Below are 72,089 nucleotides of genomic sequence, written 5' to 3'. Positions count from 1 at the left end.
TTCATTGCTTTAATAAAATAAATTTAAAGTAAAACAATTTAATTGAAAGCTAAAATTTCATTAATAAAATAAAATTACATTATTTATGGAATTTAAATAAGGCTGAAATAAATTAACTTTAAATAAAAATAAACAATCTCAGTCTAATAAATCTAAAGCTAAGCAATGCTTTTAATCTTTCTTTTCCTTTCTAGCTCTTTTCCAATTCTTTTCTGCTTCCTCCTCTTCATCCATTACTTTAGCTAGTAGGCATACTTTAGAGGACCTACATTCAATCTTGGAGTAGATGGTCTCCCCTTCAGCTAGCACTCCATGCTTCTTTTCCACCCAAACTTTTTTTGTCTGTGGTGTTAGCTTTCCTTTTCCCTTTGTCTTTGGTAGTATTTTTCTTCCAAGGCATTGTAAGTGTTTTGAATTCAATTCTTGCACCTAAGCGTTCTTTGGCAGGAGTCACTCTATCACCTAGATGATTCTTCACATCGGTTCTACCCTGATCAATCGAAGATTTCTTCAGCAACCACTTCTTTACATCATTAGGCAAAGAAGAAGGAACCTTTTGGGTAATCACTTCCCATAAAGGTCTAGCGCTCCAGTAAACATCAAATCTGTCTACTTCTTGAGAAATAGGGTACTCAAAGGGAGGACGAAGATCCCCGGAAGGAATATTTTGAAGCAAGCCGTATTGTCTTTTTACCCTGCAGGGTTAATAATAAGTAACACGAGACAAGCTTGGAAGACGGCAGAAAGGTTGCTTGTTAACACCAACCATCCTTTCTATTTTCCACCATGGGACGACCCACTTGATAGCAAAATCACGTGATTCAAATACTTTTCTCCACCCATGGCGCCCAATTTTAGGGATGCGCTTCTTCCTTCTCACGAAGCAATTGGGAGTATATTTTTCAATGTCGTCCGGAGGGCTAATTAATCCTAGCCTCTCCATTAGCCACATCTGTAAATAAATTGCAATGCAAACAAATTATTACAATACAAAAATATATTTTTTGATTTCTGTAATTAAAAATATTATTTTTCTACCTGTAATAAAATTGGAGAACCGCGAAGAGGCGCCTTTGGGTCCCTTTTCAATTCATCTAGACTAATCATAGTCTCTCCAACTATTAATGGCATTGGATTTCTCCCTGATTCAATTTGTTCTAAAACAGTGGTTATAATTGATTGACCCTCATTATTTTTACCACTACTAAGAAAAAATTGATTGAGCATGCAAAATAAGAACGCCCTTCTTCTGTATATATGAAAAGATTCAGAAAGAGGTTTATCAAACTAATGGTGTGCGAATTCTTTCAAATTAACTATGTTGCCATTCACTATTTTTGATAAATCCCTTTCCTTTAAATTAAAGAAGCGCTCAAAATCCTTATAATAGTATGCATCTACTCTAGGGATTACTACGAGGTCTATTGCAGGGAAGCCTAAAATAGCACCAAATTCCTCTGACAAAGGGCTAATCTCATCATACCCTATTCTGAAACAATGAGTATCAACATTCCAAAATTCTAGAGCAGTATGTATGAAGTCTAGGTCTAGATCTACCCCTTTGATGCCATAAATTCCCCCCAAGTGAAATAAATCTAATTCTTTTCTGTCTCTAGCATTAAGAGATCGACAACATTCATGAGTGTATTGGGTGAAGGTTTTAGTGGCTAAAGACATGATTATTATTTTTTCTAAAGAAGAGAATAATCTTATTCGCTGGAATTATGAGAAGAATCGGCTGGGCAGGGGGCTATTTATGCACAAATTGCGAAGAGTTTTAATCAGAATGAAACACGGAGTCAGCGTCAATTGGCGTCAAACACCCGTGATTAGCGCCAACCGCCAGAGCTTGGCGCCACACGCTAAGTGTAGCGCCTGGCGCCACGCGCCATAGTGTGGCGCCAGTTGGTGCCAAGTCACCAAGACAGCCGCGCGTGCTCAGCTTGTGTTTTTAATATTAAACTCGAGTCGGTTAATGACTTTATGGCTCCGTTTAATTCTCATAAACATCCTTTTATTTTATCCTTTTCTTAATTAATTAAATATAACTATTATTTTTTTAATTTATATTATTCTTTTTGGATTCCAAACACCCGACATTCTATTTAATTTTTTCCTTTTTTAATTTTTTCTTTTTTGGGGGAGAGAGTCGGATACCCTCCATCAATAATAAAAATGACGGAAATTTTGCGCAAAATTGTTGTCACACTTTTCTTGCACACACAAACATACACACAACAATAAATAAATTCATAATAATACAAAATGTGTCTAAATAATGAGTCAAAGGCAAAGTTCTATAAAAAAGTCAAAATAAAATATATACAGGAACAAACTACGGCGCCGGAGGACGTAGGCCCATCATGTTGTAAAATTGCGCCGTACGAGGAGTCACCTCTCCACCGGCTCCAGCTCCAGCTTCAGCACCAGCTCCAGTCTCCGTAGGAGGAGGAAGACTCAAGATAGGACCACTCCAGCCAGGATCAACCTGAGGCTGAGGCCGCGGAGGCTGCTGCGATGACGATCCCACCTCGTACATCCCACCACCTCTGAAAGCCAAGGTAGCCTCTCCTACCGGTGCAGCGGGAGCACCCTCAGAAGAAGATCACGAGCCCTCTGCAACGTCGGCTCGAGCAGCCTCAGAGCGACCGCCTCTACCCCCTGACGAAGTGCGACGACGTCTCGAGCTAGACCTTGCTGGATCCCTCCGCCCCTCAGGTCTCGTGCGGGTGTGAGAAGCGATAGGCTGGCCCTGAAAAAAGAGTTAAATTAGAAACAAAGTAAAATTAAAGTAGCAATGCAAAAATAATGAGTAAAGAAAGGCTACCTCTCGGACGACATCATCCCGACGACAGGTGGCCGCGTTCCTCATCCGGACGAGCTGGCTCCGGAAGGCATCTATGCATCGTGCCATAGCCGAAACCACCTCGCGTGAAAACTGTCAGAAAAATAAGTCAGTAAAAATGCATGATATATGGACACAAGATTCTGAAGAAACTAGACTCACTCTAGTCTGGTGGCGAAGAATCGACCGCTCTACGAAGAGCTCGCCCTCGGGAGCCGGAGAAATCATCTCCTCGATCGGCCCGTACATCCCCTGGTAGTGGATAGACATACGGGGTGGCACGAACTCAGCAGCACCATCCTGATAAAGCAGAAAAAATCAGTAAAGCATTACTTGGGGGCTACTTATTGAAAAATAAAAAGCTAAGAATCTTACCCTCACATCCTCAGCCGGTACAGGGGCTGGAGCTAACAAAGGTAGTAGCTCCTCAGCATAACACCGCCCGGGGATCGCATGGGACCGCCAAGGGGTACCGGCTCCCTCAGATATGCTCGACAACCGCGCCTCGTCGAACATATGACGTGGTGGAGCGGCGAGAACGACGAAAACATCAGAAGAGTGTTGTCTAGCGACCCTCTCTCCTAAGTACACGACCGCTCCATAGGTCCCCAGAAAATAGCGACGCTCAGCAGAGTACTGTGCGGCTAATCCAGGGACTGTCCAACCACCCCACGGTCGGTATACCACCTCAGGTCCCTATAAAAAGCATCAATCAGGCAAGAACATATCTAAAACACCGCGGAAAAGCAAGATAAATGATAAAAGTCATACCGAGATGATCCAGCTCCGGACACGTGCAGTAGACATGTCCACATGGTGGCCGCCTCAAGAGGCGCTCACTGGAAATCCCCTCGGCAATGGTCTCGCCGGCGCAACGGAAGGAAAGTACTCGTAGAACCAGATCTACAAGGAGTTAAAAGTGTGAGTAAATGCTAACTAATATGTAGGGCTAAACTTTATAGGGAATAATGTTTACCTCTACGACCTTCCAAAAAGCAGACAGAGCGACGTTTGTCCTAAAGGATGACGACAGGAGTCCCTCAGCGCACGAACGAAGTAAGCATGGGCCAAGCTGGCCCAGTCATAGGTTCCGATCCGCTGAAGATCACGGACATCAAGAAGGTAGTAAAGCAATGCCCTACTACCCTTGTCAGGAGAGAATGTCCTTGACAACAACATCAGCACAAAGATGCGCACCCGCTGCTCTCGGGTGGTCGCATCGTCGTCAAGGGCCGCTGCCAGCGTCGAGCGGGGAATTCCCTTAGCACTGAACTGAGTCGCCTCGACCTCAGCTCGGGCCCGAATAGTGATCGGCCCCAACAACTCCTCGACCTCTGAAGAGAAGACGCCGATCCCACCGTCAAACGGCAGTGGCACAGAAGTAAACTCCAGTCCTGTGATGAGACTGAAGTCTGTAGGGGTGACCATCATCTCGCCCCAAGGGAAATGAAAGGTGTTCGTGGTGTCCCAGAAGAACTCCACCAAAGCGCGCACTACGTGATGACCCCCGCTGGAGGCGACCATAGCCTCGGAGGTCTCAAACAAAGTAGCTAGCCCGCAAGACTCCCATAGGAGCCTCGTCTCAGGATCCCTGGCGATGTGCATCCTGTATAAATCGCCTAAACCGTCACAGCCAGAGCCGTGATGCCGTGTCCTCCCGGGCTCGGTACCCTGTCTCACCCTCTCGGAAATGTGGTGGACAGGGGCGAAGAACAGAGTCCGCTCGTCCCACTCCGGAAGCCGACCAAGTGAAGTGGACGGCGTGGCGTTGTCCTCTACGAGCTCATGCTCCCGTCTAGTGTTTCGGGACCGTGAACCCAAGCCTCGCTGTCTAGCCATGCTACATTGTGCAGAATTATCTTGAATTAAGGTTCTATAGTATCTAAGGTTCGCCTAGCCGCATGATACTATGTTCGCAAAAAACAGAGTACGTAGTACTAAAACAAAGCACAAATTCAAATTGAGCATGACAGCATTTTTTCAAGCAATCAAACAATTTATTGCGATACTATAGTAATTATTGTGACAAATTGGACAAGAATTGCTAGCAAAAACATCAAGAACGAGTCACATTGTTCTTCACGACCTTAAGAGGTCCAACAATGGCAAATTGCTCATTTCTTCACCAAATTGAGTCAAACAAGTCTCAAATTACTCTCGAGGCAATATACAAACATAATCAAGCAAATTCATGGCATAAAACTTGACAAACAAAGCAAATTGAGCATTATAAATTTCGAATTTTCATGAAATTCGTGAATAAACATGCCAAGAATTCATAAAAACTGATGTGAGTTTGAAGAAAACTTACATAGATCAAGAAAATAGATGAGAAGAGCTTTGATTTGCAACAAATTTAAGCGAATTCGGTTGAGAAACGAGCAAGCAATGAGCAATTAAAGTTTTTGGTTTCCTCGAGCAGTTTCGCGACGAATGGAGCAGCAAAATGAAGAGGAAAGGGGTATTTAAGGGATATCCCGTGCTGGCGCCAGTCCTTATGCATTGGCGTCACAAATTAGGCTTGGCGCCTGGCGCTAACACCAAATAGCTAGCGCTGATGGTTTTTCAGTGACGCCAAAGCATCCAGCCACCTTGTGAGGTTGTGCTAGCCTTCTGCAACATATTTTTGGGTTCCTTGGTACGCCAGTTAGCCCCTCTAAGCAATTTGACATGATTTAGTAATCGGCTTCATTACATAAAGTGATCGACCTGATAAGAGATCGTCTCACTTAGCTTAAAGCGCCTAAGCATTGGCTCATTAGCAAAAGGCACCGACATATAGGTTCAAAAGCAAAAGGGCACCGACATACAGGTTCAAAGCAAAAGAGCGACGACGTACAGGCATAGCGGAAGCAAAATTCAGGCGAACTTTTAAAGATCGACAGGCGTGGATCTTCGGTAATTTTCTTTGGAAAATTATCGCATAAAATGAGGATGACTTTAAGAGAAGATATCTTCGACAACCTTCCCTAGCTTGTGGAGAGTTGTCACGAACAACTGGAGGTAATTTCGGGCGAGGTTATCTTCGATAGTATTCCCTAGGATGTGGAATATTATCAATGCGGATGAGGATTATTTCAGGCGAAATAATCTTCGATAGTATTCCCTAGGATGTGGAATATTATCAATGCGGATGAGGATTATTTCAGGCGAAATAATCTTCGATAGTATTCCCTAGGATGTGGAATATTATCAATGCGGATGAGGATTATTTCAAGCGAAATAATCTTCGATAGTATTCCCTAGGATGTGGAATATTATCAATACGGGTAGAGATTGTTTCAAGCGAAATAATCTTCGACGGTATTCCCTAGGATGTGGAATATTATCAAAGCGGAGGAGGATCGTTTCAGGCGAAGCAATCTTCCAAATTGGAAGCAGTTACAGGCGTAGCGGTTTTCAAGCGGGATGGCATTCTCTAGCTTGCAGGAGGTCATCAAACAAATCGGTTACTTTCAAAGACGTGTGCTCGACGGTGCAAGATACGCGTTTCTTAACTCTTTTATCTGTTTAACTAATGCTAGTTTTGCAGGTATCGGCGTTACAAGAGTGATTTAGGATCGCAGAACGTTTTGAATCATTCTCCGTCCCTATCGCTACTTTGACTTTTGTTTTCGAAACTCACGTTTCTCCAAACTCAGTCAAAGTGGGGGCTTCTGTAGACACCCATTTGTGTCTCCCCAAAACCAAACCCAGTGATGAGTACCTTTCACGTCGAATCATAATCGAATGAAACGAAAGTGTGGAAAGTCTAGTGTTGTGGAAAGTTTTTATCTCTTTTCTCTTCTCTCTGTTTTTGAAAACTTTATTTTAAGAAAACAGCCAATCCAGTTTGGTTGGTCCATGATATGGGTCCAATAGTGGTGTAGTTGAATGGGGCTTGCAAAGACCTTTCCAACGATATATTATAAGCCCAATTCCGATGAATATTGAGGAAGTTATGGCCAATTTACTAAACTGGGCCCGGTTTGAGCTTTATATGCGGCCCAATGATTTAGGGGAGGGCCTAATATGATTTATCATTCCTAATGCAATTAGGAATGGTTTTAGTCTTCTAGATTCTTCTAGAAGGTTCTTTTCATTCCTAATTCAATTAGCATTGATAAGTTGACTTTGTTGACTTTTCAGAGTTTTAATCAAAATCAAATAGCATTTTCGAAGAAATTATATTATTTTATCCTCTTGTACGGTAAACTTATCGGATTTTCGAAAACGCGTTAAAATCAAGCTTGGCGTCCAACCCCAGGCCTTGGCGCTTGGAACCAGGCCTGGCGCCTGGCGCTAGTGCTGGTGCCTGGCGCCAGCTCTGTTTCCTGAGCGTCAGACTCTGTTTGTTAATTTATCTTTTTTGGCTGATTTTCTCTATAAATATCGTATTAAAAACTCCGTTTTCATTCACCTACAATCAGTTTTCATTCGCAATCATTAATTCTCTAATTCTCTCTTAATCATTCACCAATCATCACCATTCATTCATCAAGATTCATCAAGACTCACCATTCATCAACATTCATTAGCATTCTTTTAATTCTCTCATTCATCTCCTCCTAAACTTGGTTTTCACATACAAAATTCCGCATTCGCAAGACTTAGATACACCTAGCCATATTCGAAGTTGCCTTCGCCCTAGACGTGAAAGGTTTTAATTTCTGAGGGTTTGGTCCCAAATCTCTATTTCAATTATTTAATTTAATTGTTTTGATTATTATTTTCCTTGAAGTTACTAACGTGTGTATTTTGTTATTAGAAAGAGGTACGAGGCATCAAAGTAAGTACTTTAATGGTTTTAATTGCTATGATGTAGATATCATGTTTACATTGTTATTATGATATTCCTAGTATCATGTCTAGGGTATTTTTAATATTAAATATGATTGTTGTGATGCTTTCTATGTTCTTCCTAATATTTATGATTGTTAGTATCATGTTAGGGTTAAAGATTTGATTTTTAATGCTTAGTGACATGCTAGGGTTTGTTATTAATCTTGTTAGTATCATGCCTAGGATCTTGCTATTTTTATTATGCTTTAATGTTAACATGAGCATGATTATGATTATAATTGTTATAATTTATGATGATTATGAATATTATTATTTTATTTGTGATGATTATAATTATTATCGATATTTATTATTATGTTGCTTGATTATTTATATTTATTGCTTGATCACCTTTTATGCATGTTTAAAGGGAATTGGTACTTGTAATCACGCTTAATAAGATAATTAATAATCTTGTTAGGATTAATTTTGATTATATTTCAAGTGATCGCCAATAATAGATTTATTTGTACATTAAATTCAACCAACATAGATAAACAGGTTTAGGGTTAATCCTATTGATTGCATGTTAATTAGAAAGCGCACATGAATACGATCAGAATAAAGTAGAGGCCTATTATTAGGGCAGGTTCAATCTCTTTTAGGTTGGATTTGTACCTTCATCCCCGAACCCTTATTTGGTTCTAGATCTTATGGAGTTGACGATCTCTTGGATCGTTAAGGGGTGTAACCTTCACCTCGTGAACGGTTTACAAGTTCCTAAAAAAACTTGTTGGCGACTCTTTTGCTCTATCTTCTTCCCTTTTAGACGCCACCGTACTTTAGTGTATGATCACAGTGGGGTTCAAGCTAGTGGGATTAACACTTGAAATTATTCCCTACAACTTCTAATATAGCAAAAATACTCAACAGTACGCAGATCGTATTTAAGAATCTATGGGTCATACTAGTCTATATATAGCAACATAATATCGTATATTATAAAAGTGTCATATAATAAATCACTCAACATGCTTGTCTCAACTACAACATCGAATGTTCATAATAAAGTCAATGCATTGCCTAAAATATCTTATATTTTAATCATAATTAGATAATATCGTATACTATTCATGACGGTTTATAAAATATTATATATTTAATTTAGTCATGAGATAGAATCAAATCATATTTTAATCTAGAAAGATAAATATATATAATCTTCCATGATTATCCTAACAAATTTAGGAGATTCTATCCTAATTACTAGCCAACCAAATAATTTTAAAATCAATTATATCCTAATCAAATTATGGGATAATTACAATATTTAAATCAATTGTTATTCTTTTAGAATATGCTCAGAATATCCTAATCAATCTTATCCAAAATTAACCACTTTAATTAGGATACTTACCAATTTAACAACTTTAAATATGGTTAATGTCAAATATAACAACTTTGAATATTTGATTTTATCCTAAAATAAAAGATTTTATCCAAATAAAACCGAATTTATCTTTTAAAATAAAAGATCATATTTTCAAAATATTTTATCTTATCCAAAATAAATCATATTTATCTTGAAACATTTTTTTTTAAATAAAATAATATTATTTTTTTTTAAATCCGTGCACCACCACACCAGCCACCGTGGCTAGCCACCGTGGCTGGCTGCCAATAGCAGCCACTACCACAAGGGCAGCAGCGTGGCAGCAGCCGTGCAACGCTTGCACGCTCCTGCCCACAGCCACCTTGGACTGTCGCCCTCCCCTCCCTCCCTCTTGGACTGCCACCAGGTCAGCAGCCGCCGTGGCTGCGCCACCTAGCCGCGGTTGCCGACTTTAAATAATTTTTTTTTTGTGTTTTTAATTTAATTAAAATAACTTTTATAAAAATTGAATTAAATCAGTCCAAAAATTAAAATTAAATCAACATTCAATCTTAAAATTAGGGTTCATCATAAAATTAATCCCAATTTAATTCTAACTTTTAAAACTAAATTGATGATCATACATAAAACATTTTTATGCATAAATCAATTCGATTAAAATTATGAATTATAAAATAAATCGAATTAAAACAAAATCAAGCACGAAAATCATATTTTAGGGCTACTAATTTCAAAAAATTCGAAAATTAGGGTTAAGGGGTTCGAAAATTTCAAAAATATCAGGGCTAAAATTCGGTTATCTTCATGGCTATTTGAGCATAATTAAATCACATTTAATTGATTCCAAAAGTTTAATCACAATAAAATAATAATTGAACCATAATTAAAATAATTTCTCCCTCTTAATTGATTATAAAATTAACATGGACATCAAATAATCGTATTATTATGATCTAGCGCGTTCATGCAAGAGCCTAACTGATACCACTGTAGGAGTTTATAGGTACTACGCAGCGGAAATAACATGAATCATATTCATAAAGCACCTAAACCAAGAATCGCAAGTGTTGAGGGTAAAAATACCCTGTATACGTGGACCAGTCTCGTAGTGACACGTGGCCCAGTTATAGGGTGAAACGTGTCATTATGGGAAGATGCCACGCGTCCAGCTTAAGGGCATTCAACGGTTCAGGCCAATCCCGAAGCGACACGTGGCCCAGTTAGTGGGTGACACGTGTCGTTACAGGAAGATGCCACGTGTTTAGGGCATGTGTTCCCCTTTATTCAGCACGCAAAAGAGGCCTAACAACGTCAGGGCCTAAATCCCGAGATATATCAATGAAAGCCGCAAAATGGCGCTCCCAAAGTAACACGTGGCATTCGCTGATTGCGCAGCCAATCACGTCATGCAATTCTAGGGTACAAACCCTAGGATGGGGCATGAGTCCCACCCCTATAAATACCCCAATCATTTATGATGTGAGGGGGGATTAAGACATTACAACAAAAAGAGCATTAAATAGCTCCAACTTCTCTCTACTTTCTCTCTCTAGCCTTTTCCGTTCCGATCACTAACTTGATCGTCGGAGGCGAATATTCCGACAATCGGAATATTCGTTGTTTTGCAGGTTGGACCGTCTCGTTACCAGGAGAGCGTGACCAGTATCCAAGCAAATCCAAAAAACACCCGAAATATTTGGCGCCGTCTGTGGGGATACTCGTACGCTATGGCGATAGACGGTCAAACACCTAATCCAGGCGAGGACGGGCATGTAGAGGATATAATCCCTACAATCCATACCAGCGATCCGCTGATAGCCACATTTCAAGAAGCTGATGACCCTCCTGTTACCGCAGCCTCTCTTAAGGTCGCGCTTAACAAACTCAGGAAAGAGATTGAGAGCAATGGAGCCTCTACCTCTAGGAAGCCTCCCAGGAGAGAGGAACAGAGGGCTCCAAAGAAGGCACACAGCAAAGCAGTTCATGCAACGGACGCTGGAGACACTCCCTTTCGAAGGCCGACTGGAAGGCCCCCAAGGGTACCACGGACAAATTTCTCTAATTTGTTAGCAAAAACGCAGTCGACTGGGGGGAGGGGTAGGCAGCCTCGAAGAGAAGAGCCTGAGCCGTCCAGACGATGGAAGGACGCAAGGGATTACCTTCGGCATAAGCAGCGGGAACGTGCCGCCTACTCGGACACGGCCTCAACCCCAACTATGCCGGATGATTTTTCACATCACTCTCTCTCCCAACATACCAACACGGCCATCTCCACCATAAGTCAGGCGATCCGCACCCCAACTCTGATTCCAGTTGTCTATAATCCAACTCCTATTCCAGCGCAATCACTTCAATATCAACCTCCTCAGGGGTTCAATGGCTTGATGCAGCCGAACCCCCAAGCCTTCGGACAATATGGGCCATACGGAGAGGTGTACGGACAGGCTCCCTACCTGGCTGGACCGTCCGTGCAGCCACAACCCATCGATTGGCAGATGCGCCTACTCACTCCGGGAGATAAGCCGCCTCTATTTTCGCAAGATATTTTAACTGCCCCTCAGCCGCTAAAGGTGAAGAGTGTACTTGTGGGAGCCTATGATGGCAAAGGCAACCCAGATGAACACATCACCTCGTACAGGAACCTGATGTACTTGCAAAGTGTAGATGATGCTACTTGGTGCAAATGCTTTCCGGCCACTTTGAAAGGTGTGGCGCAGGATTGGTTCAATAGTTTGTCGGCCGGATGTATCAATTGTTTTACTACTCTTAGTTTGCTGTTTGTGGGAAATTTTTCATACAACATACCGCCCCGAAAGACTAGCCTTAACTTGGCGACAATCGTCCAAGGGAAGAATGAGGGCCTACGCTCGTACGTTCAACGATTTAACCAAGAAAAAGCCAAAATTCATAATCTACCGGATGAAATGGCTTACTCTGAATTTCTCCGGGGATTAAGGCACAATGGTTTTAAATTTGACCTGGTAAGAAAAAAGATTCGGACATACGCAGGTGTCTTGCGGGAAGCCGAAGCTTATATTGAAGCGGCGGACTTTTGTTCGCTCACGAAATCAGAAGCGCCGGCCAAGGGGGCTGAGAAAAAACTTTCTCAGCAAGACTCAGTCGGCCAAAAGAAAGAAGGAAAAAAGAGAAAGGAAGTCTGGGTGGCTGACGCTTAGCCACAGAAGTCCAAGAAGGTCAAGACGTACGAGCCTCAGTTTGAATTCAACAAGGATTGTTATTCTATCTTGATGGAAATCAAGGATAAGTTTGAATTTGAAAATCCACAGCCGCTGAGAGGCCCGGCTCAGTACAGGAACAAGAACAAGTACTTTCATTACCACAAGGACGTGGGACATGACACAAACGATTGTATCAACCTGAAGAGATTGCTGGACAAGCTAGCCGAGAAGGGCATGTTGAATTCTTATGTGATGAAGTCCAAATTCACCTACACACGGACAAACAACACGTCCGAGCAAAGACCGAAGAATGATAAGAATAAAGAAGAGGAGGATGATGGGAATAGCACTGATTCAGGCTTTGTGGTCGTAATATCAGGGGGATTCACCTCAGGCGGCTCAACTATGAAGGGGATCAAGCACGACGCCCGTAACTTGGGAAAGGTGATGCAAATGGACTCAGTAAAGGTCGAACCTTTCCCTGAAGTAATCATTAGTGAGGCCGATCGGGGGGAGGTCAAAGCTCTGCACAATGATCCCATGGTATTCATTATGAAGATAGCCAATTTGAAGGTCGGACGAATATTGATTGACACGGGTAGCGCGGCTGACATCATCAGCCTGGCTGCCTTGAAGAATATAAGCTTCCCAGAGGATGCTCTCCAGGACATCACTCACCCGTTGGTCGGATTTAGGGGGAATGTTATCCACCCGGTGGGGCGGATAGATTTACCCGTCCGCTTTGGGCAAAAAGGGGAAGGAAGAGATATGGTTGTCCGCTTCTTGGTTGTGAAAGAGCTGACTGGATATAATGTCATACTCGGTCGTCCTACACTGAATGCAGCCAAAGCAATCATTGTACCTCACCTAATGTTGTTAAAGTTCAAGAGGACGGACGGAAAAATAGGGACAATCCAAGGGAGTCAGAAGATGGCAAAGGAATGTAATCAGTTGGCGGTTAAACCTACAGCGCGCGGACCAAAGGCGTCCGAGCCAAAAGAAGAAGGGACCTCACTCTTAGCACACCAGGTCGGCCAGAAGCGTAAGGCGGCCAAGATAGAACAAGCATAGCAGCTAATGACTGTCGGTCGGCTAGAAGAGTTACGACCCCAGCCGGCCGATAGTCACCAAGATATAGTGCTTGACCCCGATCGACCAGGTCGGATGGTTAGTGTGGGCACTATAGCTTTGGGTGTGCTTGGGGATGAGTTAATTCCATTGCTGAGAGAATTCAAAGACGTATTTGCATTTGATGTTGGTAAGATGCTAGGAATAAGCCCTGACCTGGCCGTGCATAAGCTGGCTGTAAATCCAGCCATTAAGCCTGTCCGCCAGAAGAAAAGGAATCATGGAGAAGAGAGGAATCAAGCGGCCGCAGCTGAAGTAAAAAAGCTGCTGGACGCTGGTTTCATTCGGCAATGTTATTACCCAGACTGGGTAGCCAATGTGGTTCTTGTGAAGAAGCCGAATGGAACTTAGAGAATGTGTGTGGATTACACCGACCAGAACAAGGCATGCCCTAAGGATAGCTTTCCCTTGCTAAAAATCGACCGCCTGGTTGATTCAACGGCTGGGCATGCCCTGATGAGTTTTATGGACGCATACTCTGGATTCCATCAAATTCCATTATGGGAAGAAGATCAAGAGAAAACAGCGTTCGTAACTGAGCAGGGATTGTACTGTTATAAAGTTATGCCATTCGGCCTTAAGAATGCCCAGCTACTTTTCAACGACTCGTTAATACAGTCTTCAGAGATCAGCTCGGCCGGAATATGGAGGCGTACATTGATGACATGATTGTCAAGTCAAAAGAGCCGGCCGACCATCTGAAGGATCTGCGAGAAACTTTTACCGAACTCAGGCGGCATAAGATGATGTTTAATCCAAAGAAATGTGTGTTTGGTGTTGAGTCCAGTAAATTTCTCGGATTTTTAATTGATCAGCGTGGAATTGAGGCCAACCCTGAAAAGATCCAAGCCGTCATGGACATGAAGTCACCAAGGAAGATTAAAGAAGTACAAAGATTGACCGGCTGTTTAGCAGCACTTGGTAGATTTCTGTCAAGATCAGGGGATAAGTGCCGTTATTTCTTTCAAACCATAAAAAAGAAAGCCATGTTTGAGTGGACAGAGGAGGCTGAGGGAGCATTCATACAGCTAAAAATCCACCTTCATACATTGCCTCGGCTTGTCAGTCCACTCAAGAGTGAGAAGCTATTTATCTATCTCGCCATCTCTGAACAATCTCTAAGTGTCGTCCTGCTTTCTGAACGGGACGGCCACCAGATCCCAGTCTACTTTATCAGCCATGTACTTCACAACGCTAAGCTGAGATATCCCCCTATTGAAAAATTTGGCTTGGCATTATACATGGCATCGAAAAAGCTGCGGCCATACTTATTGGCACATTCAATTGTGGTCTACACAGACCAACCTCTGAAGAAGCCTTTTACAACTCTAGAGGCAAGTGGCCGTATGCACAAGTGGGCCTTAGAAATGAGAGGCTTTGACATTGCATTTGAGCCAAGAAAAGCAATCAAGGGACAAGCCTTTGCTGATTTTTTAGCTGAGATGACTCGGCCGGATCTTCAGCCGGCCGAAGACCAGATCTGGAAGGTGTTCGTGGACGGAAGTGTAACAACTACTGGGTGTGGTGCAGGTGTCATATGTCAGTCTCCTGAGGGAGATAAGTTTGAGTACGCTCTGAGATTTCAGTTTCAAGCCTCCAATAATAAGGCCGAATACGAAGCCCTCCTGGCAGGCCTTAGAATGTGTAAGGCGGCAAGAGCAACAAAAATTGATGTAAGCTCGGACTCCCTACTTGTAGTCGGCCAAGTGAATGGAGACTTCGAGGCAAGGGAGCCGGCTATGATGAAGTATCTGAAAATTGTAAAGGATGAGGCTAAGGGCCTAGATCATTTTACTCTACAACAAGTTCCTCGTTCGTCCAATCATCAGGCGGACGCCCTCTCTAAATTAGCATCCTCAACATCATGTGATACCCCCAGGTCGGTATTTTAGGAGGTAAAGGAAAGAAGGAGTATTGATGCCGAGCCGGTACGTATCATTGATAGAAGCTCCACTTGAATGGACGGGATCATATCTTATCTAAAGGATGGATTACTCCCGGCCGATCCTAAAGAGAGCTGGCTGATGAAAAAGAGAGCGTCCTGGTTCGAAATGAAACAGGGGGAGTTGTTTAAAAAGGCATTTGTGAAGTCGTACCTGAAATGTATCACTCCTGAGAAAGGGCATGATGTCATGGACGGTCATCACCAGGGGCAGTGCGGCTCTCATATTGGAGGGAGAGCCTTGGCTGAAAAGGCTGCCCATCTGGGCTACTACTGGCCGAGCTTAAAGTCAGACGCCATGAAAATGGTAAAGAAGTGTGACAAGTGCCAGAGATTTGCAACCTTGATCCACCGACCCACCAACAGTCTTTCGGCCATCAGTAGTCCGCTCCCCTTTGCCAAATCGGGGATGGATATTTTAGGATCGTACACACCAGCATCCGGTCAAAGGCGTTATGTGTTTGTAGCAGTACACTACTTCAAAAAGTGGGAGGAGGCCGAGGCTGTACGGGGCATCAAGTGGACGGATGTTTCAGCCTTCATATGGAAGAGTATCATTACACGCTTTGGCGTTCCTCAGTCTATGGTGTTCGACAATGGACCCCAGTTTGAAACGCCTCAACTCAAAGAATGGTTGGAGGACCAGGGCATAGCTCATTTCTTTGCTTCAGTCAGCCGACCACAAACTAATGGTCAGGTAGAGGCATACAACAAGTTGATCTCCAATGGAATTAAGCGCAAGCTTGAAAGGGCAGGCGGCTTATGGGCTGATGAGTTGGTTAATGTGTTATGGTCCATACAAACCACGGCCAAGAGTTCCACAGGAGAAACTCCATTCTTCCTGGTCTATGGCGCCGAGGCTGTCCTCCCAATTGAGATGTATGAGCCCACCCTTAGGGTGATGCTATATGATGAAGCGGCTAATTGGGAATCCATGAAGACCGCCCTAGACTTCCTTCCTGAAGCTAATCGCCTAAGGATGACAAGGGCATACAATCGCCGAGTGTCAAAGCTGCCGATAAAATTGGGAGATCTGGTCCTAAGGAAGATGGAGGCTGTGGGACGAGCAAATGAAGATGGAAAGCTGACCCCAAACTGGGAAGGGCCGTATCGAGTTAGGGAAGAAGTCCGTGATGGGACTTACCGTCTTGAAGCCATGAACGGCCGACCTATTCCGCGTACATGGAACGCTGACAATTTGAAGAAATATTATGTTTAAGTTTAAGTACTTAGCCAAAAGATGTATATACAGCTAGGTCTGTTGACCGAGCAATGTAAGCCGCACGGCCACAACAATGTAATTTTGACAAATTAATGAAAAGTCAAACATTGTTATATTATTTTCCATTCTATTTATACTTATTTGCATGGTCATAGTCTACACAGAAATGCCGCGTGAAATTTGTGATAAGGTTGCTTGCAACACAGCAACCCGGTCGCAGAATAAAGTAAATTAAATAAAATAAAAACGAGCGACTTGACCCTAAGTCGCATGTATACTGACAAGGTAAAGTCGTATCCCCAGATCAAAAATAATTACCTAAATCTCTAACTAAAGTAGATAGGGAAGTAGGGTCGAACTCCACAGGGAAACAGGTCTTTTTAATTCTAATTAATTATTATAATATAAATTATCTAAGTAACCAATGATTTTAGGTATGAATTCTATACTACGAAGAATAAGTTTAGGGAGAAAAGAAACAATAATAAGGAAGCCTAGGGACACAGGTTTACCAATAATTAATATTCCGGGATAGAACGAAGTAATTAATAATTAACAATGCACAGATAACATGATTAACAGGCTCTCGCAATTTATTAATCAAAATAGATCTAACAGGCTCTCGCAATTTACTAGACCTAAGTTCCTATTAAAATTAGCCTTTAATATTAAATTAACATCTTCTCGATTCATCAATTCAATATTGCTAAACATTCACAATCAAATTACATCTGCTCGATTCATAATCTAATTGCAAAGAATTAAAACAATTCAATAGGAAATTATCATGCAATATCAATAATCAATAATAACAAACTATCCCTTCATATTAATTACGGATCCCCATAAACCCTAGAATGGAACTACTCACTAATCATCATAACTAAGCCAATCAAGTAAATAATTAAAAGCATAATCAAGAAAGCAATTAAAATAGCTGAAATTAAAAGGGAAGAAATTGTACCAAGAATAAATCTGGAATTAAAGGAAGTATTAAGAACAAAAGTTTAGAGAGAATTTAAGAGAGAGAAAAATACTAAGTAGAGAGAGAAAGTCTAAAAAAGAAGGCAAGCTAATAATTCCGTACACAATCGTATTTAAACCTTTCCTAAAACAAGAATTAAAACTAAACTAATCAACTACTAAGAAAAACACGCGCCCGATCGGGCGAAGGGCCGCCCGATCGGGCCCGCCTTTTTACTCTGCCCTTGCTTGGTATGCTGCGCCTGATCGAGCCTACGCTCACCCGATCGGGCGCGCTTCTTCCTGAGGTTTGCTTTTGCGTGCACTCGCCCGATCGGGCGTATGCTTGCCCGATCGGGCCCGACTTCTTCTCTGAGGCTTGGATTTCGATTGGGCTCGATTCCTCGGCCCAATCTGGATTTCCTCATCAGGTCTTGATTAATTGATCCAATAGCCCCGGTATCACATACCGAGCCCTTAATCACCGGCTCTCACCGATCCTGGGCTTCAAGAGTGGTCGTGTCCTTCTAGCTTCCGTAGTCGATCCATAAAGCCCGGGAAAATGCTCCAAGAGTGCAATTTCCTGTAAAATACAACTAAAACTACGAAAATACTAGAACACACAAATTAGTAATAAAAGTGGCCCGAAAGAGCCAAAAACACTACTAATAACGACCAAGGGACGGGGATAAAACACTATATAAAATAGACATATCATATACGTCCGTCCCTCACTGAGGCGGACGGAAAAGGTAAGGTACCCTATGAAACCCCTCTAATGGGGCAAGGGCATACCTAGGCATTCCAGCCGAGCCAAACTTAGAAATTTTAAGTTGAGATCATACTTGAAATTTTTTGAGCGCGTCCGAACGATAGTTTCAACGGACAAACTCGCATAAAGCCAATCGAACGGCCAAATAATGTGTTGATTCGGCGTACCACCTAGTCCAAGGGCAATCATTACTATGATTTGATTGACTTGCTAGTAGTCATACCCCCCAAGGTATAAATTCTACCAACTCAATCAAACCATTTAAAATATGGACCAGGCGAACACCGAATAAAGGGGCATACCCCCCCCCCCCCAATTGTACGAGGGTACAAAAACGTAAAAAAAAGTACGCGTACGAAAAAGCAAAAACATGTCAAGTGTAAAATTGGCAAAGTATGAAGCATAATAGAAAAACTTGGATTAATAAAAAGACCGCTCAAAGGGCGGAAAAGTATCTTACATTAAACCGCACGAAAAGGCGGCAGATAAAGAAAATAGAAATTAACAAAACAAGGCAGAAAGAGCTGAAATCAAGGGGCGGCTGGGGTAGAAGCTGGACTCTGGCCAGGCTCTTGAACGGCGGCAAGGGACGTGTCCTCAGCAAGCGTCTCCTTACTCTCAGCTTCACCATCTTTGCTGGCCGCCACTTCTTCGTTTTCCTCCTTTTCTGAGGTAGTTGGCGTGACGTCCAGCTCAGGAGAAGGTTGCCCTGCCTTCTTAGCCTCTTCTCTGAGGCAAACAAATTTGAGACGTTCGGTGAAGCGTTCTTGATAAAAGGCCGCCTCGCCCTCGTCCACCATAAGCTCAAAAGCCTCAAAGAAGTGGCTCTTCAGCCTGTCCTCAGCGTTCTGCTCAATGAGGACGACCTCATCCGCACTAGGGGCCCGAGGTGTTTGCAGCTGGAGAGTTAAGTCCTCAACGGACTTCAATAAACTTTCCACCTCGGCCTTGAGAACGTCCGCCTCGTCCAAGGCCTCCTTCAAGTGTTTTTGGGCCAAGGCCGCATCACTTCTAAGCTTCTCGGAGGCCTCGAATCCTTCCCTCCAGCGCTGACCGTCCAGGAGGGCCTGATCCCTCTCCTATCTCATGGCATCTCTGGCCACGGACTCTTGCTCCAGGGCCTGGCCCAGCTTCACCAAATCTTCAGCCTGCCGCGCCGCCTTGTTGGACAGCGCGTTGATTTGGGTTTCGAAATATCGGCGCTGGACGGTCGTTTCCCCAGTAATGGCATCCTAGGTCTTCTGAATCTGGGCCCAGGCATGCTTCAGCCTCTCATTCTCCTTGTCCTCCCATTCAAGGAAGGCATTCAACCGCGGGAAGAGCTACGTACAGGCAAATCGTGTTAGCAAAATAAGAATGAAAAATTGACTAAGTATGACAGTTGAGAGAGAAATTACCTCGGCACTGCAGTTGATCATTGGGCCAAGGAAGCCCTCATGGATCCCCCGCAGCTTGTCTCGCTGCTTAGTAGGGACCGCCCTGACCATGGACTCCCTTATGGTCTTCCTGTCCGCGCCCATAAGGGATTGGCCGGGCAGCTTCATGTGCAGCTCCTCTGCAATGTCTGTGCAAGGGCGCAAAAATAAAAGTTTAGCTCAGGATCAGTCAGACTTGTAAAGAGCGAAGTAGAGAATTCTAAGTTACTCGGACTGACCGTCAGAGAATCTTGGAGGGGTAGGAAGATTGAAGGTGAATGACGGGGGCGGCGCAGGCTCGTCACCCTCCTCCCCCGTCTGGCCAGGCTGATTGCCGGCCGACTGAGAGGCTTCAAGCCAATCAGATTCGTTGACTCTTTGTAAGGGCGGAGTCACTTCTGGCCCAGTCGGTTTTGCCGGGGTCGACTTACCCCTATCGTCCGATTTCTCGGACTTGTCATGATCCGGAATGGCGGCCGGATCCATGGACTTGGAGGCCCCGCTATCACTCAGTCGGGGTTGTTCTCCTTTGGACTGCTTAGAGGCAGTCCGCGACGTGGTCTTGGCCGCAGTGGTGGAAGTGGTCTTGGATGCGACCGTCTTCCTTTGCTTGGACGCCCTACCGTCCTTGTCCGTCTTGGAGGCAGGGGACGACTGCTTCCGTTTGGACCTAGGGGTCGGAGTTGACAGCTGAAGAGGCAAAAGTTAGCGAAAAGAGAGCAAGATAATACAATTGATTGGCCGTGTCTAGTTAGGAAGAAGATCTCTTCCGTAATGCCTACACGGACGAAAAGAAGAAATGGAGATGGGTGTACTTACTTCTTTAGATTGCTCGTACAGCTTCCGACGAGCCTTGTAGCGGGCCAAGTCAATCTCCGACATGTTTACATCCCCTTTCTGCTCTAAGTCAAGCATCTTGTACGCCTCAGCTGAAAAAGAAAAGGAAAAAGTGTTAGAAAACCCTTCAACGTCAAATAACCTACGTATGTGTAAAAATATGCGTCCACGCGTCTACCTTGGGGCAAGTTCTTGTATAGGCCATAGGCGAACATGAACGTGGGATCCCGTAGCCAACTGGATAAGGGGACCCAGTTGCTTGGAACGCGTTCAGTTTTGCCGTTCCTCTTCACCCTCTTGACTTTGAAGTATTCAAGTTGGTGCTCTTGGCTAGGGTGGACGGGTGGCTTATCAGGCTTGAGTTCCCCGCGTCCAAGCTGAATTGGTTCAACATTAAACCGATTCATCCGCAAATTGAATTCAACATCTTTGGTCTTGATGCGGTAGAATCGGTGCTTCCAGTCACGCCATTTGGAGACGCGGTCGACCACCATCATGAAGTCCCTACTGGTACTCAGAATAAGCCAGCCGTCCGTCTCGATGTCCAACTTGGTCAGTGAGTGCATCTCACAGAAAACTGCAAAGTCCGGCTTGAAGCCTTTGCAGATGCACGTCACCAAATACCCAAAAATGTTTAACCAGCTGTTCGGCATCAGTTGGAAAAGAGCAATGTCGTATTCGTCCAGGATGGTGCGGACGAAGGGGTGGAGAGGAAAGCGTAGTCCGACGTCCAGAGCCGCCCTGTAAACGCTAAAAGACCTTTGGCGCGGCCTCTCTTCCTCCCAGGCAGCCACAACATGTGACTTCCTTGGGGGCTGAATTTCAAATCCCTCCCCAAGGTGGAGGAATGCCTTGTACTCCTCAAAGTTGTCATTCAGGTAGCCCAAGGTCGTGCTACCCACCGTACAGACGTACGAGTCCTTAAAGTTATCGGCGTTGGCGACGTCTTCCTCGGCCGCCGCCTCGCCCCGGGTCACTTTCTCGACCTCTCCCTCCTCTTATTGAGGAGCGCTCCCAAACTCAGAAGAAAGCACTCTGTCCAAATTGGCTGCCTCCGCTGAGCTGCGGCTCCTAGAGCTACGGCCGCCCCTGGGAGGGGTAATGTCTTCATTGATTAGGGGCCTTTTGCCTTTGTCTTTGGCATCGGCCGCCTGAATCCCAGTAGGAGGCGCTCTGCGAGGGGGCGGGTCGAACGGTTCATTAATTAAGACCCCAATTCTTGGTCTGTCCGACCTGCCATATCGGAGATAGAGTTCTGAGGGAGTAGGGACGGACGGATCAGCGTCCGCCCGAGAAGAGGAAGGAGGTCCTTCACAGAGTAGCAACTCGGCCCCATCCATGACCGAGTTAGCATACTGGGGGAACCTTAACCCCGGAGTTCGCCCGGACGGTCCCCCCGCAGTAGAAGCGCCCTAAGTTCTTTGGCGCTCCTCAAAAGAAGAAGTTACTTCCACGGCCGAGCAGTGAGTGCCCGTGGAAGAGGTCGTAGGGGTAGAAGAAGGGGTCTCTAAATTAGTATTGTTAGGGTCATAAGGAGGCCTAGGGTTCACCAGACTACCGTCTGGATTTCTGGCCGCATGACGATTGTGCGTCTACATCGTCCTTGCCATGTTCGACTGCAGGGACAGAGAAGAATGGGTGGAAGTGAGTTGGTACGCACTAGAAATGGACCCACTCCATGAAGGAGACAACTCGTCTCCGTCCACTCTAGACTCCTCGGTCCCAGGCGAACGGCCGGCCTCATGAGGAGAAACGGACAAAGCCGAGTGTTGAGCCAGATCTTAAATGAAGAATAAAGAAATGAAAATACAAGAAAAAGAAAACAGGCGGCCTACCTCTGTACATGTAGAAAACTTGAAAGTCTTGAAGGTTGACCGGAAAACTCAAAGGCACGGCGAAGCTCTCGAAGATTTAAAGGAAAATACACTTTCTCTCTCTAGAAGCTCTGACTTCTCTCTAGAAAATGCAAAGTTCCAAAGTGCGAAAATGAGGTCAAACCCCTTGTATATATAGGCAAAATTTATGGAGGTAAGACGGTAAATTCATCTTTCCTGCCTAACAAAATTGAACGGTTATAATTTGAAAATTTAACCTAGAATTTGGAGGGGCAAAGAGCAACGCCGTTAGAATAGGCGGAAAAGAATACGGCCTAATAACGGCACGTCCGAAAATAAACGGATAAGAAAATAGAGCTAAAGCTCCCTCCGCAATAGTAAGACGACCGCAAACGAGATGGCCTACCGTTGCCCGCGCTATCCGTAAGGATGGGCGTTCGCTCTAAATTTTCAGGCGGACAAAAGCCACCTGTCAAAACCCTAATTCGCTCGTACGCCCCAAGACTATTTGAGGTCAGAGGAGTCGGCCTGTAAGCGTACGAGCCACCCCCTCTGAGGGGAAAATGTTGAGGGTAAAAATACCCTGTATACGTGGACCAGTCCCGTAGTGACACGTGGCCCAGTTATAGGGTGACATGTGTCATTTTGGAAAGATGCCACGCGTCCAGCTTAAGGGCATTCAACGGTTCATGCCAATCCCGTAGCGACACGTGGCTCAGTTAGTGGGTGACACGTGTCGTTACAGGAAGATGCCACGTGTTTAGGGCATGTGTTCCCCTTTATTCAGCACGCAAAAGAGGCCTAACAACGTCAGGGCCCAAATCCCGAGAAATATCAATGAAAGCCGCAAAACGGCGCTCCCAAAGTAACACGTGGCATCCGCTGATTGCGCAGCCAATCACGTCATGCAATTCTAGGGTACAAACCCTAGGATGGGGCACGAGTCCCACCCCTATAAATACCCCAATCATTTATGATGGGAGGGGGGGATTAAGACATTACAACAAAAAGAGCATTAAATAGCTCTAACTTCTCTCTACTTTCTCTCTCTAGCCTTTTCCGTTCCGATCACTAACTTGATCGTCGGAGGCGAATATTCCGACAACCGGAATATTTGTTGTTTTGAAGGTTGGACCGTCTCGTTGCCAGGAGAGCGTGACCAGTATCCAAGGAAATCCAAAAAACACCCGAAACAACATGTATAACACACAAGACACATAATCATACTTTTGATGCGTGAATTCCACGAAGCTATTCGACAGGCAAATCAGAAGAGAATAGAGCCCCAAGCGTTGCTCCTCTACTTAGTCCACGAGATTCGAACGAGCCGTCCACCAATACTAGATTGGTCGAGTGATTGAGGAAAACCGCGATCACCACTTTTACGGACAACCGACCACCGCACGAACCACCACCACCACGAGTCACCACCGTGCGCCGAGGAGTAGGAGAGAGCCGTGAGAGAGAGAGAGGACTTTGAGAGGGGTTGGGTTTCGTGTTTGCTAATTAGGGTTTTGATCAAATGATCAGTTAATTGCTTGCTTGCAAACCTAGGCACCTAGTCTATTTATAATCTCATTATAATTAGACTAGGGCACGAAGCCCAAAACCCCTTCTAGTCCTCCATATGGCCCGCCACCTAGAGTGATGAGGCCCATGATGGGCCTCATCCTCTAATGCTCGATCTAGCCCCTTTGTGTGACCTCATAGGATTCGTCCAATTGAGCTTTGGCCTATTTTACTAGTCCAAAGATCGTTAGTACCTCTAGTTATGGCAAAACGACGACCCAAATGTACGAACTTAATTATCTCCATAATTTGATCCAATTATATATCTAGTAATTGCATATGACTATAGACACCTAAAAATGATTCCCCAAAACCAAACCCGGTGATGAACAACCTTTCACCGCCATTATTGGTCGGGTTGAGTATTTAATCTTGGAGTGCTTAAATCCATATTTCCATTTCATAAACCAACCTAACTTCTAGCCCATTTCCCCAAACCATAACTTATTTTCCTCTTTCCGTGCCTTTAAACCCAAATAATTCATTTCGTGTCCTTTAAAATCATTCATTTCGTGTCCTTTTTATAAAAACGTTTAATCCAGTTTATTTTGGTCCATAATCTGGGTTCAATGATTGAATAGTTGGATGGGGCTTTAAAAGATCTTTCCAACGATAAATTATAAGCTCAAATCCGAGTTATAACGAATAAGTTATGGCCAATATATTAAATTAAGCCCAAACCGAACCGAAGCCCACCTTACCTACGACCCAATGATCATGTGGAGGGTCCAAATGATTTAATCAAATTACTAAACCAATTAGGATTAATTAGAAACTTATATAAGTTTCTAAAAGATCCTAATTATCCTTTTTGAAAAGATAAGATTAAAGAGTTTGAAATTGAATAAAACTCCTTTTTTAAAAAAGTCCTAATTTTATTCGAATTGAAAGACATTCAAAGATAGACAGATATTATTTTCGTGCCTCATAGTTTTTATCCAAATTTTATATGGTTAGATAGACCTTGAAATTACCTTTCCAATGATATATTATAATATCAATTCCGAGCTATAACGGAAAAGATATGAATAAAATATCAAACTCTATCCAAAACTGACACTGTCTCACTATTTCGTCCATATATTTTATTCTAAAAATATTTTAATCTGATTATAATTGGGTTAGAAAGTATACTTCAAGAGCTTTCCAATGATATCTTATTCATCTTATTCCGATTTCTGAATCAAAAGATATGATAAAAACAAAAACCGCAAAAACTGCAGTCTATCGAGTTTTATTCCGATTTAATTCGGATCTTATCTTAATTCTTCGACCCTTCTTTTTTTCTCTATAAATAGAGGTCATATCTCCCATTTTCAATCATCAACAAGCTTGATCATCAAATAATTCTCTTCTCCCTCTTTAGCCTAAACACTAGCCTCCCTATTCTTCCATAATACTTCCCTTAAGCACTCCAAGGAGTCCATACAATACCCGAGGTTCCGTCCTTAAACCAAGGCGTGAAAGGTATAATTAACTGAGGGTTTGGACCAAATTAACTCTAATTTTATTTAGTTTAACTGTTTCAATTTGATTTATATTTTAATTGAAGTTACTAACAGTTTATTCATGATGTAGCAATTTAAAGGAACACGCGGAAAGTGAGTAATTAATCACTTAATTACTCTTATTATTATTCTTATTGCTAGTATCATGATTAGGATTATTATTTGATTTGACTAACACTATTATTGAATTTATTGTTGAATTGCTTCCAATATTAATGTTTATTCTATTATTATTTATTGGTCACCATATTGCATGTTTAAAGGGAGTATGTAATTGAAAATCATGCCTAATAAGATAATTTGGACAACCGGTTTAGATTCCTTTTTAATCTTGTTGTTTAATCAAGTGATCACTAATATTTTAGAATTATATGTTGCATTAATATTCAACCAATTTAGCACAATAATAGTTTGGAATAAATTGAATCTTTATTTGTATGCCTTTGAGATCGCAGGAATCACTTTTCACATAAGAATCGAGTAGAGGCCAATACAAGCGAATGTGACTCCATGACTCACTTCGTACCATCATCCCCGATCCTCCTTTCGTGGTTCCGAACCATATGGAGTTAGTAATCTCATAGATTATGAATGGGGTGTAACCTTCACGGGTCAATCATTGTTGTCTATCGTTGTCCCTTAATCGTGGTTGCCTTAAATGATCCGTGAACGGTTTACAAGTTCCTTAAAAACTTGTTGGCGGCTCTCTACTTTGCTTTTGTCCCTAATTGTTGTCCCTAATCGTAATGTCAATTCCCACTTCCTATGAGTGTCAAGCATATTTACCACATGCTTTAACGTAGGCGCACTTCGAGCGACGCCTACAACGACGAAAACATAAATCCTTCAGAATTAATCACCGGTTGTTTAAGAGGAGGTTTTGGCTATTTGAGAGGATATGATGTTTGTGAGGAGAAAAGCCCATTAACAATCTTGGATTTTTTTATCCCTAAGAACAAAGAAGATCGAGCCAGTGGAGGAAAAATGTTGGTAGGTGAGGGGTGAAAGGTAGGCTTATTAAGGGAACTAGGTACCAATTTAGCAAACCTTCTCTTCTTTTTAGAGCAGGGATTTGATACCCAGTCTTGGATTCGATGCTTTGAAAATTGAAAATAGTCTACGAATTGGCCAAGAACTAGATGAAGGTGGAAGCCGAAATTTTGGGGTTTACAATCAGATGAATTTCGACTTGAGTTATCGGAAAATTGGGATTCCGTCATATTAATTGAAAAGGGGAAAAATGAAACTAGGGAAATCGAAAGCGTTAAAATAGGATTACCGAACTGAGTACGAAAATTAAAATCAACTAAAGAACTTGGGTCTACGAAAATTCCACTGATCTTGATTCCAAGAGCTTACTTTAATTTTAATTTGCTGAAATTGGAAGTCGGTGACGAAGGTGGGAGAAGCTCTAGTTTCATAGAGAGAGAATCTCTCTTATAGAGAGAGAAATTGTAACAAGTATACATCAACTAACTTACTAAAATATAAACATTACTAAGAGACCCATAGTCCTAACACGACCTGATATATGGGTTAGTCCATGCATGAGCTCCACTGATCAACGACTTTTTCCTAACTCGTTCTAGACATAACCCGCTTGCATGACACATGGGTTTACACGATATAACCCATGCCCAACTTTAGTAGTATAGTAGACCTGTCAATCCTGACCCGACACAAATGACCGATATGCAACTCAAATTATTGACCTGAACTTACCCGACCCAACTAGTATCCAATCCGAAGTGGATGGAGTTAACCCAAACGTGACCCGATGCATGCCCGAATGACCCTACCGAATAATGACCCGAAACCCGCAATTGACCTGACCCAAAGTGACCCCTTCCGATTTTAACCCGAATTGATTCACCCAAACGCACACGACCCGAAGTGACCTGACCCGATACATGAAGTGAATAGGATTAAATAGTGAATTACTAATTCTAGATTCTTACTTAGGTAGTCACTTTTTTTTATTGTGAACCCTTTATTTTCTAATTATTATAAGTTATTATATATATAAAAAAAAAGAGAATTTTATCACACAACTTTTTTTAGTGAATTTCTTTTTGGTCACCAATCCTAAAACCGACCCGAACTGACTCGACCCGACCCGAACTAATCTAGCCCAAACTTGACTCGATACGAATTTGACCCAAAAACTGGTCTAGCAAATTGTTCCGACCTGAATTGACACGACCCAAATTGGCTCGACTCGAATTTGACCTGATCTGAGCTTAACCCAAAGTGTTGTCCTGAAATCCAAATTGACTCGATCCGACCCAACCCGACCTAAATATTTGCTGATACGAAATTGACCTGTCCCAAACTTGACTTGAATGACCCGTTTGCTAGGTTCTGAGAAAAAATTAATGGAAAGAAAAGGGAAGAAGAAGATCACGTGCCTTAGACATGATTATATATCTCAAAGACCAAAATAAGAAAGGAAAAAAAAAACAAAAGAAAATAAAAATAAAAAAACTAAAAGAAAGAAAATAATAACGTTGAGAAATTTTTGAAAATGAATCCCTCTCAACTCCAACCCCTCTTTTCCCTCTTCAAATCAAATCTCTTCTTCCTTCTCTCTTTCTCTCTCTTCTCTTCTCAAATGAACTTCAACTCCAACTCCAAACAACCCTAAACAACCACCGCAACAACCACCGTCAACCGCCGCAACAACATCCGACCAATCAAATGCAAGAACTCTTCGGATCAGTTCGTCGATCCTTAGTCTTCCGAACTTCAAATTCTGCCTCCCCAACCACCGACACCGACGTCGGTTTCGGTGGTTTTGTCGATAAAATTGGCTCCTCAATCCGTAAATCACGCATCGGATTGTTCGCGACAAAGTCCCCAGTTCGAGCACTTCCGTATTCTCCGGCGAAGGAGAATATGCCGCCGTCAAGTAAAGATGAAGCTCCGCCTATTCGATGGCGGAAAGGGGAGTTGATTGGTTGCGGCGCTTTTGGGAGGGTTTATATGGGAATGAATATTGATTCTGGGGAATTACTTGCTGTTAAGCAGGTTTGATGATTAGGGTTTATTGTTTTTGAGTTTTTGAATTTGAATTTGTGTTGGGAAATTGTGGGTTTTTGATTTTGTGAATTGGATTTTAATTTGCAGGTTTCGATTGCTTCTGGTGGTGCGTCTAGAGAGAAAACTCAGGTTAGGGAATTAATTCAGGGTTTTTTTGATGAATTTGAAATTAGGGATTGATTTCTCTTGATCTATTGATTTTAGTTGAATTTGAAATGGAATTGTCAAATTGAGACTTGATTGATTATGCAATTCGCAATTTTTACTGTCTTGGATGCTTAATTTTGTGAATTCGTCTTGTTCGGATCATTAGTATTGATTTATTAGTTCATTAGTATTGGTTTATTAGTTTGATTCTTATTGTTACCTGTTTTAAGATACAAGATTATCTAAATTCTGCTCCTATTTGATTGTTTGATTTATTTTTGTTTCGAAAATGAGGGTAGGCTCACATAAGGGAGCTGGAAGAGGAAGTGAAGCTGCTAAGGAATCTATCACATACAAATATAGTTGTAAGTATTTTATCTTTTCATGTAACAAAATACGAATAGTGCTGGAGTCTGAGCTTAATTTCCATGCCAGAGATATTTGGGGACTGCAAGAGAGGAGGAGGCTTTGAATATTCTACTGGAATTTGTTCCTGGTGGATCCATTTCCTCACTTCTTGGCAAGTTTGGATCATTTCCGGAATCTGTAAGTTTTTGCTCCATCTAGTGTCTTGAATTTTCATAATTTCTGCTTCTAAAAGATGTTGAGCTCATTATTCCGGATCATACTTTCTGGTTTTGTCCTGACCAGGTCATAAGAATGTACACTAAGCAGTTGCTACTGGGGTTAGAATATCTGCATAAGAACGGCATTATGCATAGGGATATTAAGGTATTGCTGTGATGCATATAGATCATTGCTCATCAATCTCTCTATTTCTGATCGTTTTCAAAGTATGTGTGGTGTTTACACATTCCGTTAATGATGTAGGGTGCAAACATTTTAGTTGACAATAAAGGATGTATTAAACTTGCTGATTTTGGTGCTTCCAAGAAAGTTGTTGAGCTGGTACAAATTTATTCCATTCTTATCTTTGCTTGTCTTCATAAACACGTTACTTTGTAAGTGATTGGTAGCTGATCTCACGCTGATTGATTCGTTCTGTATGAATATTTTTGCACTGACAGGCTACAATGACCGGGGCGAAGTCAATGAAGGGTACTCCACATTGGATGGCACCTGAAGTTATTCTTCAGACTGGACATAACTTGTGAGGATTATATTTAAATCTAATTAAATTTTTCTCGCCAGTTCCCACGCCAAAAGAAACTCATTCATTTAGCTATTTGACTTAGTCATCTTTAAGTTCAACTTTCCAATTAGAAGCAATCTTTTTGTTTGATCTCAAAGAATTGCGTCAGTTGGAAAAGATTTTGAACTTGTTTGAATGGCTTGACTGCCAGAATGGAAAAAATGAAAAGGCCTTTGGATGGCAGCATGTGGAATATTGCATGTTATTTGAACTCAGTAGTAATATCGAGGTTTATTACAAGATTTGACCTTATATGTTTCTCTTAAAACTCCCTCAAGTGCGCATATACCAGAAATCAGAATAATTTATATTTAAGGAGTCTGATAGGGCTGGATTGATGTTTTATATTTTAATGATGGATATCCAAATAATATTTAGTGTACATTTTATAAAATTTAATAGACAACTATACTGATTTGAGATCTCTGGAGCTCATGCTTACAACTGTTTAATACCTCAGTTCTGCTGATATATGGAGTGTCGGTTGTACGATCATTGAAATGGCCACAGGAAAGCCTCCATGGTGCCAGTATCAGGAGGTAACTCTACCTCACATTCACACGACTTTAGATTTCTGGTCATAATGTTTACCAATATGTCAATGTTGTGTTTTTGCACTTTGTTTTCCCAGTTTGACATTTTTAGTCTCTGTTTTTTTAGGTGCAAGCTTTGTTCCATATTGGGACCACTAAGTCTCATCCTCCCATCCCCGAACACCTTTCAGCCGATGCAAAGGATTTTTTGATTAAATGCTTACAAAAGTAAGACTGTTTTGTTGTCTCTTACAGCGACCTGATGTTTCGTTTAAGAACTATATTTTTCCGCGCACTTATGCACACTATCTCAACCCCATGATTTATTTTTTTGGTGACAGGGAACCATACTTAAGGGCATCTGCTTCAGAACTTCTACAGGTACTTCTCATACTTTCTGCAGTTCAATTGAGTTCTTTTCAATTTAAAATGGGGCCATGAAATAGGATGCTTTACTGTCAACTTTCTGGGATCTCCACTTGCTATTCTCCTCATCACCTTTGCATCTTCCTGCCATGTTATTCAGAGAAGCCACTGAAATTTCTGCAGCATATTTTGTCTTAACTATTATATAACTGTACTATAATTGTGGCAATTTTATGCAGCATCCTTTTGTCACTGGAGAATATCGGGAATCTCAACCTGGTTTTCGTCGTTCAGTTATGGTTAGTTCAATCTGAATGGCTATTTGGTTTATTTTACTCTCTTTGCTTGCTACTCAAACAAGTTATTGTGGCCCTCCAGGAAAATAGTGGAAACCAAACCGCAACTACACCAATAGACCAGAAGAGCATGTAAGTGCTTTTACATCTTTTTTTCCTCGAACAAACCTTAGCGTTCAAGTTGATTGTGAATTAATGTGGACTCTGAAGGATTCATTCAATGCTGCAGGAGAAGCAACGTAATGAGGTCAATAAGCGGTGGACTAAAAGATATTTGCAATATGGGTAGTGTGAGGTGCTCAACGGTTTACCCTGACAAATTCTCTGGTACAAGTCCTCTATGGGGCACAAACACTAGTGATGATGACATGTGTATAATAGATGATAAAGATGACTTTGCAGTATGTTCATCAGCACAATCAAACCCTACAATGCTTGCGGATGACTTCAGTAAGGTAACACATTTTATATATTCATACTATGAAATAAAAAGCTTTATGTTCTATAAATTGTAATGAGTTTACTGACATAAACTTTGAATAAATTAGAGTTTCAATCCTATGTGCGAGCCAAATGATGATTGGCCATGTAAATTTGATGATAGTCCCGAGGTTGGAAGAAGCAACATTGACTTGTTTCCTAGGGAAGACTGTGGAACTGCTGAAGCATCTTGCAATGTAGGAACTGAGTTTACATTTCCTAGTGAAGCATTGGGTGATGACGATGAAGAAGTTACTGAGTCAAAGATTCAGGCATTCTTGAACGAAAAGGTAAAAAAATTTCATTCGTGAAATGTCCATATTCCCTCTATATGCAGGTGCCAGATTTTGGTCATTCTGAATGTCATCTATGACTTTGATGTACTTTTATTAAACTATTTCTTGAATCACTCAGGCGTTCGATCTCAAGAAACTTCAAGAAGAGTTCTATAATAATACAATAAATGTAGCCTCCCCAAAAGCTTTTAGGGGCATAGACAGTGATGCTGCTAGTAATTTACCTTCCAAAATTAAGTCGCCTGCACCCGTACCCAGTCGACGACTGTCTACTGCAGCTGATGTTTCCAAGAATGTGAGTCCTGCAAGTCACAGCAGACCTGTCCTAGATATGGATGGTCCCAGAGAGCAGCCTTTAAAGGAGCTTCCTGAGATCAGAGAGATACAGAAAGAAGGACATAGTTCAAGGTTTGTGAATGGCATAAGTTTCTTGTTTTTACTCTTTTATTTATTTTTATTTTTTTGAATTGTTCTGATGGTAGAGATCTTGCGCTTGCAGTCCTAGCTTTTCTGAAAGACAAAAGATATGGAAGGAAGAACTCGACAAAGAACTTGAGATGGAAAGAGGCAAGTATTTCATTTGCATTTTAAGTTAGTAACTTACACCAGTGACCCGGCATGCAAGCTGAATTGGTTTTCCTTGCATTTTAACTCTTAAACATTGACTGGTTTCTTTTCTGTCAAACTAACTGCACCTAGAATCTTAAGTAGACTATTCACTGTTAATTCATTTATGACATTAGTTTGATTTCACACAATGATTACCAACATAACATGCTCTTTTTTTTTTTCCCCTTCTGCAAGAACATGTTCATTGAAACTAGACATATGTAAATCACGGCGTATGCAGCTTCTTTGGTTATGGGATTTGGGATTTTACTCATAAGAAAACATGCTCCAACCCACACCATTTCAGAGCAGGGTAGAGGCTAGAGCATGTACTGAGATTAAATCAATACATATGAAGATATTATAGGTCTGGAGACACCATGGTTATTCTCATTTAAAGATACTAGTTGCTAAGCTTGTAGATCCTATTGGGAAGGAAATAATAATACTTTTATTGGAATAAACTATGTCCAAGAATGATGGCTAAGACTTCTGTGTTATTAGGCACGGCAATAGTCTCTTTCCCCAGTATAGTCACAAAACATAATGCAAAGCAACCTCCTTACAGCCAAGGTCGTGTACTTTTCTCACTGAAACTGCACAAACCAGACCCTCCATAATTAAAATCCAGGCACTGCTATTTTCATCATGAAACTTCTCAAGCTCCTTTCACGCCTGGATTTGTAGGTATTATCCGCCATAGAAACCTTAAGAAGTCTGCTTCTGGATTTTTACCATTTCAGTTTTCTTCTTAAACTGCTCCTCTGAATCTTCCAACAAAGCAGTATCTTATGCTATAGCTAATGCATAAAAGAAACTTCAAAATTTCTTGCCTCACTGACTTGCATAAACACAAAAAAATGCACTAGTAAGAACTAAATTTGATGATTACCCTCCTGATCAAGATATTACCCACGACTATTCTGATGAGTACACCTATCCTAGTACAATAAACCTATACCAAGGCCCTCAATACAGCATCCCAAACAATTTTATGTCTAGCATGTCTATGCTCTTCTTGCACCTCATTACACTCTTTTCATGCCAAGCTGCATATTCTTAAATCACTATCACCTTTAAGATACTCGACATTGTAGAGTGGGTATGAAATCCTTATTTGGCACTTCCTTCTTTTGTGGACACCTCATATATAGCTACATATTAGTTGAGAGAAAATATTATTGGAAGGGGGAATAGAAGTAAAGTACTCATAGATGGTCTAGAGATTGGAATTTAAAGAAGTATCTAACCCAATACGAAATTAATGAAACAAAAGCTTTGAGCGAGTCTGATCTAAAGATTAAACAAAATGAGATTAGCTAAATGAGTCACAAATGACTGAAAGAGGAGGTGGAATTTGAAACAAATCATAAGCTTGAGATTACCAAAAGAAAAAAAAAAAAAAGAAAAATTCCTATTGTTATCATCAAATTTGAATTGTATTAACAAAGAGCTTCATTTATTAAAAACATATTTAAACAGGAAGCCACAGAGGGGCTGGCATTTTCCTTCTAAAATTTTTACAACTCTAGAAGGATTAGTTCATTCAATAGGAGGGGGGGGGGGGGGGGGGGGGGGGAAGTTGATTCCTTTTCACATTTTTCTTTCGAAGGCTTGTCGTATTTCATTGTGTCTGTTGAATACTTGAATTTCCCATGCCTAGAAGTCTTACCAAACTAGTGGGCCTCCAAAACTATACTTTTGTGCATATGAATCTGCTGGATGATTAGTAAGTGAGATCTGTCTGCATCTCTGCTGCAAAAAAGGGTCTTAGTCAATCATCTGAGATCTTCTCAACTCAATTCTCCCTTGTATTTATGGTCCTGATCATATAAAGCTCCATTGCAGAGAGACTAGCAGAAAGATTGCGGCAGGCAGGGGGGAAGACCTCATCTCCAAACAAGCGGGTTCCTAGTCAACAGAGGGAACGATTACCTTTTGCATCACCGCCTAAATGAGTACATGTTTTTTAATGTCTCTGGCAATGATGCTTCGAGGAAGACGTGCTTGCCAGGAAAGCACGAATGTATCTAGCAGTATTTTTGGTAAAGAAAGTTGTGTGTTAAATAATACTCCATATAGCGACCACCTAGCAGTCTTTCCATGAATAGCAGGTCTGCCAGTTGATCAATTGTATCAGTCTTCTGGAGGGTGTGAAGAGGCTGACAAATCACATCTTCATTCAGTGTTTTGTAATTTCTTACTTCTGCTTAAGCGCGATTTGTATGTTTTATGCTGAATATTAAGGATGTGATATTGAGTTTTTCTTTAGCGATGATGATGTTATAGCAATGTATAAAGGCATTGATAACGGTTGAATGTATAGTGGCTCCAGAAGTTGCTTGTTTGCTTTAATCACTAAGAGCTTAAATCCCACTTTTTTCTCACTTATGCATCAGGATTTCATTGTTTGATTTATTAGCATTTTGACACTTAAAGTTTTGTCAAACATACTCTTGGTAACTCTTCAAGACCATGAATCTAACATGTATTGCATAACTCTTCATGATATATGAATTAAGGCTCCTGAATATGTTGATTATCAGTCAATTGATCCATTTAAACTAACTATATAAGTTTAAAACATTCATGCCAGTGTTATGTTTGGAAACTGAACTATTTGCTCTTGGTCCATCATCAAGTTGTCTTTAAAGTCAAAGCATCACCGCTTCCAATTTCCGACCACTAATCTTAGTTTCCCTTGGAGTGAAAATATGCCATACATACTCATTCAAACACAATGACACCAGTTTGTACGAGCGTTTGTCGTTTTGATGCATTTCATGGGTTTGCAATCTAGGATGTAGTTATGGTCTGGGATAAGAATTGGGGTGTTCGAGATTGTTGCTTTTGGGTTAGAACACTATAATTGAAGGCAAGTAAGACTAGTTGAAATTAAGGCAACTAATTTACTATGTTAGTAGTAGCTAGTCATCATTCCCAACCATGAAATGTGTCAAACGCGGGTCTGGGCCGCACCCGCAAACTAAGAGAGAGAGTCCACTTCACAAGTCCAAGGAGGTTCCATCCCAAAACCATATGGCAATAGGAGGAGTAGCCCCTTAGCCTTATAAAGTGTTTAACTCTCTCTTCTTCAACCAATGTGGGACACTTACATGTGGTGACACTTGAGAGGTTTATTCTTCAACAAAATGCTTGAAGAATGTTGAGCTTAAATTGACATCATCACTTATATAATATGCAAATATGCAATCTGCTCGTGAATAAAAGTAAAATCAAATTGTAAGTGATTATTGTAATATGGAGTTAACTTTTTTTAGGATCTTTATTGTAAATGTAAATTAACTCTCAAGTATAAAAGTAAATTTTCAATATTCCTATTAGTTGGTTAAAACATCAAACTCAATAGTCATATTCGTTGCTTTATTTTATTTTTCTCCTTACTATATGAAAAAATGTTACTCGTTTGGACATTTTCAAGTTTTAGTTAGCAATTTCACGTGTTCTATGATCATAGACTAATAAACATTATGTAATGGAAATGGCTTGAAAAGGTTATTTGTTCCTGAAAAGTTGTTTTGATTCTTGGACACCCACTTAAATCATATGGATTTTGTTGTCCACAATCATGCATTGTTTGACCAATAGATTAAAAGTTTATTGAAAGTTAGTCTACCAATGGATTAATGCATTGTTTGTTGAATGAGTGAGCGACTTATTTAAGGAGGAGCGGCATTCCTTAAAATCTAGTGCTCTTGGTTGGTAACATAGTCCTTTTAACCCGATACACAAATATGTTAATTGAACTATATACCTCAGTTAATGATGTTCTTAAGATCATGTGATAGAATTAAAAGGATTTTACGTTTATAGGGGGAGTATTGAAGTATAGTCTTTCCAATTAAGCAACAGATAATTAAGTATCTTTCGCTGATAAAAGATAAAAGAGTTAAACATTTACAATACTAAAAGATTAATCTTTATATTGCCATATGGACTATCTGCCAATTAAAATAAAAGATACAGAAAAAGTATACATATATAAATATGGTTTGGAAGTTTTTCCAACTTAGAGTTATTGACAAAAGACTTAATCCTTGTAATATATGACATTAGTTCCTTGTTACCAACTTACTAATCTAGATATCGATACACCAGAATATAAATTCCTAATATTTTATCCTCATTTATTTATATTACAAAATAAAAAAATATCTCATAGTTCAACGATTATTGTCAATTAAGTGGGATTAAAAATCATTCATGGAATGCAAAAAAATCTTAACTTAGAAGTCTTAACTTAAGAAAAAAATCCTCTTGTTATAATCATATTTCACACGAGAGACATTTTCTATAAGGCTTCCATGATGAATGCAAAAAAGGTAAATAATTATGAAAGACAAGCTTTTAAAAGGGCTTTTTGAAAAGAAAGATACTAGTAGCTAGGGTCCTCCCTCTTGTTGTTGCATATTGTTGAATTGAATAGAGAGGTATACGGAAAACTGAAGAGTACTTATCCATTGTCTTGACAACGATTTTATGCCAAAAAGTTTGGATTTGCATATTCTCAATGGATTTCACTTTTACTAGCTAGGTCTTTGTGTCTCCCATCAATTGGCTCAATTTTATTTTGTTTTCCTTTTTCTCATTTCCCTTTGAATTGAAATACATTGTTACTTGAAAGATAAAATGTTTTATTTCAAATATTTGGTAACGCAATCAGTGGCGGAGTTAGTTTTTATGTAACATTATGGATTCTAAGTTAAACACATATACTATGTTCCCTGCCATAATTAAAGGGCCAAAGGGCTAAGGTTGGATATATGAATTATGTTATATTGTGCTTTGAATAAAATGACTTAAGTCGTCCATATTTATTAGGGTTTATAGCACAAACCTTGGAATACTATATTATTTACATATTATGTCATGAATGTTGCAAATTCAACTAGTGGCGGAAACACAAATTCGAGCTCTAGTTCCCATGTGTAGAGTAGAATATATTTACTTTTAAATTAGAATCTTTTGCTTGATTATGGTGTGCCTCAAGGTTCAAACTAACACAATCAAGTATTTCATATAAATTTTCTACAGAAACATGTGAGATTAAATTAGTAATATACTAATATCTCTGTATCTAGCTTCATATCGCCCCTCTTCCTTTTCACCAAAAAAAAAATATCGCCCCTCTTCCACCTTTTGCTTTGTTTTTGGACTATATGGCCATTTTTCTTTATTCCTAATTTTTTTGACTAGGAGACAATAATCACTATACCATTTTAGGGTTTTTTTAGACATGTAATAAAGGGGAGCAAAGAGAAGAAGCTTTCTTTGTAAGGGTGTGGTGACCATGATCCATTTTGAAGATTATGAGATCTTCAAGCATAAGGTTTTTGATTTTGATCGTTCATTAACAACACGCTTCTTCAAAAATTGGAGGCCATTGTTCATTAGAAGTGGTCCCTATAAATCTATATAATAGACTTATGATCTCTACTCCGTATCTACATACAACTTGTATATCTAGTAACTGAAATGAAACAATGAAACAATTTTTTCTTTTTTTGTGCTTTTATGATGTGATAAAAATCTTATTGACAACAAGATGTTTACGCACAAATACAAAATGTAGAGAATATACAAGTTCAGAATTGCATTGCACCAATTGCCATTGTTTTAGATCGAGGATCAATAATAATTTGATGTGCATTTCTTCCCACCCTAACTTATAATAGTTGCATTATTAAGGAAAAGTGTGGCAACATCGATCTACATGATGGAAATGAAATGAAATTGAATGAAATGCATGAATTAATTTTAAAGTCATTTAACTATTGAATTAATACAACAAGTTCTAATAAATATACATAAATTATATTTTTACATAATTTGAATTCCTGTTTTTGGCATCAGTTTTGGTTTCCAGTTTCCTGTTTTTTTGAAAATCAAAAACCAAAAACAGGAAACAAGAAAAAGGTGTTTCTACTTTTTTGTTGTCAGATTTCAAAATTATCATGATTTTAATAAGTTTAAATAATTTTTGATTCATTATGGGGCATATATCATATACTTTTAAAAAACAAAAAACCAAAAAACAAAAAACCACAGTAATGCCAAACCAACCCCTTTTTTTTTCGGGCACGGAGAATAAGTTAAGTCCTCCATTCATTAATACTTGCATGCAACACTTTCCTCTTTTGGCCATTATTTAATAATTTTAGCATTTTTTTTATTTTAACATATAAAGCCTATATCATAATATTATTTTACTCCCTCACTAGCTCTGCTTACAAAAATCACCTATTATTAGGGCAGCTAATGCGCGCACCGTAGCTAGTTGTATTCGAAAGTTCTTCTGGTTTGACCTTAAATCACAAATTTAGTTGTTGATATGTAAACAACTATATTTAGGGGTATAAGTGTCCAAGACAACTAACATTAATGAAAGAAAATAAATGAACATTTTTAGGGTATAGTTGTCCAAACACTACTCATTAATAAAAATTTGTACCCATTAATGAAGATATATATGTAAGTATCCATTTTAAAGGATATAATTGGCATCACACTATTGAATTGATAAGAGCAATCTTATACTTTTTATAAGGTAGGGATAAAATTCAATCTATTAGTAACTTCACTTGTATTGTACTAAAATTATATCTCTCTTCCACAATTTAAAAAAAAAAATGGTTTATACCCTTACTCTACTTGTACATTAATTCCTTAATTCATTCAATAATAACAACAAACCTTCTTATAACAATTAAACTCACTATCTCTCTTTTACAATTTTTTAATACTCCAACTACCCCACTTACCTCATATTTTATTCAAGTCAATTAAATTGCCTAAAATTATGTGCCGGTCAAATTGTAACACTTAAAAAAACACGGAGGGAGTATAATACTCACACTGATTTTGACCATGAAAAACTTTGGATGGTTTTGTGGTTTCTTAAGTTGGAGACATGAGATGTATATCGTGCAATGGTTACTTCAAATATGTAATAATAATGTATGTTGTTATTGTTGTAGCATGTAGATTAGACCATATATATCCATTTCAAACAAGTTTATTAAAGCTTCCTTCAATTCATCCTAAAAGTATTGCAAGTGACAAAGAAAATTTGCATGACTAGGAGACAAAACACCCCTCAATAACAAACTTTCACAAATGGAGACACCACCACTATTAACTAACATAAAGTAAACCTCAATAAAGTTGTAAATAATGTAAATACCAAATACTACATAAATAACAAAATATGTTCACCACTAGCGAAAGCACAAAATAGGTAATGTTTTATTCCAAGAATGGTTTTGTCATTCCCCCGTTTGGCCGTATATGAGTAACACTAGTAAAAATTGGACTATCAATCTATCATAATGGAGGTGTCAATGCTAATTTTTTGGAGCGGAAGATCACGAGCAAGCCTCAATTTATCTACTAGACAGATACGAAAGTAAATCAAATGACATATATATTAGTAAATAGGTCAACCGCTTTGATTTTCATTTAATATAGAACACAACATTAAGTTGATTTTATTACAAAAATGTCATACTGATTGAAGAAAATTTGTTGGTTTATGTACAAAATAGTCACTTCATTTGCATATTTTGTTTATCGGGTTGTTTTATTTCGTAAATAACATATATCTCGTGTATTAGCACGAGTACACTAAAGTAATATTAAAAGTAGAGTAAATAATATACTAATAATAATAATAAGAAATAAATAAACTAGCTAGACGAATAGAAAGGCAAAATATTCAGACAAAGAATAAGACATCTTATATTATTATTCCCTCAAATATTTTTCTCTTGTTTCTTTGAAAATCTATCTTTGGTCATTTTATCCGAGTCATTGTACAAGGGAAAGGATAAAGATATAGAATTGAGGATTGGTGGTCGAGTCAGAAATTGAGCCAATTACATGAATTTTGGATGCCAATCTAGTTGAATGGACGCCGTAACTCCACGGTTGGCCACTGATTTTTTACCTTTACATATAAGCACCATGTGATTTATTCTATGCTTATATAGTACACTCGTATAAAAAGTTATACTTTCTATGTTAAATTATGCTCTCATTCTTATTTATATATGGTTGTTACTTCTACTTGATCATGTGGTCCTAATCTCATAACAATGGAAACAATGTGTGAATGGTGTAAAAAGGTTAAATTCAAGTTGATATCACGGATTGGTCTAAGTTACATGTAACGTCGGTATATTGATATAGTTAGGGTTGTAATTTAATTAAATGAGTCGACAATTCGACATGGCTAGCCTTCGATTGGCTTGATCTAAACTCTCTAAAAACGATAGTTCGATTTGAGATTTTAACAACATGAGTCAACCAACCAAATTGGAATCTTAAGATCACAAATTTGTATATATAATATACCTTTAATTTGAAAAAAAAAAAAAACTAGTTGAAATCTTAATTAAATCTTTAAAATAAGGTAAAATAAATTCTTTAAATCTTAATTTGTGTTTTCTTCTTCTTTTTTTTTTTTTCCTTTTTTAATTTTTTTTTTTAAGTTTATATATATTCCTTTGCAAATTTTTATATTTATGTAGGGGTGAAAGTAATTTGGATTAAAATCGAACCAAACCGATTCGGTTTGGATTTATTTGAAATTCGGATTGGATCAGTTTGAAAAAAAAAATATGGATTACGATTTGGATTCAGTTTGGAATTTTTAAAACCTAAAAACCGAATTACAAATTGAAATTTCGATCGATTATATTAAGCCTGTTTTCTTTTACACAGTATCTCAACCCCTTTTCCCTTTCTTGTATAAACCAAAATAAAAGACCTTAATTCTCAATTCCCCTTTCTCATCAATATCTCTCTCTCACAAAAAATGTAGTTAGCAAGAAAAGTTTAACGATTGTAGGAATTTTTTAGGTGAAGTTCGGGTTTCGGGTTTAAATGTTGCGAAAGAATGGAACAAATTTCGGATTGGATTGGATTCTAATTAGCAAAACCGAATTAAAGTTGGTTTGGTTTGGATTGTTGGATCGAATCTTAATTCGGTTGAAGAAATTCAAAACCGAATTAATTCGGATTGGATTCGATTTTGGCTATAATCCAAACACCAAACTTAACTTTCACCCTTATATTTATACACGACTTTGATTCTCTCAAGTACACTGTTGTACTAAACATTTTTAATTTGACAGGAACATTAAGGCCTTGCACTTTGAGTTGAAGTACAAAATAAGCTGAATTAAGCTTAATTGAAATGAGTTGAATTGAACTGAATTGAATCTAAATAAGTTGAAAATAATAGGGTATGTAACTTTTTTGTTAAAGGGAATGCGCTGCAATAATGTAATATATAGACAAAGAAAGTATCTTCTTAGCCAAATTATGCTAACACTTGTAGATTTTAAATGTATTCATTTAAAAATTTGAGATTTCTTAGGTATTGCATATTCATTATTTGATAGGTAACTTCTTGCTATTGTAGCCTAATAACGAAATTTGTAATTTTGTACAAGTATTACTTCGTATCAATTAACATGGAATTATAGTTGTATTCATGTTTTAAGTGGTTAAGAGTAGGAGTTTATCAAAGAAAAGAAAAGAAAGGTTAGCTAAATCCTAAATGGACATTTATATTTGACATAATATTATACTCATAAGATCAATCTCTATGAACCACGTTTCTTTTAGTCGTCAGAACTATTGACAATTGTAAAGATAGGATAATTTAATTTAATTCGTCAAAAAAAAAAAAGATAGTTTAATTTTTTTTTGAATAGAAAGGATAGTTTAGTTTAAACATGAGGTGATGGGGATAGTTAGGACATTTACTTTGTGTTGTATTTCTATATTTAATACTTAAACAAATTTTCCTTAAATTTGTACCAAAACAATTTTTTAGAGAGTCCTTACATGTACGTACAAAATATTCATTCGATTTTCTAAAACTAGCATAATATGGACATAATTCATATAAAATACTTCAATTACAAACCATATTCCGCAATCGAAATGAGAGTATGAAACACATTCATACTAGACCCAAAATTTAGATTTATACTATGATAGGGAGAGCAATGAAAGCCTAAGACCTTACAAAATTTTGCACGCACAAAGGAAAGTCAAGACCTTAACATGGTCAATTGATCAACCTTATATTAGGCAAATTTATCGCTATATTATCATGTTTAGTGTGTTAATAAAATGCAAATGGCGCTAACATTATCCCAATAATCGATAGAAGATCTAATAAAAGATGGAGTAGCCAACATGTTTGGGCAACGACATTACATATCAACTATTATCAACTATTACTGCAAGCATCTTCTATAGTAATTTAGATTTTGCATATTGTGCATGCAACACTACTTGGTTCCAATGTTGAAAATCAATTGTCGAGTCTTAGCTAAGGTGAAACAAGTCATAGCAAGCTAATAATATTCAGTATCCCAAGAAATATACGCCCCGAAAGAAGAGCCTGTGATTCCCTGAAGGACTATTACTAAAGGCTGGTCACCAGTAGATTTGAGAAAGATATGTAAAATCCAAGCTACTATACTGACATACTACTAAGGACAACGCTGGTTTAACTTACTGCATATAATTGGGGGCCGCAACTTGCCACTCCTCACTCATTACGGAATATTTTACTCTTTTCATCCCAGAGTTCCCTTGTTTCGAAGGTGTTTTGAGGTGGGTTAACGTCAAAAATTTAAGTCAATAATGAAAATTTGGTCAGAGGTAATATTTTATAATTTTTTTTACCTTTTATCAGGTAGTTTCTTCTAAACATTTTTTTAATTCATAAATTTTTATATATGGTTGGCCATATGATATGGCCGGGGTTACTTGGTTAATCAGGGGTTAATCTGTTAAGGGTTACTCGGTCAATCAAGGGTTATCTGACCAGTGTTTTGGTATGTATCACCTTGACGTGCACTCTAACTGGCCACACCAAAGAAACGCCGTTTTTTATTAGCTAGTTCTTCCAAAAATCGAGTTTTATTAGATAGTTATTCAAGCAAAATTCTTGAATATCTAGTTGTTAAAGTCTTTTTTTTATATATATACAACTAATATATTTGTAGTCAAATTAATACATTGACAAACATGTACAATCAAAGTGGGAAAATTATAATAAAACGAGGGAGAACTATTATTTAATAACAGAAGGTCTCTTTAATTAAATTATACAAAGCCGAAACACATTATATGACTTATTATTCAACTAGTTCCACTAATTTAAATTTCAAACACGTACTTCATTACTTACATGCATGGAGCGCAGCCATAGAGTCTAAACTAATCAATTACATGTACGGAGTAGCAAAATTAATGTAGACTTCATTTCATTAACGTGAATTCTCATAAAACACAGCAACAAGCACAACAAAGTCATTAATTAGTACTCAAAGTAATATAATCTAGCTAACAATTAACACGTTTGGCCTTTTCTTGTGTTCAGACTACTTGATTAAAAAACTCAGTCCTCGATCTACACTAGTCATCGTTGATACTTTTTTCATCTTCCTTTTTATTGCTCCATGTGACAATATTTACAAAAATAAAGAATATGGGGATTGGGGAGGGATGGAGGGAGTAATGTATAAAAAGAGCATTAATTAGTGTTTTTTTTTTTTTTAAGTTGTATCAAAATAGAATATACGAAAACAATAATTGTTTATTGTGGTTAAATATGAATAATAGATACGAGTAGTTTATAACTTATCTATAGGGTCTCCAAAACAAAAATTTATGACTATAGGGTTGCCAATGAGAAAGTGCAAAGTGACCAATAACACAAATCTCTCATTTTAATAATTAGAACCAATTTTAATAATTAGCACAAGGTCTCCGACGTGCTTAAGATGATCATGCTTATCCATGATTTAAAACTACTAATCCTATACGTACAAAGAAACACAACAAACTCAAAGATTTGACGTTGTGCAATAAAAATTCTACCGTAGTCGTCGACTACGGACGACTATGGACAACTACGGACGACTATAATAAGAGATTAAATCTGAATCGTTAGTATAGTATTTATCTAATCTGAGCCGTCCAATCCAACACCTATGATACACAGTCATCAAAGGATTGTTTGGTTAGTGTTTTTTTTTTTTTTTTTTTTTTTTTTTTTGCTTTTCAATTTTCACGCATGATTTTTTTTTCAATTTAAAGAAAATTGATTTATTTTAAAAATTAAAATTAGCAATATAAAATTAAAATTAGAAGAAAAAAAAAATCAAATTTTAAACACTTCATCTTCAACCTTAATTATTTTAGAAAAATGTTTTTAGCATCTTCAACCTTCATCAATATTTTACCATCCTTCATTATCAACTCAATAATGTTCATCTTTAACCTTACCCTCAACATTTATATTTAATCCAAACTCATCAATAATTGCTAATGTATAACATCAAAATTAATAAAAATAACTTCTAATATTTAATAAAAAATTATTCTCAAAATTAATTAACATAAGTTCGTCATAATCATGCTTATGCTTTAATTCATATAAATTTGAAGATTTAATCATAAATTTAATAATTATAATCACTTTAGTTAACTTTATAAATATATTTGATCGTTTGCATAATCATGCATTATGTTATGATTTAAATTATATGCCATTGTTGAATGTTTGAACTCTCAAATATAAACAATATACCATTGTTGAAGGTGAAGCTCTCAAAGGCAATAGTGTTAAATTGATCAAGTGGTGGAGTGATTTTTATTTATTTTTATTTTTTTTTTTTGGTAGGCGGTGGAGTAATTTTCTTTTTCTTTTAAAATAGATTTATTTATTTAATTATAAAATTAATTAAAATTAAAAAAAAAAAAAAAAGAACCGAGCATGTTCTAAGGGAGGAATGATATCTTTTCCTAAAATCACTGTAATTGATTTGCTTTTTTAACAAAAACTTATCTTTTCCTAAAATAAATGGTGAATAGCATTATAATACATTTTATTAGCCATACTAGGATCAAATCTTTCCTGACAATATATTTATTTTTCCTTCTTATATTTTTAATTGACTTATCTTACATCAAATTTTTTTAGGAAAAGATAAGTTTTTTTTATATCATCAATTAAAAAATTTTATATCATCAATTTTAATTGAATTTTTTTACCGTACAACTAATTAGTTTTTTTATTAGTTTTTTAATTAGATATTTAAAAATATTTTCGTATCTTTTTTGTAAGCTATCATTTGTATTTTTTGTAAGCTAACCTATATAAAGCATATTGTATACTCTCTTCGTCCGTTAATTACATGCCTATTTCTTTCATTAATCACATAATAAAGAGAAATAGACATATAAATAAGAAACGGAGGGAGTACTTTATAGTTACTTGGGATGACCTATATTATACTCTAACATATGCATAGTTGAATTATATATTAGTTATATAGGATGACCTATAAGCCTATTATGTTCACCTTGCTTTAATTTATTTCAAGCCTAATAATTTTAGATAAGTTTAGTTAAGTTTATATTAGGGAAAGTTGAAGATAATACTTTAGTCTTAGTAATCATAATTTATTAGTGTACATGTTATCTACATGCATAATAATCAAGCTAAGTAGTTCCAATATGTAGCATGTATGTAGCCTCAATCAAGATTTTTAATGGTTTTATTACAATGAGATTATGTAGTCCCAATTAAGTATTATAGAGTCTCAATATAATATATATGTGATGGTTATTATAATTAAGTTAGGCAGTCCGTCCTAATAAGTGTTATGTAGGGCCTATTCACATTTACTTAATTTCAGTTTTGTTCAGTTCAGCTCCTATCAGTTCAATTCAGTTCAACTCCTAATTTCCTTCTCTCATAAAATATTCATTATTTCAACTCAGTTCAGTTCAGTTCAGTTCAGTTTAGTACAGTTCAGCTTCATTCAGTTCAATTCAGCTCAGTTCAGTAAATGTGAACAGGCCCGTAGTCTCAACTCTCAATTAAGAATATTTGAAAGTTATTACAACCAGGCCAAATTAGGCACGCAGTCCCAATTAAGTATTATAGAGCCCCAATAAAAAAATATATTATTTGAAGGTTAATACAATCATATTAATTAGGGAGTCTAAATTAAGTATTATTGAATTTCAAATCTCCCAATGAAGAATTTTAAAGGTTATTAGTTTATTACAATCAAATTAGACAGTTCTAATTAAGTATTTTAGAGTCGCAATACAAAATATATTATTTGATGAAGGTTATTACAATCATATTAGGCCATTTATTTCAATTAAGTATGATAGAATCCAAATACAAAGTATTAAAGATTATTATAATCAAATTAGGCAGTTCTAATTAATTATTACAATTAAATTAAGCAGTTCCATTAAGGGTCTATTTTTGATTTACTGAACTAAGCTGAACTGAACTGATTGGAGCTGAACTGAACTGAACTAAATAGAGTTGAAATGAATTGTTATGAAATTAAGTCCTGAACTTAACTGAAACTAACCCGAAGAGAACAGACCCTAGGTATATTATGTAAATATAGTGTCAAAGGTAGTTATTACAACCAAAATAAACAGTCCCAATTAAGTATTATAGAGTCCCAATAAAAATATTTTAAAGTCGTTACAACTTACAATAAAATTAGGCAGTCCCAATTAAATATTATAGAGTCCCAATAAAGAATGTTTGAAAGTCGTTACAACTTACAATAAAATCAGGCAGTCCCAATTAAGGATTATAGAGTCCCAATAAAGAATATTTGAAAGTCGTTACAACTTACAATAAAATTAGACAGTCCCAATTAAGTACTATAGAGTGCGTGCCAATAAAGAATATATTATTTGAAGATTATTGCAATCATATTAGGCAATCTCTATTAAGTATTATAGAATCCCAATACCAACTACTCTAAACACTACTATTTTTAACGTTTGAGAAAAGTTACCTAAACGCTACTTCTAGCGCTAACCGCTACTAGAACCGCTACCTTGCCAAACACTCTTAAATTTTTTGTATTAGTGTTTTAACTAGTCAAAACGCCAATTAGTAATCACTACCTTAAACATTACCTTAAATTTTCTATAAATATGTCATTTTGGCGTATCTAAATTGCTATAAATACATAATTTAATAGAATATTATACATAGTAATCAATTTGTGATAAGAAAAAAAAGTAGTAATAAAAGTTGGTAGGTAATTGGACGGGTAACTAGACGGGGAGGCAGATAACTAGGCAGGTAGGTGGGTAATTGGGCGGGTAGACGGGTAATAGGCGGGTATGACATCAAATCCACCACCTACCCACTACATACGGTGGCCGGGTATGACTTTTGTACCCATACCCGCCTACTTACCCGCCAAAGTTGGACCCATACCCGCTTTGATTGGGGCGGGTGCGGTGCGAGACCCGCATTATAATACCCACCTGCCATCCCTAAGTATTGTAGCCTCAACATTTAACAATAACGTATTACTCAAATATCATATGACTAATAAAAATTATACACGAAATCATAAAAATTAAATTATAATCAAGTAAGTTAGTCTCAATCAAGTGTTACAAGCCCCAATAATAAATAATAGAAGATTATTTTAATTAATTAGGCAGTCCCAATTAAGTGTTATAGAGTCTCAATAAATTATAGGAAGGTTATTACAATCAAATTAGGCAATCCCTTTTTTCTTTGAAGACTCAAATTAGACAATCCTAATTAAGTGTTATGGAGTCCAATAAAAATATAGTTTGGTTATTATTACAATTAGGTTAGGTAGTCCCAACTACGTATTGTAGAGTCCTAATCAATAACAATATACTAAAAGACACACCAGTTCAATTCAGGTCAGCTCAGTTCAGTAAATGTGAACAGGCCCTAAGTATTGTTGTAGAGCCCTAATCGGAATATTTGAAGGTTCTCAAAATCAAATTAGGTAGTCCTAATTAAGTATTATAGAGTCTAATAAAAAATTTGTTGAAGGTTGTTGTAGACACCCATTTGTGTCTCCCCAAAACCAAACCCAGTGATGAGTGTCTTTCACGTCGAATCATAATCGAATGAAACAAAAGTGTGGAAAGGTCTAGTGTTGCGGAAAGTTTTATTTCTTTTCTCTTCTCTCTGTTTTTGAAAACTTTATTTTAAGAAAACAGCCAATCTAGTTTGGTTGGTCCATGATAAGGGTCCAATAATGGTGTAGTTGGATGGGGCTTGAAAAGACCTTTCCAACGATATATTATAAGCCCAATTCCGATGAATAATGAGGAAGTTATGGCCAAAATACTAAACTGGGCCCAAACCGGATTTTGCCTACGACCCAATGATCATGAGGAGGGTCCAAAGGTTTAATCCTATTCCTAAACTAATTAGGATTGATTAGAATCTTCTATAAGTTTCTAAAATATCTTAATTATCCTTTTTTGAAAAGATAAGATTAAGGAATTTGATTTAAATATAAACTTTCCTTTTTTATAAAACTTTCCTTTTTTAAAGTCCTAATTCTATTCGGATTTAAACATGTTCAAAGACAGTCATATATAATTTTCGTGCCTCATATTTTTTATCCAAATTTTATATGGTTGGATAGATCTTTAAATTATCTTTCCAATGATATATTATAATATTAAATCCGAGCTATAACGAAAAAGATATGAATGAGACATGAAACTTTATCCAAAACTGATACCGTCCTACTATTTCGTTCATATCTTTTATTATACAACATATTTTAATCTGATTCTAATTGGGTTAGAAAGTAGACTTTAAGATCTTTCCAACGACATCTTATTCATCTTATTCCGATTCCTGGATCAAAAGATATGATAAAAACAAAATTTGCAAAAACTGCTGTCTACGAGTTTTATTTCGATTCGAATTTGGATTCTTTTCTTAATTCTTCGACCCTCTTTTTTCCTATAAATAGAGGTCATATCTCCCCTTTTTCAATAACAAACTCTCATCAAGATTTTCTTGATTATTCTCTCTCTCTCTCTCTTTTTCTAAACTAGCCTTTTCTCAAATATAAAATTCCGCATTCGCAAGATCTAGAAACACCTAGCCATATTCGAAGTTGCTTTCGCCCTAGACGTGAAAGGTTTAATTTCTGAGGGTTTGGTCCCAAATCTCTCTTTCAATTATTTAATTTGATTGTTTGTTTTATTATTTTCCTTGAAGTTACTAACGTGTGTATTTTGTTATTAGAAAGAGGTACGAGGCATCCAAGTAAGTACTTTAATTGATTTATTGATATTATGATGTAGACACCATGTTTACATTGTTATTATGATTCCTAGTATCATGTCTAGGGTATTTTTAATATTAAATATGATTGCTATGATGCCTTTTATTATCTTCCTAATATTTATTCATGTTAGTATCATGTTAGGGTTAAAGATTTGATTTTTATTGCTTAGTGACATGCTAGGGTTTGTTATTAATCTTGTTAGTATCATGCCTAGGATCTTACTATTATTATTATGCTTTAATATTAACATGAATATGATTATGATTATAATTGTTATAATGATTATGAATATTATTATTTTGATGATTATTTTATTTATGATAATTATTTCAATTAATATTAATATGATGATTATTGATTATTTCAATTATAATTTATTTTTATGATGATGATTATTTATTATGTTGCTTGATGATTTATTTATTTATTGCTTGATCACACCTTTTATGCATGTTAAAGGGAATTGGTACTTGCAATCACGCTTAATAAGATATTAATAATCTTGTTTAGGGTAATTATGATTATAATTTCAAGTGATCGCCAATAATAGTTTATTTGTGCATTAATATTCAACCAACATAGATTAAACAGGTTTAGGGTTAATCCTATTGATTGCATGTTAATCAGAAAGCGCACATGAATACGAGCAGAATAAAGTAGAGGCCTATTATTAGGGCAGGTTCAATCTCTTTTAGGTTGGATTTGTACCATCATCCCCGAACCCTTATTTGGTTCATGACCTTATGGAGTTGACGATCTCTTGGATCGTTAAGGGGTGTAACCTTCACCTCGTGAATGGTTTACAAGTTCCTAAAAAACTTGTTGGCGACTCTTTTGCTCTATCTTCTTCCCTTTTGGACGCCACCGTACTTTAGTGTATGATCACAGTGGGGTTCAAGCTAGTGGGATTTTAAAGGCTTGAAATTATTCCCTACAGTTGTTAAAATCAAATTAGGTAGTCCCAACTAAGTATTGTGGAGTCCTAATAAGAATATTTGAAGGTATTTAAAAACAAATTAGGAGTCCTAATAAGAATATTTGAAGGTATTGTGGAGTCCTAATAAGAATATTTGAAGGTGATTAATACCAATTGTACATTTACTATATGAATAATGTTCTTTAATATTAGGCAAAATTTATTGACCGTAAATACCTCGAAGTATGGCTTAGGTGCACTGAGCACCATGAACTTTTCATAGTAGCCAAAACACAACCAACTATGGTGTAAGGTGCGATGCTATGTGTGCCTTAAATGAAAAATTCCGGCCACTTATTCTCTTATTTTTAGGGCGTCGGCCACTTATTCTTTAACATGACTAATAAAATTCAGGTAGGCTATGTTCTATTCAACTGAATTTTATTTATCTAAACTAAGGGTGTATTCTATTCACTTGATTTTCACTCATCCGAATTTATCTTAACTTATCTGAACTTATATGAACTTATTAGACCTTAATACAACTTAATTTAGTTGTAATATGTACTTGGGTAACCCATATCAGAAATTATTAAACCTGAACTGAACTTATTTGAACTTATTATACCTAAAATAAGTGAAAATAAGGTGAACAGACCCTTAATTAGACCTAAATTGAGCATATATGAATTTATTAAAACTTATTTTAGTTGTAATTTGAACTAAACTTATCTAAACTTATTTTTCTTGAACTAAATTTATTTGAACTTATTTTTCCTAAACGTAACTTATTTCAACTTATTTTTGAACTTATCTGAACTTAATTGAACTTATTTACACTTAGGTCTTGTTTACTTCTCCTTATTTTTGCTGAACTGGAATTATTTTTACTGAACTGAGATTATTTTTGTTGAACTTAAATATTTTTACTGATAAAATTAATTTTGCAGAATTAAAATTATTTTTACCGAGTCTCTATTATATTTCTTCTTTATAATTACTGATTTTTACTAAACTGAAATTACTTTAACTGAACTAAACATATTTTTTACAGAATATTTTTTTGAAAAGGTGACTAAACGGGGCCTTATTATAACAAAAATAAGTGAAAATAAGGTAAATAAAACAACCCCCCTAAGATCTTGTTCTCTTCGCCTTACTTTTTTTTTTTTTTTTTTTTTTTTTTTTTTTTTTTTTTGAAAAGTCGATCTCTTCGCCTTACTTATGCTGAACTAAAATTATTTTTATAGATATAAAATTATTTCTACTGAAATGAAATTAAGGTTACTAGCTGATTCTATATTATATTTCCAATAACCTACAATCATGTGTATGAATATTACAAAATCCAAATATGTTAAGTACATGTTTTAAAATTAAAAAGCATATTTGCAAGCATACATAATATATTTTTAATATGATTATAAGTACTTTAGAGAATATATGATGAATATCTTATATGTATACGTGCTAATATTGGAGAAATAAGAATCACCACTTGAATATATTTTTTTGGCAAAAATTGGTAAAAAAAAATCATCTTGATTCAAGGAAAACTAACCTTTTTTTAAGGAAAACATGCGCTGGATAAGTTTATGCTTTGCTTTGAGGAAATCAAGGAAACTAAACTAGCTACTTTATTATTATTATTATTATTATTATTATTATTATTATTATTATTATTATTATTATTTTATTTTTGCCTTGTTTTTTTTTTCGGTAAATAAATGTTTTTTTTTCTTATTTAAGATAATTAAGAATATATTCCTTTAAAATATCCCAAAAACAATGCCCACTATATTTTTATTTTTTTAAAATAAAAAAAAAAGAAAGTAAGTAAATTTACCTAAAATCACACCCATTTTTTTTTTTTGAAACACGCTGCGAAATAACATTAAAGAAGATCAATTTCCGCCAAAGATATTAAGCTTTGGGGAAACGGACCAAGAGAAACACGTTCATTACAATCCCTAGTGTCCCATCGTGCAACACTATGGGCTAGGGTGTTACCCGCACGCTTTACATGAGAAAAACAAAATGAACTAAAATACGAAGCCAAACTAATAATGTCATCATATAAAAGATAGATAGGAGAGAAGCCCTTAGCTCTCGAGTTCACTGCCTTCACGACCCCAGCAACATCAGATTCGAGGTGGACATCAGTGAAGCCTAATCTTCTAGCCACTTGCAACCCATACCTGCACTCTGCTGCCTCAGCGGCATCCACCTCCCAGCCAGCTCTAACAACTCGCACTGCTGCAGCAATAATTGTGCCCTGCTCGCTTCTAATAACCACGCCCAACCCAGTCTTCACACCCAAATGTGCATCACAATTCACTTTCACCCTTCCAGCCATAGGACAACTCCAGCCACACACAACATTACACGCAACAGAAGCTGATTTAATCCCAGTCCTTACGGCATACACGGAGCTCTCTTTCACATACTTCACCCAACCATGCACAACATCCACAGCATTAAAAACCTCTTGCTCAAATATATATTTATTTCTACAATGCAAAGCAGCCCAACACTAGTAGAAAAAGGCTCATTTGCGTCGCCATATTTGCGTCACTCATTCTAAAGAACGAAGCAAATGTATATTTTTACCATCCTTTAAAGTTATTTGCGTCGCTTGTTATTAAAGAAGCGACGCAAAAGTCAAGTGTATGTTAGCTTTCTATCATTTGCGTCGCTCTTATTTATTGAAGCGACGCATATAATAACCTTATTTGCGTCACTCATTTATTGACAAGCGACGCAAATAAGGGAGTGAACAAATTGCGTCACTCTTTTAATAAATGAGCGACGCAAATAACAAATTTTCAGCATTTCAGATTTTGTTACTTGCGTCGCATTTTTATTATTAAGTGACGCAAATAACTCTGTTGCATTTTAGGTTATTCATTCTGCGCTTTCTTGACCTTAGCTTTTCACGCCTACCTTTCACTAATTCACTAAACAAAAATAAAAAAACAGAGTTGCTTCTACAGAAAACTGCAATTCGACCCTTCAATCCAACAAATTCGCCCAAAAAACACCCACAAATTCGCCCAAAAAACTGCAATTCCCCAGCAAATTCAACATCCAAAATCGCAATCAAGTTCAACACCCATAATCGGCAGCAAATCCGAGCAATTTCGAGCAAGCAAGGGAAGCAATAGACAACAATTCCTCCTTTGACACATTCTTTGAGCACCACAAAAAAACGTTCCACAAAGCTATTAGATGGCGCTGCACTAACCTGGGAAAACAATGGGCTAGCTGCCTAAATCTCTACTGTTGCTTTGCATTCAAAAGTTGCGTGAATAATTGACTCCTCCGAGGCATTACAGATGCTGCAGCTCTTCTCTGGCGTGATATGGCGATAATGTAGTCTTTCTTTGACAGCTAGAAAGCCCTTGCAAGCTCTCCACAAAAAATGTTGTAGCTTCGGGGGACACTTCATCGTCCAAATTAACCTCCATACCTCATTCATATTAACCCCTTGCAACACTGCAGGAACTTTCTTGCACAACCAATACCCAAACCTTACCGTGTACGCTCCATTATTCAAAGGCCACCAAAACATTTTATCCACAGGGCTGCTCGGAGATAGAGGAATTTTAAGAATTCTCTCAATATCCACACTGTCAAAATTGCTAGCAATAATATTCATGTCCCACTCACCGCAATTGTGGTCTATCAAATCGCTGACTCTCAAGCCCATATCACTAGTAGCTCTCGGAGTTGGAACGATTGCCGAGGAGTTCCCGGGTAGCCAAGCTTCATCCCACACATTTATAGCACTCCCATTCCCCACTCTCCACTTAAGACCTTCGAGCAACACACCTCTAGCACCCCACATGCTCCTCCAAGCATAACTTGGATCAAAGCCGCAAGTAGCCTTGAGGACCTCACAATTCTTGAAATACTTCGCCTTTAAAATTGTGTGTATTAAAGTGCCCGGATTATGGTGTAGCCTCCACAACTGTTTTGCCAACAAAGCTTGATTAAAGCCTTTCAAATCCCTAAACCCCAATCCACCAAGAGCCTTGGGTTTACACAAGCTTTCCCATCGTTGCCAATGCATCTTTCTTGTGTTCTCTGTGGATCCCCACTAAAATCTTGCAAACATAGAGTGAATTTCATCAATGAGACCATCCGGGAGTTTAAATATGCTCATCATATAAGTCGGGATCGCCTGAGCCACCGCCTTAATAAGCACCTCTTTACCCGGTCTAGATAATAGCTTCTCTTTCCACCCCTGCAACTTTTTCCATACTCTCTCCTTCAACCCTGCAAAAATTGCCTTTTTCGATCTCCCAATGATAGTAGGCAAACCAAGGTACTTTTCATGTCGTTCAACCTCCCTAACACCCAAAATCTGAATAATTTCCTGCCTTCGATCAAGATCTACATTTTTGCTAAACACAACTTTAGTCTTGCTTAGATTGACGTTCTGACCCAAAGCTCTCTCATATTTGCTGATAATATCAGCTATAACCGAGCATTCTTGCACATTTGCCTTAGCAAAAAGTATACTATCATCTGCAAAAAAATAAATGTGACACCCTGGGAGCATTTCTACAGATTCTGGCACCATGAATTAAGTTACCATTGGTCGCTTTGGAAATAAGCGTCGAAAAAGCATCCGCACATAACAGAAATAAGTACGGAGAAATAGGATCACCCTGGCGTAGCCCTCTAGTTGGAGTCACAGACCCCGAAATCTGCCCATTTATCTTAAAAGCGAAAGAGACACTCTTAAGACAACACATAATTTAATGAATCCACGCATGCGAGAACCCCAGCTTAGTCATCACCTGTTCCAAAAACACCCATTCCACCCTATCATATGCTTTGCTCATATCCAGTTTTAACGCTACATTGCCATTCTTTCCTTCACCACCTCTTTTCATAGCATGAAAAATTTCAAATGCTACAATAGCATTATCAGTAATAAGCCTCTGCGGGACAAAAGAACTCTGATTTGGGGATATAATATCACCAAGAAATTTTTTCAACTTATTTGCCAACACCTTAGAGATGATTTTATAAATAACATTGCAACAACTTATAGGTCTGAATTCCGAAATCAATGTTGGTTTATCACATTTCGGAATGAGCACAATGCAAGTATTATTTATATCAACCAAATCCACATTCCCATTCCACCAATTATGAACATAAGCAATAATATCAGACCCAATGACATGCCAAAATTTCTAGAAAAATAAAGCGTGCATACCATCAGGGCCCGGCGCCTTATTAGGGTGCATTTGAAATAACGCCTGTTTTATCTCTTCTGCCGACGGTTCTTTGTCCAGGAAAGAATTCATCTCATCTGTCACCAATGTATCAAGGCCTCCCATTGCATCCTGAAACCCAGTTGGGGAACTAGTGGCAAATAGCTTGGTAAAGTAGGAAGCGATCAATTTTTCAATGTCAACTTTTTTGTTTTTCCACACTCCATTATCATCAAAGAGCCCACTAATTCGGTTTTTTGCCTTCCGTTGACTTTCCTTATGATGGAAATATTTTGTGTTTCTATCCCCATCGCGTAACTCATTTTCCCGAGCACGAGCAAACCAATATGACTCATCCAGCAAATAAAGAGAATCGAGCTCAATAGAAATAGTGTGACATTGTTCCAATTTTGCACCGTCCATGGCCCCTTCCTTTAACACTTTCAACGCAGCTTCAGCCTTTTTTATTTTTTTCTTGATGGCACCGAAGGTCAGAGCTGCCCAACTAGCGAGCCTTTCCCCACAAAATGCAATCTTCTGCCGAATTCCAAGACCGGCCGCTTCTACCCAAGCATCGCTCACCACCCCGCCACACCCTTCATCGGAAAGCCAGAAATGTTCGAACTTAAAAGCCGAGCCACCCCAGTCCTCATGTCTTCTAGATTCGGTAGACAAAATAATCAGAGCATGATCAGGTTTCAGGATTGGTAGATGTCGAACCTCACGATCCGGGAACAATGAACACCACTCTTCATCAGCAAGGAAACGATCCAACCTTTCTCTAACAAAAGTTGCCATTGAGTTACCCCTCTCCCAAGTGAACGTACTCCCCTTATATCCAAGGTCTCTCAAAGCACATCTATCAATTGCACCCCTGAACGCATCCATAAGTCTCTCACTTCTCGGAACACCACCCTCCTTTTCGGACAAGCTCAATATCTCATTGAAATCACCAAACATCACACACGGGAGGTTATCAATCCCCTTCAGTTGTGTCATAAGGGACCAGGTTTGACATTTGTTTGTTTGTTCCGGCCACCCATAAATCCCAATAGCTTTCCAAGTGGGCACATTATTATCATCCAACACATGTGCATAAATATGATGAGTAGAAAACGACATAATTCTCATATTAACATCCTTCCACTGCATCCCCAAACCCCCCGATCTACCAGTACAACTAAAGCAAACACCATTCGAATAACCACAACGATTTTTTTATTTTATTCAAAATTTTTTTATCAATCATAGACTCCATTACAAACACAATATTTGGCTTTTCCCTCCAACACATATCTTGGAGGCCCCTAACTGCACGCGGGTTGCCAAGCCCGTGGCAGTTCCAGCTCAATATTTTCATTGTTTTTCGAGGGCTTGGACATCCCCAAGACCCTCTACTTTAGATACAAAAGAAATAGAAGACAATTTACTCACACAAGTTTTTTGCTTCTTTTCCACGTGAGTGACAGGAGCATTTTGAGCATTCACAAAACTAGCAGCAGCATTACGCTTCCTTGATACAACCAAGCCATCTCCACTCTCTGCCATATCCATCCCCACATCCACATCATCCTTCATCACCTTGCGGTTAGTAGCACCTACCATCGTTTCACCACACTGACTTTCACCCAGCTTTGTTGCCTTCCCATTGTCAATAATCTTTGATTGAGCACACCCCTTATTCGACCCATCTACTTTAGTAGTCGGCCTTAACACCATTGCACCACTCCCTTCATCAGCCACCGCAACAAGTGAGATAGCCCTTGGTTTTGGTGTGACATCACAGTGAGGTTTCGGTGAGGAAAAGAGCAATTTCCTCGCAGCTCCTAGTGGCCCTAGCCTAATTACCGCAGGGTCATTGTAGTCGGATCGATGCACACGACCCTTCTTGGCCATACTCTCCAACCACTTCCTCTCTAACTCCCTCTCAGCAGCAGGTATCTTCAAACGGTGCGGGGATGCTATCAAGAAAGGGTCGTATTGAAAGACAATGGGCGCATCACCACTACCCGCATCCTTCTCATCGCAGTCTTTATCATTGTGACCAATACGGCCACAAAAATAGAAAAAATCACCAAGGCGCTCGTATTTGAAGTCGACCCATTTTGTGTGTCCTGATTCAACAGCCACTTTCAATCCTCTTCGAAGGGGTTTGTTGATATTAACCATTACCTTGACCCTCATGTACTCATCCCAGCCTAGAGGATCCGTTTCATCCACCTCGATGCACTCACCAATACAATCCCCAACCTCCCTAGCGAAACCAGGCGATCTTTTCCCAAGAGGAACATCAAGAATTCGCACCCAGAAAGGGCATGAGTCAAAAGTAATTTCAGACGGCTGTTCTTTCGCACGGATTTCCTTCAGAAGCAGATTTTGGTTGTCAAAGGCCCAAGGTCTACCATCTAACACCTTCCTCCTATCATCAGCATTGAAAAATTGAAACACGAATAGGTTGGTATCGACAGCCCGAATTGCCACATTCTCGTCAATTCGCCATAGGTTTTTTAGCACTCTTTTCATTGCATCAACATTAAAGGTTTTTTTGGTCAGTAATTTGCCCACCAGAGATAAAGACAATTTTTGTTGTGGAACTTCTTCATCCACCATAGTATTCGAACCATCGAGCACAAAATTCTCCTCCTCAGTCAGTTTCAAGTTCTCCCACGCTTTCACCAATTGGTCCTCCATAACGTTCAGGTCACTCGATTGAGAATTAATTGGGAATCGAAAGAAAAATCTAGAGTAAAAATTCACAGAACGATGAAAAAACTGGAACCCTAGCAGAGAGCGTTTTTACCCTACTCGAGGGACTACTCTCCTAAAATCACACCCATTATAATGCCATGTTTCAGTTTTTTTTTTTTTTTTTTTTTTAATTTTTTATGTTTATCCTTCTTCAACCCATGCACGTAGCTTCAACATTCAATAATGGCGGATGATAACTCATGAATTGACTAATTAAAATTAAAACACAAGATAAATCATACTACTTCTTATAATTAATCCCAAAATATATAAAATGAAATCTGTAATCAAATGATCATATTTATATACAGTTGATTTAATAAGTTACAAACTATAAAATTATTAAAAAAAATAAAAAGAAGCATATGTGGTGATTATACATTATTATTGATTTCATATATACTTTGATAATTTTTTGTTATGTTTTGGTTGAATAATAAAGTTTGAAGATAAAGTGTGTCATTAACAAAGGTTGAAGATGAAGTGTTGAGGCTATCAAAAAGGGGACGAATGCTAATATAATTTATGAATATTATAATATGGAAAAGAAAAAAAAATTACCCCTAAAAGGAAGAAAACAAACAGGAATTTGATGACTGGTTGCTGACTGGTCGTGACTTAAATGATGTGTAAATTATTTTTTTTTTAAATTTTAAAATTTAACATTCAAAGGCTAAGATTAAGCAACAAACATAATAAACGGTCCAGATTTAATCTCTTAGGATAGTCGTCCATAGTCGTCCGTAGTCGACGACTACGCTAGAAGCTTCCCGTTGTGCAACCACCTTGTAAGCATAGCAAGTCAAATTAATCGAGATTTGTACCATAATGAGAGACACGATTGACAATCAAGCAGAAAAGCATTGACAATAACGCCTCAAATGAAAGACAAAGAGCAAATGATCGAGGGAGGCAGCAAATATCACTTAGCAACAAGCCCAACAACCAACAAAATATATTTTTTTCATCATCAACAATATAAGTATATAAAACCCATTTGTCAATAGATAGCTCTTCATTGGATGATTTGCACCTTATATATATTTATTTTTGAAAGGAAATAAACTTCTACTAGCTAAAAGGCAAAAGGCACATAACTTGGTCTTTTAGAACCTATGTATTTATTTTTTACACAAATCCCATTCATAAAAATTACTAGGTTAGTCTTGAGCATTGCATGAAAAAAAAGAAAGAAAAAATCATTCTTTTTTTTGAATAATGTGTGGTACGATTTCATTAAATTGTGTAAAATGTACTCTATTGTCTTTATATTTATTTAGTCTTGGCACTATGAGAGGAAAAAAAATAGGAAAAATACAATGTCACAATTAATTTAGACTGAAAAATTTTGTAGAATAAGTTGACATGTGTTTATTAGTGATGTCGTTAATGACATTTTTTTAGTAATAATTATAAAATTTTCCTACTTTTTCATTAAAAAATTATATATTGTTCCTACTTTTCATGTATTAACTACCGAATCACAATCACAACAATAATGTAATCCATATATCCATGATCTTCACTGACCGCGTAAATAATTCTAACTGTTGTAAAAAAAAAAGTAAATAATTCCAGTAACAAAGTAAATAATCAACTAGAATAGTTAGTAATTAAAGCCTTGAAGTGGGTAAATAATACTCCCTTCTAGTTAAGGGACGGAGGAAGTAACAAACTAGATAATCAACAAGAATAGTTAGTAATTAAAGCCTTGAGGGGGGTTTTAAGAGGTGTTACACAAGCCTGTGATCAAATTCCGTCGATACTTTTGTCCTTACGACTCTCATTACACTCAAACATAAAAAATAAAAAGGGAACGAGGTACTTCAAGTCGTAGTACTTTGTTAAAAAAAAAAGGGGGTAAAAGGTGGATGCCAGAAGAAATTGAAAGATGGTGATGCGACAATGGGTGCGTGTTGCAAGTAGTTTGGACCTCGCGAATTTGAAGTAGGATTCGACGTGCATGGGGGACGGAAGACAGTGCGTGCTGGGGGCTACATACTTATATACATTGAGTTGATTAGCTAGCATAACGAACCATTATATTATATTCTTACTCGATCTATAAGAATATTGGTACGGATTAATTAGTATCTACAATCATAATAATAACAATTTGGTACACCATTCGACACATCACCAACAACTCAATTTCAGTGCATGCATCATGTTAAACTATGTTACCCGTGTTGACAAGATCTAAGTGGAAGTTGATGCAAGCAAGGTGGTATTTGGTGTTACAACAAAGTACAGGGGTTACTCTCCTATTTCTTAGTCTATGCTGATATTTGTTCTGATATATATTTCCTCCGTTTTCCTAAATATTGTAACATGGGGAATGAATAAGGATTCTAAGAAGAGGAGTGAGATAGAGAGGAATAAAGATTGAGACTCATGTGATTAGGAGTAAGAAAAAAGAAAAAATATGTGCAAATAAGAAAATGTTGTAATATTATTTGTAAAACTTTTTAAATTGGTAATTGTTGCAATATTTGTGAAACAGAGGAAGAATGAAAATATGGAGTTAACTAGTCCTAAACCACCATCTTTGCAATTCTACACACTTCATTTAAAAGAAAAATTGATAACAATAATCTGTCATGCATTGTACCTATTCATGTACACAATATATATACTTTTCTTATATGTTTTGTGCATTAGCATGTTGTACAGTACAATTAATATATAGGATAATGACGTGTTTGATGATGAAAGGCTAGAAGTTGAAAGCTAAATCTGTTTATATTAATTGATTTTGACTAACTGATTGTATTAATTGAGTCGACTAACTAATTAATTGCATTAGCTAACTAGATTGTAAAAAAAAGTTTAAAGTAAATAAATGATTCCTTTGAGTCGTTTGACTAATACTCAAAATGAACAATAAGCTAATTATTGTCAGGGTAGGTACTAGGTAGTAAGGTAGTTGAGATAGACAGTAGATTATAAAATTGGGATATAAGTGTATTTTCAACTAAAAATATTAAAGCAACTAATAATTAATTAAAAATGTTCCTCTACAAAGATGGTTTAAAAAGAGCTTGTTTAGTATGGTGAAATAAGCTCTTTCAATCAACTTTTCACTAAACACTTCAAAATAGCTTATTTAACTAGTAATACAATTAGTTAGTCAAATCAATTGATACAATCAAGAGGCATATGATACTCTATTACTCTCTTTGTTTCTTTTTAAAAACGCACCACTATAACTACTTGATTTTAATTATATATAAAAATACATATTAATGGAATATGTTGTTGAATTAGATAATTATATATTTATATTTTATAATACCAACGTTTAAATTTTATAATTTTAACCATACAATTTATATTGATGATCAAATTTGTGTGTTAATAAATATACGTATAAAAGTAACACGGGTTACATTTACAATAAAACAAAAAGAGCATTTTGATATCTTTAATAACTTTGAGTTTTCATTTTTCATCCATTACCCATATAAGTCATAGGTATTATACATCATCTACTCCATGAATCAAAACAAATCATTCAAAACCAAAATATGAAAATTTTTCAATAAAGTAGGAGATTTTCTACATCTATATAACCAACCGAAACATGAAACATTTTCAATCAAATTGTAAGTCCAACACTTTAATTTTCATGCAATCTGACACAGCCTATGTTGTTATAAAAAAAACATACGAGTACTAGTACTACCATAAATTTGACAATAACTTTAATAGAGTACCATAACAAAGTGACATAAATTACAAAAAATGATGCAAAAGACATTGAAATTGAAGTACAAAAAAGTATTTAGAAGAGTATGTGTTACATTCTAAACTCGACACGGTTAACAAATGTACTACAAGCATATTCTAATTGCAGTAAAAGGACGTGGCTACACCTGACATAGTCTCTACACTCTAGCTATACCAGTATGATGAAACCACTTGCTAATCATACATTCTTTCTTTCGGTTTATTTTTCTTTCTTCTTTGCAATCAATTCTTTAATCTTCTAAGATTGGTAATGCATTCTACGGAGTAGATTCTTTCTTTCAATTCATGGTTTACTTGATAATTCCCGAGTTATGCTCAAATCGGTTATTAATAAAATTAATAGCCATTGAAACATTAAAGTTTCTAAAGAAATGTAACTCATCTCAATAATAATAATAATAATAATAATAATAATAATAATAGTAGTAGTAGTAGTAGTAAAGTAATTATCAAATAGGACACTTGGCGCGGCGCAAATTTATGAAAAATTTTCCCTCCAAAATGTTATTTTTTTTTAAGTGAACTAGGTTATCCCCATGCGATGCACGGTTAATATTAGCTTTTCTTGTAATTAAAATTTAGTTGCATTACATTGTATTTGAAGATTAGAATTATATAAAAATAATTTACATTTAAGGAAACTTGATTAATGGAATTTTATATATACACTTATGCATTGAAATCAAAAGCGTAGATTAAAAATAAAAAAATAAAAAAATCATTATTATTATTGTTTAATGACATCATACTTAGAATTGGAGGGAGAAAATTTAATGTGAGAATGACACGTAGAATAGTTTTAGAGTTGATGATGTCAGCAATGTTTTGTTTTAGTAATAGTTAATAGATTTGTAAAAAAAAAAAAAGAAATTGAAATTATTATTATTATTTTTTTTTAAATGAAGAATATTTAAAAAAAATAAAGTTAAATACTTGTAAGTCATTGTTAATCAAACTTACCATCATTTTATTGAGGCAATCTTAACAAGTGCATTTTCACAAGCCCTAAACTAGTAATAATAATAAATATCTTAGGCGAATTAATGATTTTGAAAAAAAAAAAAAAAACAGAGGAGAAATTTTCTCCAAAAAAAATACTCCACATAATTGACTTTTGATACAAATTTATCTCATTTATTTAAAACTAGATTAGACCCGTGCGATGCACGAATTGAAAAAATTATATAATGAAATAAATTGTTTAATTTCTATTTATTATTTTCCCGTACATACTTATAAATTAGATCATAAAAACATATCTTTCATCATAAATTACTACGTAACAAAATATAAAAATAAAAGTCAATCTGATCTATTCAAGCCATAAGCACAAGAATTTATATATTTAAGAGTTCGAGATACTTATAAATACATGTAACTTAAGTAAATTGAAGCAATGTAATAAAAATAATAATAATAAATTGAAGCACCTTGGAAATACTCCGAAACAATGGTAACATTTAACGACAACATTAGTTCATTTTTGTATAACAAACATCCATATATATTATTAGTGCATGAGTTCATATATAACTACCAGAGTTTGCACAATCCTTAGTAAAAACACACACACTAAGGGCCTGTTCTCATACGTTTATTTTCAGTTCAGTTCAGCTCAGTTCAGTTCAGTTCAGTTCAGCTCCTAATTTCCTTCTCTTATAAAATATTCATTTCAGATCACTTTAGTTTAGTTCACTTCAGTTCAGCTCAATTCAGTTCAGGTCAGTTCAGTTCAGCTGAGTTCAGTCAATGAGAACATACCCTAATAGCAGTAAAACCTTAAAAAAATAAAAATAATAATAATAACATTGTAGTTACCTACAATGTTTAGCTTAATATCAATTTATTTATTCAAAACAAAAAAAAAATTATTATTTTTTATTTATTGACACAATCAAAAGAATGAAATGAAAATATATATCAATTTATATATATATATATATGACATCATAAGTGCATGCATTAGGCAGGAAGTTTTTTTATGAGAGATGACACGTATACAGTTTGAGGAGAGGATGATGTCAGCAATTTTCTGTTTTAGTAATAGTTAATTATAGATTTTGAAATGTTAAGGTTAGATTTGCACTGCACCATATTGTCAAGAGAGAGAGAGAGAGAGAGAGAGAGAGAGAGAGGGCGAATACTTTATAAAGTTAAAGGAAATTTCATTGTAAAATTAAATTGTAACAATAAGATATACTTCGTATAACGCGTCTTAACTGATTATTTAGGTATTTAACTCTCCTTTTAATTTTAATGAATGTTAGACATTTACATGTTTTGTTTAAGGATACAGCTACACCAAACTCAAGACCCTCCTCACATGTGAACCGACTTAAAGTTTATTTGATCTATAATTATCCGACCCAAACATGCCCATGTTGGCTGGCTTAAATTGAAATCTAAAGGGTTAACAAATCACTATGGTGATCATTGGTCGAGCTTTGGCAAAAAAAAAAAAAAAAAAAAAAAAAAAAAAAAAAAAAATCCCCGTTTTGAGCCGAAAAATCATGCCCAAACCTGCAATTTCAGAATAAAAAAAAATAGCAGACTTTTAGGGCTAAAATTTGGTCGTGTATAGATTTTTACTAAAATGTAATTTTAGAATGTCCAAAACCCAATTATTTAAAGAAAAATGCATGGGATCGAGTTAGCCTGACGAAATTAAGGCCCATAAATTTGCTCTAACCCGACCTTTTCAGGCCGGATCAATGGGTTAAGGCAACTTTGATCAAGTAAATGGCCGACGTAATCTAAATCGAACGTGATCTGGCCCAAACTTGAATCTGAATGGAAAGCTAGATTAATCAGACAAATATAATCCAATAAGACTTGACTAGATTGGACTCATAGCCGATCCCAACTTAAATTGATAGCTTTGAGTAGATGTGCTAGCTAATAAATCAATAAATGTTTTATGTGGATTCTTGTATTATTTTCAAATACTTGCATGTATCCGCCCTTGTACAAAAAAAACTCAATTTTCATTTGATCAATGAACTTATAATCCTAGTAGTTTAATTGAAGGTTGTTTAAATCAGGTTAAATTTTACTCTAACTGAATGAAGGCTAAACTTTCTATCAATAAAAATTGCAAGCAAGTCCTTTACAATAAAACGCATTTAGAGATTTATTAATATTGTAAAAGGGGTCGGGGCTGAAACAGTGAAATCTATAAAATATCAATGAACGCACATGAGAACTTTGAAGAATTAGAACAAATTTTTTTAATATAATTTAATTTCTTTAAAGGTGGGGCTGGATGTAGATTGGCAATCTGATACGAGAATCATGACATATATTTGACTAAATTTTAAAGTATGAAATAGTATATAAACCATGCAAAATTATTGATGACTTTGGGCAATCTTGATGCATTAAAGTAATTATGAAGAGCTTTGACTTAAAATGAATCAAATGTCGCAAATGCAAATTTCATGGAGCTTTTTACCCTATTTGTAATTTTATATGGTTGACAAAGTATTGGTGTACAAGGAAATTGACTAATCACACCCTAAAAAGTAAAAATTAAAAATAAGAATTTTTTATAAAAGAAATTGACTAAAATTAATTTATACTGAAATAGATGCTGTCTCCACTAAACTACTTAATTTATACTCATCATTTTCCAGGTTTGTTATACCACGTATTATTGAGCTTACTATGCAAAATTATTACTCCGTATTTGAGTATTATTTTACACTACATCAGTATTCGCCCGTTACACGGTGGTGATAAATAATTAATCTGTATATATTTTTTAATTTTGTTATTGATAACTTTTTAAGTTTTATTCTTTATTTTTTTTATTTTTTTTGTATAAAAATGTTTTTTATAAATATAAAAAAGCATGTAGGTAATCCTTTTTTCTAATGGTTTAATTTTTTTTTTTTTTATATTTTTTATACTACATCATAATTTTTACTATATTGTTATTGAAAATGTATTAAAATGATTGTTAGACAAAATATATTTAACATTGCATTATTTATTGAACTTAGGGTCTGTTCTCATTTACTAAACTGAGCTGAACTGAACTGAACTGAATTTTTTATAAGAGAGGGAAATTAAGAACTGAGCTGGGCTGAGCTGAACTGAACTGAGTTTAGCTGAACTGAACTGAGCTGAACTAAACTGAAATTAAGCTGAAGAGAACAAACCCTTATATGTATAGAGTGGAAGTTAAAGAAACAGTATCTACATCTATTAAATATTGTTGTGCTAGTATTAGAAATATCCAAAATTAGTACGTTGTATACAACAATATTGATACAAAATTCAAGTTTTAGATTTTCAGTTTCATATCTACTTGGTCCTAATAATTTCTAGCAAGTAAAATGAAAGGGCAAAATAAAATAAAATGATGACATCATAGTTAAGTTTGTAGGGAAAATTTTAATTAATGAGAGCTTGACACACAAGACACTTTAAGGAATTGATGACATATCATTAACACGTTTTGTTTTAGTAATAGTTAATAAATTAAGATTTTTTTTAAAAAAAATATTATATAAGGATTACTTACTTATGTTTATGAGTGTGTAACTCAAAGATTATTATACAATGCGCTGTAATTTTTTACATACTTGAGGAAATAAGGGTATAATTGTGTTTGATAATGTGGAACAAATAAATGAAAAATAATAACGAGAAAAACAATAAAGAAGATAAACAAAGAACACAAGGATTTACATGGTCGGTCAAAATAGACGTACATCCATGGGTAGGGGATTCGAGAGCTTGTTCACTATAATGGAGAAAGAACGAGAGAATTATACACGGAGTCCTCAATCTAATGGCTTAAAAGGTATGATCTAATTGATCAACTAACGATCCTTTTATAACATAAGGAAACCCTAAAATTGTTCTCCAAGTATATTCAAATAGCCGTCATAGAAGAAATATAATTTTAGGAAATTATTTCTATTATAATTAAGCTAAAATTGGACCAAAAAAACGTCCAACTCGACCAAGCATGGACTTGCTATGTCGAGCACTTCGTCAGCATCGTTCCAGCTTCGTCAGGTCTTTGTAAAACGATTATAACTTTCTCATTTATTATTGGAATATAGGGCATATGACGTATCGTTGAAAATCTCTTGAACCAAGCTATCACCACCAACCTTAATAACCTCAAAATCATTTATAGTTTGAGAGATATGAGCATTCAAAGTTAGCCCTATTAGATTTCAAGTCACAATTTAACAGTACCCATATAGGATAGATAAGTATAATTTCGAATAAATTATAAAAGTTCAGGCAAAAATAAACTTTCATTAATTTAGGCCACTCCTCATATAAGTAATTCATAAGTGACTTCAGTTTACATATTTCAAATACAATTTGATAAGTTGGAGAAACACACTCCAAGTGTATCAAAGAAAAGTGTACTCGTAGCTCCCTTTCTCCCTTCTCCTCTTATTAAAGTTAATAATAATTTAAAGGGCCACTATCAACAAATTTTAAGATTAATTTTTTTTTTTTTAAAACCATAACATTCGCTTTAATGTTTTCCCTATACAAATGTCAATTCCTTATTCACGTTTGTTGTATATACCAGTACTAAAATATTTTGAATTATATTCATGATAATTTTGAGTACAATTATACTCCATGCCGATGTTAATCTTTGATCACTAATATTTTTAATTATCAATAAGTATAAATTCTAACAATTAAAAATTAATAATCTGTTCATTGAGATGATTCCAATAAGTAACCAAAAGACTATATTTTTTTTCTTATGTATAAATCATAAACATTAGTCAAAGTAGGATAAATAAATAGTGTAAAAAATAGAAATGGAACAAGTATTTTAAAATGGAGGGAGATATCGTACCAAAATTCAATTGTTGCTGTATTTAATATTTTTTTTTCTCAAAATTAAATTTTATCACTTTTTATATTTTCCAACACAATAACTGTGGAATATTCCAATACAAGTAGTCCATGCATGCATCATTTTGTACAAACAAACTCAATTATTATTTATGTACATAAATTTTAGTGGATCATGTCGTCAATAGTTTAGATTATTTATTACTCGAATTTGTAAATTGTACACACAATTTTCCTTAGAATCAATACTGGTTGTTAACACCTGAAATTAAATGAGAACAGTTTCATATTAGATGCTCTACTCAATTAGCCAATCACCCCCAAATGAGAGTAGAAAAATAAAAATAAGATGTCTCTATCAATTCACAAACTACAATAACTACCAAAGTAGTCAACAATTTCTAAGAAAAGATAAATGGGAATTGAATAAACCCCTCAAAAATTTACTATTTATATTCAACAGTACATTACATGAATCAAGCAAAAGCCAGGAGAAATGGAGGGTACAAAAAAAGTTTCCTCTTTTTCTTTTTTATTTTTCCTTTTTTAAGTAGCCACCCAAAAAGGTTCCCAATTAATTAATCCCTTATTCCCTTGCCCTCTTTCTTTGCATCTACTTGTTCTTTGAATTTTCCCAATTCCCAATTTTACCCCTAACTCTTTTGAAATTCCATTCATATCCTCCAACAAATATGCATCATTTTTTTTGTTACATTCTTCTAAAACCTCTTCCTTACCAACTTCTTCCTCTAGACCCTCTTCATCATTTTCTACCAATTCTTCCACCCCATTGTCGTTTTCGTTGTCGTTTTCGTTATCGTTAATGTCTTCCATCATCATGGACAACCTTAGACGGCCATCACTTCGCTCGGCTTGCATACAAGCCTGAATAGGAGGGGTAGAGACAGCCTCAATTACCAACCGACCATCTTCACGGTATGGTCTAACACATATATTACTCGTACCGGCTATTGTAGTCAAGGGAGGCGGAAACTTCCCTTGACCTAATGATAATTCCTTCCTTATATCAAACTTTTGTCGCGGTGTTGTTCTTCCTTTCGTCGCCGTCGTTGTTATTTTTGTTGTTGTTGTTGTTGTCGTCGTTGTTGATGTAAATAAACTATCGGTACTTTCCATGTCGAAAGTGCCGGTTTCATTTCCTAGACTCTCGGTACACATTTTCAAACTTTTTTCACTAAGCATGAATGATGATCGTTTAACTAAAGGATGTACATATACAACCTCTTCTTTAGGTACCGCGTCTCTTTTACTAGTTAGAGCTTCAATTGAGCTCCAACCCCCGGAAGAATTCGAACTCGAGGGTGTAGTTTTAGCTCCATACAAGGAATTAGAGCTAAAATTTTCGACCGAGTTTTTCGTTGATGAATTTAGTTTTAGGCTAAGGGTAGTTCTTGACTCAATGAAGTGTGACTCATTATTACAACAAGGTTGTAATTCTTGATAAACAATGGTTGACATTTTAAACTTTTGTTGAGAGAATTTTATATTTGGAGGAAATATATGAATTATGAAGAAGAGAGTTTAGAAGAAGATTTTGTATTTTTGAGTAGTAGTAGTAGAAGTGAACATGGGATGTAATGAAGAGGCGAGGTTCTCTATTTATAGGCCATAAAAATAAAGTCATCCATAAAGTTTCTAACGTAAGAGAGAGAGTATGGGATTGTGGGGGGAGAAGACCTTTTTCCACCACTAGAATTGTAAATTAGCTTGACAAATATTCACTTATTTTTAAAAGTAAATGACTTAAATAATAAATGGTCTTGAATATAAAAATCTAACATAAGGGAAGCAAGGAATATACTCTCGTGTTATTTAAAATTAGGAGAGAATCAACAATAGTTTGTTCACTAGGTTAAAAAAAAAAAGTATAGTAAAATAAATTTTGTGAAACTAATAGATGGACCTTGTAGGGTTAATTACTACGAGTATTTTATTATTTTTTTTTTAATCTTTGTGGGTTTTACGTTAATATTCTAATCTGACTCGACACATGATCAGCTCTAAAATTTGGAGTTACGCTCCTCCTATTTCCTTTTATCATCTTTTTCTAAAAGAAAAAAACAGAAAAAAAGAAGAGCAGAAACAAAGGATTTATCAAATTTTGTTGATAACGATTGTTCCTCTCTTTTTCTTCTTAAAAAGAAAAGAAAATCTCCACATGCTTAAGAAATACAGCTTTACTCAAATGCATTTTTGGAACCGTACCATTCATAACACTACAGATAACACCATAAATCAGCCAACATCCTTGAAATTTCCAATAACAAAAAGCACAACATATATTCCACATACTAATAATATGGGATTAGTAATCAATACATGCTTTGAAACTTATAACATGTGTTTACTTTAAAATTATTAAAACTAATAAATTTGGGCTGACTAAAAGATCCGGTGGGCCGCGTCAACCCATGCCCAACCAACCAAGCCCAACCTAAAGCTCCATCTCCTAAACCCGATCAAAATGCGGTTTAAGGTTAATTTCAACTCGTTATTTAGGTTAAACCATATAAGTTAATTAATTGCCTACATAATATGTTACTCAAACTTTACGTGCTTACACTTTAATTATTTAAAATTTGATATACTAAAATTTTTTATATATTGTGCCAATATCACGAAAAAATGGTCGCAAATTAACTAACGGATTGACTCGAATTTATAACATGTGCCAAATCAGGTAAAAATAAAAAGATATTTACCATGATAAAAACAAAATAATGATATACTAAACCCCCATGAAAAGGACAGTACATAGTATACAAACTATATAATCCAAATAAACATTTCATGCAAAATTATATAGTATACTATACCATGAAAATAATGATATACTAAACCCCCATGAAAAGGAGTACAAATTAAAATCTAGTACGTTACACATAATATCATATAGTATACTAGACCATAAACTTATCCAAATAAAAATTTCATGCAAACTTACATTAACAATCAATTGCTGACCTACTTTAATTTAGTATGATCCAACAACAAACAAGTTAAATGGTATTCTGAGCATTTTGCTAAGAATTGTATAGTATTAATTCAATTAATTTCATTTGCTAAGCCACAAGATGACAACTTACAAATTCCACTATGTATTAATTAAAACACAGTGTTTCCCATTCTTGAACTTAATTAGTTTTCTAATCTAAACTTTAATTCAAGGTTGGTTCGTGTTAACATCATAAACTAAATCCTAATTTTAGTTTAATACATAATTCTGATGACGTTAATCAGCACAAGACACCTTTTCACTTGTGTATGTCTAACATCCATGTATTTAAAGGAAGGAGATAAAATGATTAATCCAGGTTATTTATTGTCTCGAATGTCGGTGATTAATCTAATTAACCCACCGGAGGCTGCTAATTACCGGCAACATCATTGCATTATTACGGCCTCATGTTAACTTTTATTTTTTTTACTTTATAGACGGTTAGTCATTGATGATTTGTACACATTTTGTTTTTTAAAAGTTAATTATGACTCAAATGTCTAGGTATAGATTATAGTATAACTAGCACGTTAATTACATTATCAGAATTTATCCACCACTATCATATATAATGCCTTGAATCCGCTTGGTACTTGAAGGTGATGATCCGTAAATAATAGATCAAAATGATGGTGAAAATTGAGGTTTGGTCAAGGTTATTCTTGTTTAAAAAATAAATAATACCTTAGTCCATCGAGTATATAATTAAAGATATTGATTTCCATCAGGCATTCTATTACATGGTAAAGTTCACAAGTAGTAATCGATTGAGCTATTCCTCATAGAGCATCAAACATATTTATGAGTTTCAAGCCTTCAACTATCAGAATAAACTTTTGGTGTTGAGATGATCTTCTAATATAGTCGATCCAAAATTGACACAAGTTGGGAGACATTGCGGATCAAATATATCTCCGTCGTCCTTTAACACCCAACTCTCATAAGAGGATGTTACATGTTAGAAGAATGGAACATAGGCCAGCATAACATGGGAAACTCCACTCGAAAGGTTGAACCCACTAGTATATTAATTGTCTCTAGGACCATGTTGTCTGGTGGAGGCCAACTTACATCTGACCTACCCTAATAACCTTTTAAAGTACATACTCCTACTAATTTCAAAAA

At 36.5% G+C, this 72,089-nt stretch overlaps 3 protein-coding genes across 3 annotated transcripts; 1 reads left to right on the top strand and 2 right to left on the bottom strand.

The window, feature by feature from the left end:
* Positions 1-27,833: 27,833 nt before the first annotated feature.
* Positions 27,834-34,643, top strand: LOC145630579 (mitogen-activated protein kinase kinase kinase NPK1-like). Its single transcript, XM_081682821.1, has 17 exons — positions 27,834-28,396; positions 28,496-28,537; positions 28,855-28,920; positions 28,991-29,101; positions 29,207-29,287; positions 29,387-29,464; positions 29,584-29,666; positions 30,169-30,247; positions 30,369-30,469; positions 30,583-30,622; positions 30,847-30,906; positions 30,986-31,035; positions 31,133-31,358; positions 31,452-31,673; positions 31,798-32,087; positions 32,179-32,246; positions 34,137-34,643. The coding sequence occupies exons 1-17, from the start codon at positions 28,067-28,069 to the stop codon at positions 34,244-34,246; spliced, it is 2,037 nt and encodes a 678-aa protein (XP_081538947.1). The 5' UTR covers positions 27,834-28,066; the 3' UTR covers positions 34,247-34,643.
* A 17,632-nt stretch (positions 34,644-52,275) lies between these two features.
* LOC145632724 (uncharacterized) lies at positions 52,276-56,731 on the bottom strand. The gene is made up of 6 exons (XM_081685067.1): positions 55,612-56,731; positions 55,187-55,302; positions 54,979-55,105; positions 54,589-54,911; positions 53,851-54,480; positions 52,276-52,827 (listed from the first exon to the last, which is right to left on the bottom strand). Exons 1-6 carry the CDS (start codon positions 56,729-56,731, stop codon positions 52,276-52,278), a joined length of 2,868 nt encoding a protein of 955 aa, XP_081541193.1.
* An 11,636-nt stretch (positions 56,732-68,367) lies between these two features.
* LOC145630578 (protein FANTASTIC FOUR 3-like) lies at positions 68,368-69,554 on the bottom strand. Its single transcript, XM_081682820.1, has one exon. It carries the CDS (start codon positions 69,422-69,424, stop codon positions 68,492-68,494), a length of 933 nt encoding a protein of 310 aa, XP_081538946.1. The 5' UTR covers positions 69,425-69,554; the 3' UTR covers positions 68,368-68,491.
* Between the last annotated feature and the right edge of the window lie 2,535 nt (positions 69,555-72,089).

This window comes from Chenopodium album, chromosome 5 (genome assembly GCF_948465745.1).
Source record: "Chenopodium album chromosome 5, dcCheAlbu1.1, whole genome shotgun sequence".
NCBI classification, from domain to species: domain Eukaryota; kingdom Viridiplantae; phylum Streptophyta; class Magnoliopsida; order Caryophyllales; family Amaranthaceae; genus Chenopodium; species Chenopodium album.
Note: the sequence above shows the minus strand (reverse complement) of the source record. Positions and strands in the feature narration are given on the sequence as shown.

Excerpts from the sequence above, each read along its gene's own strand:
- LOC145632724 (XM_081685067.1), bottom strand. The coding sequence starts at position 56,731 with ATGTCGTTTTCTACTCATCATATTTATGCACATGTGTTGGATGATAAT. Across the intron at positions 55,303-55,611 it reads TAAGGCGCCGGGCCCTGATG|CATTTGAAATTTTTCATGCT; the intron begins GTATGCACGCTT and ends ATGCTATTGTAG. Across the intron at positions 52,828-53,850 it reads AAGGGGTTAATATGAATGAG|TATGTGAAAGAGAGCTCCGT; the intron begins GTATGGAGGTTA and ends GGTTGGGTGAAG.
- LOC145630579 (XM_081682821.1), top strand. The coding sequence starts at position 28,067 with ATGCAAGAACTCTTCGGATCAGTTCGTCGATCCTTAGTCTTCCGAACT. Across the intron at positions 30,623-30,846 it reads CTGCTTCAGAACTTCTACAG|CATCCTTTTGTCACTGGAGA; the intron begins GTACTTCTCATA and ends AATTTTATGCAG. Across the intron at positions 30,907-30,985 it reads GTTTTCGTCGTTCAGTTATG|GAAAATAGTGGAAACCAAAC; the intron begins GTTAGTTCAATC and ends GTGGCCCTCCAG.
- LOC145630578 (XM_081682820.1), bottom strand. The coding sequence starts at position 69,424 with ATGTCAACCATTGTTTATCAAGAATTACAACCTTGTTGTAATAATGAG.